Genomic DNA, 72,089 nt, shown 5'->3' with positions numbered 1-72,089 from the left:
TTTCCATTTTCCTATTTGTTTTTAATTAAGTGTTCATTTTATTGTTTTAATATATACAAACAGAAATTTTGAGGCAAGGATGAATTTGCAGTATCTTATTTGTTTACAAGTTAGAAGGTTCTAAAACAATTAGCATTCTATAAAAAAATAGTATTCTGGTACCAAAAAAAAAAAAAATGGCAAAACCAACTCTTGCATTTATAGGTGTTTTTGATAGTGTTCTTTAAAGGATATAGTTTATTATGTTTAAAAAAGGGTGTGAATTGAGGGGGCTTTGGAATTATGTCATTCTCATATCAGAGGTCCCTATTTTAAGGATATTGACCAGTAGAGAGAGAGCAACAAAAATGATGAAGGTATACTGAATTATATCCAGCTACCCTAGAGAAAATAAGGCAGGGGAATAATAGCGAGGTTGCCATCCACTATTTATTTGAAAGGGATAATAAATTTATTCCATTGTGCTCCAAATGGAAGAAATTATAGTGAGAATATTTTGTTTAATAAAAGGAAGACATTTACAACATTTAGAACTCTCTGTTGTTAGAGTTGTTGAAGCAGGGGTAAGTTTGAATATGGGAGAGGTTGTATGGTGTTGAGTGGGAGATATCTTGCAAGATCTCCTATCAGTCCCTTTCCTTCTGAGCTCCTGTGGTGATTCCACTAAATATCATGTTTAATTCCACCAGAGTTTTAAGGTTAAAGAGCATTTGTTCTATTCCATTCAAATAAACCTTTATAATTAAAGGAGTGTTTGAATTGTAAAATCTGCAAAGTTAAATTTCATTGCATTTAATTTAGTAAAATTAAAATGCCTAGTGACATCCTGGTTAGAACATTAGCCATATTTAGACTGGTAATTAATGTCTAATTGGACACTAGTACTCAATTTAGTAGTAATGAAATAATGGCTAAAAATACCAACCGGTATTTAAAAAGATATGTGATATATATCCTGAAGCAATTTTCTTAAATGCCAATTATAATTTGACATTTAGAGACTGAGCGATGTGATTGCTGATGAAAGTTGTACTGTGATCCTATGGCACATGGCTATGCATTCTTATTTGAGGGATATGAAAATATTTTGCATAATTTATAGGTTTATTATTGAAAAATAAATATTTTACTTATGGGAAAAAGGGAGTTTTTAAATCAAATATACTTGTATAACAAAGAAACAAATAAATGACTTTTAAAAAAATTATGATATTTTATAAAGAACTTTAAAATAAATTTATCTTTTCTTGAATTTGAGCATATTTGGAATGTCTCTCTGTCATACAACTAGGTAAAGCAACATATTCTGTATAATTTTCTGTCTTATTTATGCAAAGAATTTGGAATTTGATTTCTAGTACTGATTATGAAACAATTTTATATTGTCAGTTAAACACACACTCACATGCTTTAACAACTGTGAAAAAATACCATCTTTGTATAATATTTGATGAATCTAGTCAGAATGTGTTTTAGAAAGAAACTTCCATAATGTTTCTCAAAGTTGAGCCAAAGAATAATTTATTAATCAGAATTTTCCAGAGAAACAGAACCAATAGAGTATATATATATATTATTGAAAAGAAAACCACAGGCCCAAAATGGCATCACTTGGACAAGGCCAAGACAACAAACAAAACTGCACTTAATACTTAACCCAACTGCAGTTTCAACATGCCCCAGAAATGTCAGTCTCAGACAATCAAGTCAGGAAGTTTCTGGTAAGCACCAATGAGGTAATCTGTAGCATGGGCCTTGTCTATTCCTCAAAGGAAGATGAGGTAATTTGCATGATAAGACCTCCTACCCTTCCCCCTTAGGAAAGGTGATCTTGCCTGGAACAATTCTTTCTTTCTTTTTTGTGAATCACTTTTTTGCCACACCTTCCTTTCTATAAAAATTTTCCATTTTGTACAACTCCTCAGAGTGCCTGTTAGATGGGATGCTGCCTGATTCACGAATTGTTTCTTCAAGTCAATTACTAGATCTTCACATTTATTTGGTTTAGTTTTGTTTTTTAACTATTTAAAGTCATCAATTTATTATGAATAATTGCCTCATGAGATTACAGAGGCTGACAAGTCCAGATATCTGCAGCTAAGTCAGTAAACTGGTATCTCAGAAAGTTGGTGGTATTGTTTCAGTGTGAAAGCCACAGGTTCAGGACCCAAGAAAAGCTAATGTTTTAGTTTGAGTCAGAAGGCAGGAAAAAACCCATGTGCCCGTTTGAAGGCTATCTGGCAGGCATTCTCTTACTCAGGGGAGGGTCAGTCAGATTTTTTGTTCTATTCAAGACTTCAAATGATTGAATGAGGAGCACATACATTAGGAAAGGTAATCTGCTTACTCATTCCAATGATTTAAATGTTAATTTTTTAAAATTTAAATATTTTAAATATTTTTTATTTTTTTTTTTGAGAGAGAGAGAGAGAGACAGTGAGACAGAGTATGAGCAGGGGAGGGGCAGAAAGAGACAGAGACACAGAATCTGAAGAAGGCTCCAGGCTCTGAGCTGTCAGCAGGGAGAGAGATGTGAGGCTTGAATTTGTAAACCGTGAGATTATGACCTAAGCCAAAGTCGGCCACCTAACCAACTGAGCCATCCAGGCACCCCAAATGTTAATTTCATCTAAAGACACCTTCAGAGAAACACCAAGAGAATAATGTTTGACAAAAATATCTGGGCACCCCATAGCCCAGTCAAGTAGACACATATAACTAAGTGTAACAGGTAGTATTTTCAGTCAAGGTCAAACATATTTCATGGAAAATATTTGAACTGAATCCAACAGGACACTTTATTATTGTTACAAGCACATTGGAAACTTTTGAACATATTACTAATTTCTAAGCCATCACAACCATTTAAAAATCGACTAACCAAACAACAAAATCTATAAGTAAAGCCCACAGAGGTGACCTAACTTTACATAATGCCCAAGGTAAATTTTTTTACTACAAACTAAAATTGCCATCCCCCTGTCATCATCATCATCATTATTTTAATATAGTTCTGATGAGGGAGCATAAGGCAAGCTGAGGGCAAAATACAAGCTAGCATACCCCACCCCTGCCACCCAGGTGGGATACGTGTGATATTCCTTGGATACTCCTGGCTGCCCAGAACAAAGGAAAGGAAAGAAAACAAATGGTTAGCTGATAGAGGTCACAGTCATGCAGGACTTGAGTCTCCATCACTTTGTAAATATCTTCATAAACTACAAGAAAAAGGCAATCTTATTAACAACCTAATCTTCAGAAACCTGTAGACTCAGTTTCCTAGAGGCCCAATATCACCCTCCCCTCCATGGTGATATGGGGAACAAAGGCAAGAAGGAAATGGCAGCAAAATTAAATTTCCTTTGACCCGCAGCCCAATAGCAAATACTTAGGCAGATACAGAGTATAACATTTCCCCAGGAACCCTCTACAGTCCTAATGTTAATACCTTACTAGAGGAAAAACAACCTTGGCTTGAGGCCTCAGGTATCTTAGGAGTCCTCTTTAGCATATCAAAGTCCTTCTGGAGGCCTCCCTTTTGCCTTTACCTCCACCAACTCTATTGTATATAACCATAATACAAATAGAGTTGTATATTACAACTCTATTGTATATAAACAACCCCAGTGTAGCTCTTTCTGCCCAGGGTCCTGTCCCCATGCTTTAATAAAACCACCTTTTTGTACCAAAGATGTCTTCAAGAATTCTTTCTTGGCCATCAGCTCTGAACCCACACCATTCCAAAACCCCATCAGTTCCAGAATGTTTCCTGGATTTTATTTATTTATTCATTCATTCATTCATTCATTCATTCATTTATAGTTTATTTCTTTATTTTGAGAGATAGTATAAGTTGGGGGGGGGGAGAGAGAGAGAGAGAGAGAGAGAAGGAGAGAGAGAATCTTAAACAGGCTCTGAAGCCTGACCTAGGGCTCAGACTGAACTGTGAGACCATGATCTGAGCCGAAACCAAGAGTCGAATGTTTAACCAACTGGGCCACCCAGGTGCCCCTTTTCTGGATTTTAATAAGAATTATGATTAGGTAATCTATTAAGAGTTGGGGGCATAAGAACCTACAGAGTACTGTATAAGGCAAAGATTTCAGGTGACTAGTTGTACTGATTATTTAGCATATACTTTCAAAAATATTTGCAGAAGATGAAAGCTTGTTTCTCAAAAGGCAAACACTGTAGTTCTAGGTTAACATGACTTTCTAGGTGAGTTCATTTCCAATGGTTTTATTGGGCAATCTCAGAGGAACATGACAGTATTCAATATAGAGGTAAAAATAATGCAGTTACTACACCATTTAGCATTTAAATATATGCTATTTATTTTGCTGTTGCTTCACATGTATTTGAGTATTCAGGCTTTATGTACTTCAAAAGGTTTAATGTGGCCCATACCCAGTGTGATGTTTGACACATTATAGGGGCTCAATTAATACTGGCCATTTGGTAAGGCTGTGGACCTGTATCTGCGACATATTTCTATGCAAGTGAATTTTTTTTATTTAAAAATTTTTTAATGTTTATTTTTGAGAGAGGGAGAGAGAGACAGAGTGTGAGCAGGGGAGGGGCCGAGAGGGAGACACAGAATCCTAAGCAGGCTCCAGGCTCTGAGCTGTCAGCACAGGGCCCAATGCTGGGCTCAAACTCATGAAGGGTGAGATCATGACCTGAGCCAAAGTCTGCCATTTAACCGACTGAGCCACCCAGGAGCCCCACAAGTGAATTATTTTTTAGATTTCAAAACAGTTATGCACAGGCAATAAATCATTAGACCAACTGACAGTAACATAAATGGCTGTGATTAACCCAAGAACAAGTAAGCTCTAGAAGACATTTCTTGTTCACTAAAGCTAGATGTATCTAAAATAAAATCATGGGTGTTCTACCAAAGGAATACTCTTCTAACATCACTGTAAGGTTGGATGCTAGAACAAGCAACACATTAAGTTCTGAATTGAGCACAAGGAATATAGACAGAAGATATTCAACAGTAAATATTAGAGTGAATTTAGGGTAATTATTAATCAGAATTGTTAGTGAAACCAAAGTTAGGACTAGAAAATTGTGGATTGGGTTATAGGATTTTCTCTTCTATCATGAATAGTAAATTATCTAATTCAGTTAATTTGGAAACATTGCTAATATGAGGCTCCTTTTTTAAAATTTTCTTTTTTTAATGTTTATTTATTTTTGAGAGACAAAGAGGGACAGAGAATGAGCAGAGGAGGGGCAGAGAGTGAGGGAATCTGAAGCAGACTCCAGGCTCTGAGCTGTCAGCACAGAGGTGACATGGAGCTCAAAGCCATGAACCAGGAGATCATGACCAGAGCTGAAGTCAGATGGTTAACTGACTGAGCCACCCAGGGGTCCCTGTGAGATCCTTTTAAAAGCTGTATTGTAGACTTAATTTCTACCCATCCTAGAAAAGCTATCTGATCCTTGACAAGAATTATCCTTAGGAAACAAACAAATAAACAAACAAACAAAAGGCAAGAGTCTTGCTTCCCTTCTCGAGTTACTACCTCCCTCTGATTTCAATCTTCCTTTTCATTATGTCAGAAAAGAACACTGCCTTACACCATCAATAAAAGAGGGGGATGTGCATGGACATTTTATTCCCCTCTCAGCTGACAGAACAGGAAAAGGTAGTGCCTGCACATGAAGTAAAATGGATTTTGGTAGCTCCAGTAAATTTGATAAAAGTTAGATGATAATTGGATTGTTAACGCTCACAAGTTGGTTCGAGTTTTTTGTTTAAACTACATTTTTCTTATTTATATGTAAAGCCTGTTTCATGTAAAGGAAAGTGACTCAAAGTAGAAATCCAAGGACTTAGACTCTACACCTTGATCTTCCACTACTTGCAATTTTAATTAGTTCTACCTACATTTCTGCTATTAGACTGAATGTTTGAGTCCCTGCCCAAATTCCTATGTTGAAATAATTATTCCCAGTATTAGGGTATTGGGAGATGGGGCCTTGGAGAAGTGATTAGGTCTTGCGGACAGAGCTCTCATGAATGTGATTAGTGGTCTTATAAAAGAGACCCCAGAGAGGTCCTTAGCCTCTTGCACCATGTGAGGACTCAGTGAGAAAAGACTGGGATGTATGAACCAGGAAGTCAGCTTTCATCAGAACTGATTCTGCTGATGCCTTAATCTTGGACTTCCCAGTCTCCAAACTGAGAAATAAATGTTTGCTATCAATGGCTACCCAGTCTATAGTATTTTTTGTTATATAGTCTAAACAGACGAAGACAGTTTCCTTGTTTATAAAATAAAGACGATAATACCTCTAGTACCTATCTTCCCAAACTTAAACACAGTAATATTTTCTTGGGAGGTACAAAGTGATAGGCAAGTAAAGGTGATGGGGAGGGGTGCCTCCATGGCTCAGTGGGTTAAGTGTCTGACTTTGGCTCGGGTCATGATCTCACAGTTTGTGAGTTTGAGCTCCGCATCGGGTTCTGTGCTGACAGCTCAGAGCCTGGAGCCTGCTTCGAATTCTGTGTCTCCCTCTCTCTGTTCTTCCCCTGCTCATGCTCTCTCTCTCCTTCAAAAAATAAATAAAAACATTTAAAAAAAAAGTGATGGGGAAAGGGAAGTGAGAGTCAGGTTACCAGGGAAAGGAAATGTAGTATGATGCATTACTGAGCTAGCCACAACTTTAAGAGAATACATGGTCATTTGTGACATCAAGTGGGTCATCTTCAAACACGTCATCTGTTACCTTTTAACACTGGATCACTTTGGACAAGAAAGGAAATACGTTTATCTGCTGGATCTCCCCATCTCTTGTCTCTCATTGGTCAAATTTTGCCTTATGGCACATTAATTCCACTAAGCTTCACGTTAAATTATTGACTTCCCTCATGCATTTGTTCAAGAAACTAGATCTTATGACTCATAGTGCAATCTTTCACATGAGACTATCAGTGAAGAGAGAAGCCAGATCTACCTATTCTAGATGGCTAGGACCTGCATGCTTGTACTAATGTGTCTTCTGTAACAGTGAGCACAATGGACACAGTCAGAGCCCAACTCTCTCTTGAAGGTGGCTACAAGAACAGAGGATATTCAACAAAAGGGCTATGATAATGGTAGTCAAGGTTCTCTGTTGAGCAAGAGGCCAAGGTGCCAGGAGTTGGGTGAGTTCAAGTAAATTTGGCTTCTGTCTAAAACTGAAACATATAATGTAAGCTACAATGGCTTACTTAATCTTTCTAAAAAGTGTCCACATTTATTCTTTTGAGGAATGTCTCAGGAATTACACTAACTGTTTCTGTGGTATCAGCTAGCATTATGAAATCTGTAGGTTTTGGGCAGGAAAGTGTTCCCTATCTCTTTTACATTACTTTGAAACTTTGAGAAGACTATGTGGTTCTGGTAGAACTCATGTATTAGCAAAGCTGTTAAAAATGGTCCTACTTTTCTCAGTCAGGAAAAATCAAGTAATGAACTCTGGCAGCATCATGTGACATCCATTGACAATGCATGGAACAATTTAACTTGCCATTTGTGAGCTTCACAAGGATGCATCTGCCTCCTTAATTAAAGATCATGTCTGGCCCTGGATTGAGAGCCCTTTAATATTTCTGGGATGAGCTGGAAAAAAATTCCATAATAAATATAGGGCATTAAGTAGGATAGACATACCTGATACATATTATCTTTTCATTTGGGTTAGAGAATCAAATCTCCCAGAATTTGAGCCTTATCAATAGTCTACATGATTCATTCACATGACAAGAATGCATTTATCTGCAACGTCTTGGGTAATGGAAAAAGAGTAGTTTTTTGTTTAAATAATTTTTAATCAATAATAAGGATTCTACTGAGAAAATGGGACCAAGGAGGCAAGCTTAGGAAGAAGGGCTGAGAAAGGAGTACCACACCCTGATTATGTTTGCTGGTAAAGCTGGGATTCGTATTTCACTCCTCTTCTCCCTCCCTTCTTTCCATCTCTTTATCAACTATAGTTCATATCCTGTGAATGTAGAACATCTTCATTGAAAGATAAGGGACTGTGGAAATCAGCTAGGCTAGAAAACTCAGCTTCAACTCAAAGTTGTCTCTGAGTGATGCCATCTAGTCCGAATGGAATGAGACAAATACATATTACTTTTCTGAGGGTAAAATGATGAAAAGTAAACTGTACATTTTCTTTTAATAATTTTCATTTCCTTTTTACTATATTAGCTAAGAAAGCTAGTTCAAAATCCTTTGAAAAGAACATCTTCCCCCAGGTAAAAGTAACAACAAGACATTTTAGCAGTATGAGCCTGGGAGCTGAAAACACTCCAGGAGTAGGACTCAAAGCTGGAAATAAATTAGATTGAATTCTTCAAAAGTTTTCAACTGCAACCAAATGACAGAAAGTTTTTCCCTTCGTAAGTAGGGGTCAGAGCTTATTAGATAAAGAATATTATTTCCTGGGAGGCAGGAATATTACTATGCATTTCCTATTGTTTGTGAATCAGTACTTAGTCTTTTTGTTTGAGAAACTAGTGACTTTCTTGTATAAATAAACAGTTTACTTGGGAAAATAGTTCAAATATTTTTAAGTGTTAGTATTTGTGAGTCAAATATGTTTGAATATATATATGTATGTATTAAAACTGGTCTGATAATAATTATTATAATGGAAACATTTAACATGATAATGATAATTTTCCTTAGAATATTGTAATTATTTAAAGTTAATTTGAAGTTCTTAAACAACTTAGGGCATTTTTAATTTTCTTATGGTTGTGTTTTATTTTTGTTTTAACTATAGAGGATAATGATTCTGTACACTACAGCACCAAAGAAAAGAACTATGTGTATTAAGTTAATACAAACTTTATATATTGATTTTTGCACTTCATGCATTTCCCTATTTTATTTTGTTTCACATAAGTAGGACATTCTCTCACAATACCAGGAAGAGGTATGTTATAGGCTTAGTGTGTATCCTCAAAAGAGATATGTTGGAGTCCTAACCCCTTGTACCTCAGAGTGTGACCTTATTTAAAGGTAGGGTCTGTACAGAATTCATTAAGTTAAAATGAGATCATTAGAGTGGGCCTTAATGCATTATGACCTGTTTCCTTATAAAAAGGGCAATTTTGAACACAGAGGCATGTAGAGAGGAAAGATGACATCAACACATAGGGAGAATACTATCTACAAACGAGAAAATACCTGAGGCTACCGGAAGGTAAGTGAAAGAGAGGCATGGAAGAGTTTTACTCTCACAGCCCTCAGAAGACATTTTGATTTTGGACTCAGTCTTTAGAACTGTGTGGCAATACATTTCCATTATTTAAACCATCTAGTTTGTGGTAGTTATAGTAGCTCCAGGAAACTAATACAAGACATTTGTCCAAAGTCATTCTCAAGATGATGTATTTGGGGTTCTGAGTACTCCATAGATAATCCTGGGAATGACCTACCCAATGTCATTGTTACTGAGTTTAGGGACATATGATTACTTTGAGAGTTTATTATCACATAGAAATGCTCTGCCTTTGGGTAAATATAAACAAAAATACTCTGTGTATTTTCTCAGTTGAAAAAAAAAAGTCCAGCATATGAGAAAATAACAAAAGTGATGGGAAGAAAGAAATGAGATTATAGAATTGTAAAATTCTCTATGGAAGAATTCTAAAATTACCCACAGATTTTTGTTCCCTGGTGTGCAAATCTTATGTAATCCTCACCTGGCGAATGTGAAAGAGACTTGTTAATAAAATGTCGTTTACTCCCAAGATTATGTTATGTTATATAGCAGAAGGAATTTTGCAAATGCATTTAAGTTTCTTAATCAGTTGAGTATCCCGGGTGAAAATCCTTATGAGCAACACCATTTGTGGGCAAGTATCTTTGATTTGGAATTTGTGGCAATAACAGTTTCTTTCTTACACTCTTCTAAAAGCATGCTCTTTGATTGCTATAGGTTTATGTTCAAGGATGATGAGTGACATATGAAGGGGATCTGGAATATGATATGTTGTGAACAAGTAGATGTCATATATGTGTATTATTTTCAAATTTTACATACTTACTGGAGCTTGAGGCATTGTTATACCTACTTATTTACTGCTCGCAGGCATCATGGGCTCAAGAACATTTCCAAGATTCTGTAAGCAATTTTTCATCTTCCTTGACTTAATCTAGCATTCCTAGGAAGCCATGGCTAATAAAAAGTCACTGGTAGTGGTAACATAATCTATATTAGATTTTCAGATAATCCTTGACTATTTTGAATAATAACTGAGGCATGTCTAGTTTCCTAAAATTAGCTCCAACAGAAATGCCCTTCTTCCCATTTCTTATTCATAATGTCAGCTACTTTTATAACAGCCGCATTTGGAATATATTCATCTTGTCATAAAAAGCAAATCTACCATCTATTGCTGAATGTAAGACAGCAAGGTGGTTTGATGGTATTCATAGACCATATCATGCTTCTTTTGAGATGTCTTTGCCATCAGAAAATAATGTGACTAGTTTGAAAAGCTTCACTGACAAACCTCTAGCCTGTAACTGAAATGTAGTTTATCTCTATGTTCATATTGATTTTCATAAAGAGAGCTGAAGTTTGAAATTTACCTAATACTTGGATTTTGTACTTCTAAAAGAATTATAAATATGCTATTCTTAGAAACTCTTCAAATATTAAATGACACATTCTGAAAATGTATTATTATGAATTTTAAGTATGGTTTTGAAAATAATTCAGAAGAATTATATCTTAAATTTAATTTTTCTGTGTGTTGCATTTTTACAGTGAGAAGAATGGCTACAAAATGATATGAAATAAAATTTCAGTCTTTAACTTATGTAAAAGGCAGTTTTAAGTCCATCAAAATAATAAACAAGGGAAAAAGATCTAGCGGATATTTTAGATGTACTTCCAGAAATAAGATAATTATATAAAACATAATACTTTATCTTGTTTCTTTTATTTAGCAGATTAATGGATGAAAGAAGCTAATATATAAAGCTTTTAAGTAAAATTAAGATACTGGCCAACTTAAGGCTATGAATATAAAACTTTTTCATGATAACATGTAGTTTTTGTGCCCTGTGTGTTATCTTTCCCCAATGCACATTCTAAGGAATAAAACATTTATATCTTATAGAATTCTTTTTGCCCATGATACAGCATAATGTTACAAAAAACTAAGTTTATTATAAAATATTTTTTTATAAAGCTCTACCCTCTTCCATTCTGGGTTCTAATAGTCTACTGTGTATCTATTAAAAACATAATACATCATAAATCAACACTATGATTTAAAGGAGTTTGGGAAGAAGTCAAAATTTTTATTATATTTCACAAATCAAAACAAATATCTTTACTTTTTGGAATTTTTAGAAACATACCTTTGTTGTATCAAATGAAAGATAACTTCATAGTAATTCTAAACAAAGGGGTAGCATCCTGAATATCTTCAAGTTCCTATGCAATTTGGTATATTAGAACATATATTGTAACCATATATGGCTGGTAAATATTCAAGACAATCATTGAGAAAAATGAATTCAAAATTGGACTGTGGAGGGAATAAGGCTGTTTATTACTGTCAAATTTTAAGTCATTACCTACAGGTTAGCCAAACTAGCACTTTGCCATATTTGTTCTTTCTTGTTGCAAGCTTCAGGAATCAGGTGAGTTTACTCATTCTTTTAAGAGGTTGCTACTAACTTTATAAGCTTTCAGGTTTTATTCTCTATTTATTTTGTCTATTCTGACTCCTAAAGCAGTATAATAAGCATGATCTAAAAGGCACAAAATTATTAAAGCTTAACCCTCCTAAACTATGGTTGTCAAGGTGATGTTTATTATTACTAGAAAATGTTTTGGTGTTATTGCAATTTATTTTAATTTAGACCATGATAAGAAAGGGATTCTTCTTTCTAAGTATCTCTTTTATTAATCCATTTGACTCTATCTTAGCCATTACCAATATAATATGAGATACTCTCCATTTATTCCAATAAATTAGCTGCCTAAATAGTTTCCCTCCATCTCCGCAAATATCTACACAGTTTTTGGATAATTAATCCTTACAGAATTTTTTTTCTGAGCAATGCCTCAATATATAGCTTTGGTTATTATTTAAATGTATAAAAATAGATATTTAAAAGAATGAGACAACCTAAATAGTAGCTCTATTTTTTTTCTTTTATTCTAATATATCAGCTTGCATACCTTACTTTGTAGACCACTGCAACAAAGTGGATTCTGTTGTTAGTACAGTACTTTATTTTAAAAATAATCACGCTGCTTACTTCACTGAAATCTTTCAATACTAGTCTACTTCTCTTAGAATAAAAGGTTTAAATGCCTAACATGGCTTTAAAACCCTGAATTTTTTGATTGGGTCCAAACTCTTCAGCATTGTCTACTATCACTCTACACCTTTCAGTCATTCTACCAGTGGCTTCTATCCATTTCTTGACCCTTTCATGTTCTCACCTGCCACAAAATATATCCCGCACAAGGGAATCACATCCATCTGCAGACTGCAGAATGGGTTGAGAAGAGGCTTCCATGAAGACCAGGAGACTGGTTAGGGGATGTTATTATAATGCTGGAATCAGATGGTATTGGCCTGAACTGCAATATTTGAAGGGAATGGAGAGAAGGTAAGTTTGGGAAATATTTAGGGTTTGGAGGTGTCAGAAGTTGATAGTGGGCTGAATATGGGTTGTGAAGTGAGCGTTGATTTAAGAGTGATTTTCTAATTCTAGGCTTGGGGATTTTTATTGGGGAAACAGATTTGGGGAAAAAAAGACCATGGTTAATTTTGGACATGCTGATTTTAAGATTTTTATGGCAACAATCAACTGTGTGTGAAATACAGAGGAGAGGCAAGTCCAGATATTTGGATTTTTTAACAATCAGCAGGTGATAATTGGAATTATACAAACAGATACAATTATTCCATTTGAATATTTCAAATGGCAAAAGAAGAAAGAAAGGGACATCGACTGTGGACAGATAAGAAAATGAAGAGCTTACACATGAAATTGCGGGAAGGTCTAAAAGATATGAGAAAAAGAGTGAAAAGTGTAAAAATCCTCAACAGTATGGTGCATGAAAGCCAAAGGAAGTGCCTTTTCCAAAGGTTGATGATAAGGTAAGAACTAAATATTACTGCAAGGTCAAGTAACTTTAAAATTGAGTATACGACTTTGTTGTGACCATGGTGAGACCAGGGGCAAGAGGGTTATGGGAAAGCCCCGTGCAACCTGATATGTGCTTGTGTATGTGTTTTATATATATATACTTTTTATCAAAATATAATTAAATATATATAATAATTTGACAGAAATTTACCTACCTAAATAGATGAAAAATTAGGAAAATCAAAATAGATGTAGAAAAACAAGATACAGGTGGAGTAAACCTAATGAACAAAAATTTGCAAAAATCTTTTGCTTTTGATGACATGGGCCACAAATTTGGTTCTGAGTTTCCAGAAAGCAAAAATAGACAAAAAAAATATGATAAGGTATAAGACACAATGAGTTCATTAGGTAAAAACATAAAAGAGGCTCAGGGGAAATATATATAAATAAATAGCACATATATAAATAATTAATATATATTATTTTAAATACAGACATATTTACATTTTACATATATATGATATATAATAAAACTAATTAATTATTTTAATTAATTTTTTGGTTCAGAGACTTGAGGTGTTACAGCATGATAAACCATGAAAAAATATTTCTTTTCCTTACAATATTCCTCACTGCTAAACACAAGCTGAAAAAGCAATTTTATAACAACAGGCCAAATATTTTAGTGCAAGTTTGCACCATCCTCATTTTGACATTCCCTAAAGGTAAAATTTAAAATATATAGATAAATTAATGCACCTCGTATATTTTAAGCAATTCTTTTTGACATTTTCTGTCTCTCCTGAGACTTTCACAAAAAGTGGGTAGCTGAGATTTCAGATTATGTGCTTTGGCAAGAATCAGGAGTACAGGTTGCAAGTTTTCTGATTAGGAGTAGATTTATACAAATTAGTGGCAAATAGAAAGGGAGGCGAGGCCGGCATATTCCTCTACAAACTCAGGAGTCTAACCATTTGTAAATGACTGACTAGTCTGATTCATTATAGAATTGTATGCAAAGACCATTTGTGGACAGAATAGTCTTCAGAAATAATTATGGGTGATTGAAATCCCAACAGTCTATGTCGTAGAATTTGCCCATACTATCTGCCGTCTCAAGTTTTTCATAGCGGGTATTTTCTACTGCTCAGGATTCCCAAACCATGCAATTTCCTGCTAAAGGTGAGCAGATACATTTCTTAGAAAGTGCTCATCATAGACTTACTTGTCTATGACTTAAACTATTTTATAGAATTGCAATCAAATATTTAAGTCAATAACTTTGAAGGTAATGTTTGTCAAACTGTCGATGTCATTACTGAGTCACTATTTGGGAATCCTTATGTAGCCAATTGCCCCATGATGTCATTCCTGTATGTGACAATAAAATTATATCATAAGCTTGGAGAAAATAGGTTTATTCTTAGTGATAGGCTGGTATGCCTCTAGTTTATCTAAAATCAATTTTGTGTAATCAAGGCAAAAATTAAACACAGGCAGGTTTCCAAAATACATAACCTTTCATACCACCTAACATTACTATTTGATTTGTCAGGATACTAGGCCTATAGATATTGACACTCAGGTGATATTAAAGTATAGGTCTTATAAAAGCACCATTAACCAGCATTGTAAAAATGGTTCATAGACTATAGACATAACCAGTTGTATTACATCCAGTGGTAATGGGAAAAATTCAATAAAGTTTTCAAAATCTTACATTTATTCCTGACATATGTCTTTAACAGGTGAAAGAGAAAGTAACGGAGTTTAACAATGAAATGCCCATACTGAAAACCTGCTGACTCTTCATGAAAAACATAGGCTTCAGCATTTTAAGTTATATTTATTGAATATCCATATGTTTCAACCATCTGGAACAGATTCATGACAATGAATCAATCAAAATCTCATGTAATTTTATTAGTATTTTCAACAAGCAACTCATTTGAACAAGACACTGCACTCATTCACTCATTGATTCATTAATTCATCTATTCCATAAATAGACGGCTAGGTTTCTTACTTTGGGTCAGTGACTGGGCTGGGTGAAGTTATGGAGATACAGCAGTTAAAAGAAACTTTTCTTTAGCTCTACTGGAGCTTACAGTCTACTAAATTATTTAACTTAAAGATTTTTAGGTAATTTTTATGTGACAGGTATTGTGCTATAATTTATAAACATAAATTGCTTTGTAACTCTCTTAGTAAATCCTTCAATGGATATTATGTTTTGTGCATATTTTCTTGTTCAACATATTGAGATGCAGAGAATCTGAGTATAATTTGCTGAATTCACATAGTTTGCAAATGTCAGGGCTGGGGTTTAAACCTGAGTAGTAAGATTCTAGAGTGTTTACATTTGGTCAATTGTTATGTGCATGAGTTGAGGGCAAATCAAACAGAGCCCATAACTCTGAAATATTCCCCTGAAACATTTTTGAGGGCAAATGATGTAACAACATACTGTAGAATTTGAAAAAGATTATTTAACGTTGTACCTCTAGATCTGGGAATTTTTTGCACTGCAACTTTAAGGATGTTGTTTAATCTTTCACGTTTTAACTCCATCTCCTATTAAAATTTGATAGTAAAATGTCCAAAGCAGGGTTTCTGTAGGTATGCAGTGAAATTCTAATTCAATTCTATTTAAATATCTTAAGACAAAGTAGTTCTAATTATGTTTTAACTATTCTAATTCTAATTATTATTGTAATTATTTTCTCCTTGGGAAAAAGCTATATTGGCATGGGGTCTGAAGAGGATTGGACATCTAGGTTAAAACAAACAAACAGGGGCGCCTGGGTGGCTCAGTTGGTTGGGCGACCTACTTCGGCTCAGGTCATGATCTCGCAGTTTGTGAGTTCGAGCCCCGCGTGGGGCTGTGGGCTGACAGCTCAGAGCCTGGAGCCTGCTTCGGATTCTGTGTCTCCCACCTCTCCCTAACCCTCCCCTGCTCATGCTCTGTGTCTGTCTCTCAATAATAAATAAACATAAAAATAATTTTAATAAAAACAAACAAACAAACAAAGACACTAACGGAGGAAATTGGAAGCTACCTAAGACAAAACTTCTAACTTCTTATTTTGCTTAAGGATGGACCTGCAAATGACGATTAAATGGTCCAGGCCATTGTTAACAGATGTCTATAAAATTTTCAATTGAATTACTCTTTAGTCCAACTTGAAGTAATTTGGATATCTGGAGTTTTCTCCTGGGATATATATATTTCTATGCTTTTTTGATATTTGGAGTGGCTTTCTCACTAGGATGATGTAATATCAGTCTTCTGTGCAGTTCAGAGATCTATAACATACCTGAAAGCATTTTTAACTCTGCAGGACCAATTAAAGATGAAAGGGGATGAAGGAAGAAACTCTCATTGAAATATAAATATTTCATCTTTATTAATTCTTAAAGCAGGTAACATGAGTTTTTTAAAAAATGGTGAATTATGATATGTAAAATCTCAGTATTTCTGGTGTGAATATTTTCCCTACAGCTGGTGACTTCTAAAATTAAAAAAAAAAGTCTATGCCAGAAAATTTGTCATTTATGTTCTGAATCTTAACTGAGATGAATCAGTTTGGGATATCTTTTCAATTAGTTTAATGCAGTTAGGATTATCTCAGATTGGAAAGCTTTTGTAAGCAAGTGTCTTTGAACAATTATCTTTGCAGAAACATACTGAAAATGTTTACAGAAAGCAATAAAACACTAATATACATTCCCAGTGTTATATTCCGTTATCTTCCTACAATTGCTCACTCTCTCGTTTTATTATTAAAATTCTATAAAGGACATAACAATAACCATAACAAAAATACAAAAGCTCACAACACTAAGCTATAAAACTGATAATCAACATAATTTGAGAAATTGGAATGATGCTCTAATAAAGTTACCTGGTTTTAAAAAGAGAAAAAACCACAAATCTGTGTTTTATCTCACAAGCTGCCCAGAAATCTCTTGAAACTCTCACCATCCTGAAATAATATTGTAAATTACATTTTCCATTTGCAGACTCAGAAACCTGTGTTCTGCGGCTCTAGAAAATGGAGCAGCTATTCATTTCTGAGCCAGGTGGAGGATTGGTGCCCCCTCGTCCTCCTGCCGCCATCTGTTCATAGATACTCAGTTCTCAGAAAACAACTTGGCAGGGCACAGGGATCAAGTAAGGGCTGAATTTAAAGTTTTCCTTTTGTGTTGTGGCTCCTACAAATAGTAGGCTTTATTACATAGGCAAGACAGAACAAAAGTCTATATTATTTCATGTACAGAACTGTAGTTTTCTAGATAGTGTAAATATGTTTGGAGTACTCTTCTCAGATTTTTGATCATCCCACTATTAAAAGGTGACTACATTTTATTATATGCATATTTATTTATAAACCTTATAGGTATGACTTTATTATATTATTTACATTATGAAATGCAGAAAATGTGAATTCAAGATCTAAACAAAATTTAAAAATTTGTTACATTGTCTAATGGTATAAAACTATTCAATAATTATAGTGAGAGAAATTTGATTAAACTTATTTTGTAATTTGACAATACTGATTGGATGCTCTGTGATATAATGGCTCTAATGTCTGGTTCTGTTAACTTAATTTCTGTGATTTACTATCTGTCATAATTGAAAATGATAGTCCATAAAGAGACATGGATCTAAAGGAAAATAATATTTCAGCCATGCTACTTAATAATTTAGATTATTGTTCTTTTTATCTATTGTGCAAAGTTTTATGTAAAAATCTGTTTGGAAAACTTCTTTAATAATGTCAAGAAGCTTTTTTTACAAAGCAAGGAAAACACATTACATTTTTACGTTTTTAAAAGGTTTAAACACCGGGGTAAACTTCATTAGAAGGACCTTCAGGGGATAATTTTGAATAGATTAGAATCTTTTACCTGTTGGATGTGCAGATATGACTTTTTTAAATGATACAGTTGCTTAGTTTTTGGTAACAGAATCAGTTAAAACAGAAAGATTGTCAAGCATTTGCAAACTCTGCATAGGATGGGTTTCTTTTTAAAAACTTACTTTCTTATTTGTGTAAAAATGTCACTTAAGTTAAAATAGTAGTTTCGGTGTTTTTATTTGCAAATATAACTTCTAGGAGTTAAAGAAGCACTGGCTGAAAAATGAGAGTATGTCAAAAGGACACAGAAGCCAACCTGACAGAGTTGAAGGAGTGGAATGTTTCCAGAGCTGGAACAATTTGAGTGACAAAATAAATAATGATAGCATTGGATTACAACCCATAGAATACATAAACATTCATGAGTTCATATGGATATAGACACAAAATTGAAAAGAAATAAATAAGAGGGAAGAAACACCTCTTCCTTATTTAAGAATTACAATTAATAATAAAAAAGGAATGTGGGAAGTCAAAAATTATCATTATGAGTGCCACACAATGATAATTGCTGCAAGCAAGATCCACTGATAGACTAAAATCAGTAAGCAAAAATGGGAGGAGAAAAAGGTTATATGTAGTCTCAAGGTAAATAAAGTAATATTTATCAAAAAGAAAATTGTTAACAATATAGTAGAAAAACTTGGTAGATACTATCTTAACTAGTTGGTCAAAGTAAACATCATCAGTAATAAAACACACTGACATTACATGCCACTGAAATACTGCACTAAAAAGGATATGACATTACTTCTGTTGTATACTTGACAAAAGTTCATAATATCATTCTAATCACAAGGAAACATCAGGCTAACCCAAATTGACTAATTTTCATAAAAAGTGCTGGGGTCATGAAAAGCGAGGAAAGACGGAAGAACTGTCACGGACTAGAGGTGACTAAGGCAACACGGAAACTCAACACAACATGATCCTGGATTAAATGCTGGCACAGAAAAAGTATGGCGAAAATGATTAAATTCAAATAAGATCTGTAGTTTAGTTAATACTATTGTGCTAATGTTTAACTCATTGTTTTGATAGTTTTACTACGATTATTTATCCTACATGTATACAAATATGGCTGAAAGGGATAAGAATTTCAGGTAAACTGGTGACTGTGTAAAGTAGTAACTAAGTAGAAGCTCTGTATAGATGTCTATCAAAAGTGACCACAACTGGGGTACCTGGGTGGCTCAGTTGGTTGTTTGACTTTTGATTTCAGCTGAGGTCATGATCTTGCAGTTCATGAGTTTGAGCCCCATGTCTGCTTGGGATTCTCTCTTCCTCTCTCTCTGTCCTTCCCCCACTTGTTCTCTCTAAACAAATGAATGAACAAACAAACAAACTTAAAAGAAAAGTGACCCTGACCAAAGAGCTCTCAACTTATAACCAGTTTGATCCCAGGCACCATTACTCTACTCTTCCTGCCAGTGAATTCTCTGCCATGTAAGCATCCATTCAGGTTAAAAGGCTTAACAACCATTCCTGGTTGTTAAAAGGATTTAAATGCTACTATTCTGGGAACCAATGGCCAATCCTAAATTCCTTTATCCATCTTCTCCCATCTTTAAAGATCTCTGCTCAGCAGGGAGCAATAGCCATGTTAGAGACCTTCTCAGATAAGACCAATACTGCAGGTGTGAGCAATTATGCTCACAAATATTCCTGTTCCTATATATCCTTCCACTGCTATGCAAAGCCTTCAGGATAGCAGTGGGAAGAAATCCCAAGAATATCTTCATTTTGGAAAATGATGGAAACTTCACATTACAGAGGGAGCTTGAGGCTACAGTTTAAATCTCCTATTTTAAATTAAACATCTCTAGAGTATTTACGTGACATACCTAAGGTGGTGTAAGTGATTAGTAATAGACTTCCTCTAAGGACTGGGTCACTAGATTTTCTTGACACTACTAGCCCCTCCCTGCTAAAGAGCAAGTAAATTTCCTTTTGATTCCATGTTTATATTCAATCTATTCTCTTCCTTCTTTTTCTTTTCCTCCTCAGCATCTCACATGGTTTTCCTTAGGACAGCAATTCTTACAGTGTGGTGCTCACTTCAGGGGGCCTGTCAGGTCAAAACTACTTTCCTAACAATGCTAAGATGTCTTTTTCATTCATTCTTTCATGAGTGTCCAAGGAGTTATCCAGAGGCTGCATAGTGTACAAAACTGAAACACAGAGAATGCAGAAGCAGATATGATAATTTAGAGAATCCAGAAACCTGACATTAAAGAAATTTCCAAAAATGTAAAATAATGTCACCACTTTCAGGGTTATTATTTTAGAAAATTCAGGCATTTTGCATTAAAGTAGTTTCTTTTTATTACTATATAATGACTTATAGTGCTAATTTCAAGTGAATTTCCATGTAAATATTTTTAAAGTGCCTCAGTTTTAATTCCTAATGTGGTAAATATCAATACATATAACTGATATAAACAAAAGGTCTCTGGAGTCTTCAATACATTTAAGAATAAATGCTAGATGAAAAAGCTTAACATCACTTCCCTTAGGTAGTTATTTCCCACTTACCCCCAGAAGGAAAAGACACATGGAAATGTGTCACAGTCATAGAAGAAACATGGCAAGTAATAAAAGGCATTTATTGATATAACTTTTAAAACAAATGTTTATTTATTTTGAGAGAGAGAAAGAGAGAGCGTGAGTGGGGGAGGGGAGAGAGCGAGAATCCTGAGCAGGCTCCATCCATGCTGTCAGCACAGAGCCCGACACGGGCTCGATCTCACAAACTGTGAGATCATGACCTGAGCTGAAACCAAGAGTTGGATGTTTAACTGACTGAGCCACCCAGACACTCCTAATATAACTTTCAATATTGTCTCACTCACTATATTTAAAGTCATTTTGTATTATTTCCTATACAATATCGTCAGCACTAGCCTATATTTTGTTACTTTGGGCAAGGTGTTTAACATAACTGGATCTGAAACATCCTATTCTGTAAGTGGATAACCCTGTTGATTTCAAAGTTTTTTTTAGTAAATATTAAATAAAATAATGAATGCAAATAATACATGCCTGAGACATAACAAATGCTTGAAGTAAAAATCTGGATGACCAGGTAGTGGTCAGAGAAAACAGTAATAGCAGGGGTGTTAATGGACATGTAGTGGCAGCAGCACCAATTATTGTATGGTTGTGACAGATCTTGTATGTTCAGCTCAAAAACTTGTTACATGTGTGTTTAACCACCTTATCATCACCCAGGTTAAGATACATTTTTGTTGTGTTGGCTTTGTGTATTCTTTAAAAATTGCGACATTTTGCAACAATATCAAACTCCAGAAATAGCAGTGTTGTAAAACAAATTACAGTGCTCAATTTGGTAAATTAATGCAAACAAAGTGGTAAAAGTACATAATATGTAACATATTAAACAAATATTTAGCTTTATTTGCACAGCTAAGGCCTTCAAGTCCATCAGATCTTGATTCAAAAGTTAGTTAAAAAGTTAGCTTCTGATCTGCCTTGGTAAAATTTTAACTCTTGCTCTTATTTTTTATATAACTGTTCCCTTAATTTTTTTTTGTCTTAACTTAAATCTATTTAATGTTTTATGTAATTGACTTATCTGCCTTGCTCATTAGTTGTAGCTGCAAGCAAGCAGACAAGAAAAAGATGTAAAAGGAATCCAAGTTAGTAGGAAGAAGTAAAACTGTCACTTATTTGCAGATGAGAAGATACTATAATAGAAAACCCTAAAGACTCCACCAAAAAGCTATTAGAAGTAATAAATGAATTTAGTAAAGTTGTAGGAAACAAAATTAACATACAGGAGTTTGTATATTAATGAAACAGCAGTATGAGAAATTAAGGGGAAAAAATCCCATTTACAATTTTACCAAAAAGAACAAAATGCCTAGGAATAAATTTAACCAAGGAGGTGAAAGACTTGTATTCTAAAAACTATAAGACATTGATGAAAAAAACTGAGGGTGACACAAACAAATGGAAAGATACACCATGCTCATGGATTGCAGCAATTAATATTGTTAAAAATGTACATTCTACCCAAAGCAATCTACAGATTCTATGCAATAACAATAACTTTTGTCACAGAAGAATAAATAATTCTAAGACTTTTATGGGACACCAAAGACTCTAAATAGCCAAAGCAATCTTGAGAAAGAAGAGCAAAGCTGAACGTATCACATTCCCAGGTTCTAAGGCACACTACAAGCCTGTAGTAATCAAAACAGTATGGTACTGGCACAAAAATAGATACACAGATTAATGGAACAAAATAAGAGAGCCCACGAAAAAACTCATGATTCTATGGTCAATTAATCTATAACAAAGGAAGGCAAGAATATACAATAGGGAAAAGACTATCTCTACAGTAAATAAATGGTCCTGGGAAAACTGGATAGTTACATGCAAAAGAATGAAACTGGACCAGCTTTTTATACCAAACACAGAAACACACTCAAAATGAATTTAGGACCTAAATGTGAGACCTGAAACCATAAAACTCTTAAAAGGAAACTTAGGCAGTAGTCTCTTAGACAGTGGCCTTAGCAACATATTTATAGATATGTCTCTCCAGGCAAGGGAAACAAAAGCAAACATAAATGATTGAGATTACACCAATATAAAAAGCTTTTGCACAGCAAAGGAAACCATTAACACAACAAAAAGGCAATCTACTGAATGGGAGAAGATATTTGCAAATGATACATTCAATAAAGACTTAATATCCAAAATACATAAAGATTTTATACAACTAAACCCCCCAACCCCCCCAAATAAGCCAACTTAAAAATGAGCAGAGGAAAAAAAATCTAAAAAAAAAAAATGTTTACTTATTTTTGAGAGAAAATGAGGGCATGAGTTGAGGAGGGGCAGAGAGATGGAGAGAATCCCAAGCAGGATACGCGCAGTAAGCACAGAGCCTGATGCGGGGCTCCAACTCAGAAACTGTGAGATCAAGACCCGAGTGGAAACCAACAGTTCAATGCTTAACCAACTGCACCACCCAGGTTCTGCCTAAAGGGTCTTTTTAAAAAGAAGACCTATGAATGGCCAGCAGTGATGTTGAGGAGCATCACTCACCATCAAGGAAATACAAATCAAAACCACAATGAGATATCACCTCACACCAGACAAAATGGCTAGTATCAAAAAGATAAGAAATAAGTATTGGTGAAGATGTGGAGAAAAGGGACCTTGTGCATTGCTGGTGGGAATGTAAATTGTTACAATCACTGTGAAAACAGTATGAAGCCTCCTCAAAAAATTAAAAATAGAAATACCATATGATCCAGTAGTTCCCCTACTAGGTATTTACCCAAAGAAAAGGAAAACACTAATTTGAAAAGTTATATGCATACCTATCCTATGTTTATTGCAGTGTTATTTATAATAGCCAATATATGGAAGCAAGCTAACTTTCCATTCATATATAACATATATATATTTCCATATATAACATATATATATTTCCATATATAACATATAACATATATATATATGTTACTCAACCATAAAAAAGAATGAGAGCTTGCCATTTACAATAACATGGATAGACCCAAAGGGTGTTGGTTATGCTAAGTGAAATAAGTCAGAGAGAGAAAGACAAGTACAGTATGATTTCACTTACATGTGGAATCTAAAAAAAACAAAACAAATGAGTAAACAAAAAACCAGAAATAGACTCATAAATACAGAGAATAAACTGGTGGTTGCCAGGGGGCAGGAAGGATGGGCAAAATAGGTGGAAAGGATTAAGAGGCACAAACTTCCAGTTATAAAATAAAGTCACAGAAATAAAGGGAATATACAATATAGGGAATATAGTCAACAACAATAAAAATGATGTATTATGTAAGCGACTTATCTGTCTTGCTTATTGTATGTCTTCTCCACTAGAATACCAATTAAAGAAAGAGTGGTTAATTCATGCTTTTGTGCTCAGTTCCTAGAAGATACTGTGAGATAGCAATTTGCCCATTCAAAATTTGTTAAGTATTGAAAGCCTGGTAGGTTTTAAAAATATGGATAATGTAAATGCAAAATTATGACATTACAGTTAGTATTAAAATATGAATGCTGATAAAAAAATAAAGGTAATAAAATAAGAGTTGACAGTTTTCTTTCTTTTTATATTTTTATTTGTTCTGGTCTTCTAATGCTATTTATTCAGTAAATTAAAATCAAGAGAAAGCAGTAATGAGAATATGAGAAGGAAGGCATGCAACATGATTTATCCTAGTTGTTATATGACCTTAGAATGACCAGTGACAAAAAAGACAAAAAGCCAATTTGGTAATTAATCCATAGTGGTTGATCAGATATTACCAGCCATATGGTAATAATTTCTCCATGCTTCAAATGCCAATATTTCACTGACCTTTTGGAAATATATATTTTTTCAACAATAAGTAAATATCTAATGAGAAGAACTTCCCATTTTATGGAATTGTTGCTGAATTCTCTTACAGACTATGTGAAACAAAATGTGCTATGTCGGGAATTTCCAAAAATGAATACGGAGGACAGATAATTTAGTAAAATAGAACTGCTCTAAGATGATGAATGATGACTCATATGAGGCTTTGATACACAATAGGAATCTATTCAACAGTAGCGAATGGAGAAAATCATGGTCAGCAAAAACATGAGACTTATCTCAAGGAATAGATGCTATTGTACAACTCCAACCGTTCATTTTCACTTAAGGATACAGACCCAAAGTCATCCTATCCTACAATTTTGTTTTTTTCCACAGAAGATACAAACCTATGCTTTTATGTAAAATCTTTCAAATTTCTAAATTTTAACCTTTAACATTTATTTAAAATTTTTTAAAGTTTATTTATTATTGAGAGACAGAGAGACACAGAACATGAGCAGGGGAGGGGCAGAGAGAGAGGGAGAGACACAGAATCCGAAGCAGGCTCCAGGCTCTGAGCTGTCAGCATACAGCCGAACCCGACATGGGGCTCAAACCCACAAACTGCAAGATCATAACCTGAGCCAAAGTAGGTCGCCTAACCAACTGAGCCACCCAGGCGCCCCAACATTTAATTTAAATGTAAAGTCAGGTGTAGTCAACAATTTGTTGGGAGAAAACATCCTAAAGCTGAAATGTGGTCACAGCTACCAGTTTCGACTTCTCCCATTTATCAGTGTTTACTCACAAACCCAGGTACATACCAAATGTCCATTCTGGTGAGCACAAGCTCAAAACACAGAGCACACCTTTCTATATACAGTTGTATTCAGTTACTGAGTAATATATTCACACACTTGAATTATGATTTCAGAAGAGATTTTTAATTTTTTGCTTTCATTGCTCTTTACTTGAAAGGAGCTCCTAAAAGGTTAATTTTCACTGCCTCCAGTATCTCTGTCAAACAATGAATGATAGATACATTTGCTCTTAAAAGAAATCCTTTTTTTTTTAAGTGAAGGAAACTACTATCATATTTTTTTCTGATGTCCAACTTTTGTCACATCTTTAGCGTATGCTTACAACTTTGAATTAACTTAACCCCACTTTCTTTGTATGTCTTTAGGGGACATCAAGAAAAAATGAATTATGTATCTTACAGGTACACTTAATTTTACTTGGAAACACCCATTGCCATCACTCAGTCTATCGGATTCTTTTCCTTTTAACAACAGAGCCAATTTTCCAGCATCTTAATCATTTTCACTGCTTCTTCCTGGATAGTCTCCAAATTATCTGCATCCTTAAATTTGTAGAGCTTGTAAAAAAGTGTAATCTATAGAGATAATTAAAGCAAGAATTAAGTATTGCTAAGTTCTCTTTTGACAGTGATTGTGAAAGTCCGTATTTCATAAAAATGATGTAAAATGCAGTAATTTTTCACTATCCTGCACTTGCCCTCTACCTTTAGAGTTATTATCTATTTAAAATAATTGGATAATTTGGACTAGCAGGAGGTCAGGATATAGTGTTCATGAGAAATGGAGGTATGAGTGGGGCAAATTGTGTCTAACAATAAGAGAACTTTCATGCGACAGAGGGAATCCACTCCACTGCAGTCACATGTTGATGCTTTTATTCTTGCTTCAACATTTTTTAGGTATGATTACTCAGACTAGGCACCTGCGGTGAAAACTTTTTGTCTCTCAAAGTGTTCCACTTGGTTTTAGGTAATTTGAAGTGCCAGAAAGCTGTTCCTTAATTTTCTTCTTGCAAATAGCACCCAGTGAATGAGGAGCAGAGTTAGGATTTGAACCCAGGGCTTTACTTTAGAACCCAAAGTTGTATGAAAATACTACAGTTCCATAGACATCTTTTCCACTTGCCATAATAAATGGGCCAAAAATTAAATAGTTCACATCATCTCAGGCGGACTTCTTACATGTTCGAGTTATATAAATATTGAGAAATTCCAGGATTTCTGGCTGAATCTCACAACAATGTAGTATCAGTGTACCCATAAAAATCAGAGAACTACTTGGAAAATCACAGAATAGTATCTAGAGACAATTTACTGACATACTGAATAGGTTTAATTAAAAGGAGTATCTTTTTTCCTCCCTTTGGTAAGCCAGGAGGCATAAAATAGGTGAATAGTTCAAAGCATGATATTTAATTTGCTTAAATTTGTTTCTACACTATATGCTATAAGAATAAAGGCATAGGAAACAAAGTGTTTTATCAATGTAGATATTTTTTAGACTACCAAATTTTCTTCATCAATGAAAACACATAAAAATATGTGGAAACTGACCCTTTCCCAATTTACAACATAATTCTTTAAATTGCAGTTTGCTATTATTTTCAATAATTAACAAAATAAATTCCACTGTATGTATCATTTCATATAAAAACTAGAAGCACATGATTTTATAAAGTATATTAACTTTAAAATTAAAAAAAAAATTTGAGAGAGCGAGCAAGCACAAGCGAGTGCTGGGGCGGGAGGGAGGAAAAGCGAGGGAGACACAGACTCCAAAGCAAGTTCCAGGCTCTGAGCTGTCAGCGCAGAGCCTGACCTAGGGCTCGAACTCATGAACGGTGATATCGTTACGTGAACCAAAGTCAGACACTAAACTGACGGAGCCACCCAGGAGCCCCAAAGTACGTTAACTTTTATATTTTAATTATTGATTAAAATTTTAATTTCAGATACTATTCATATGAATGTGCTTGGTTAGCTTTTTAAAATACTTATCAATTAACTTATTTCTGAATGAATCAATGTAAATAATCTAGCCCAAATGTAACTTACTTTTCTACTTCATATACATTTGAACTCGGTTTGTGGTATGGAATTTCAGGAGAAGAAAGAAACCACCTGTATTATTTCCAGGATAGACCAAAATGTTTGTTTGTTTTTTATTTTTTTATTTTTTTATTTTTTTTAACGTTTATTTATTTTTGAGACAGAGAGAGACAAAGCATGAACGGGGAAGGGTCAGAGAGAGAGGGAGACACAGAATCGGAAGCAGGCTCCAGGCTCTGAGCCATCAGCCCAGAGCCCAATGCGGGGCTCGAACTCACGGACCGTGAGATCGTGACCTGAGCCAAAGCCGGATGCTCAACCGACTGAGCCACCCAGGCGCCCCCCAAAACATTTTTTAAAAAACAACTCGGGGCGCCTGGGTGGCTCAGTCGGTTGAGCGGCCGACTTGGGCTCGGGTCATGATCTCACGGTCCGTGAGTTCGAGCCCCACGTCGGGCTCTGTGCTGACGGCTCAGAGCCTGGAGCCTGTTTCAGATTGTGTGTCTCCCTCTCTCTGACCCTCCCCCGTTCATGCTCTGTCTCTCTCTGTCTCAAAAATAAACGTTAAAAAAAAATTAAAAAAAAAATAAATAAATAACAACTCAAATAGTACAAAAGTGGTATTTGGTGTTTGGGGCTGATATTGTGTCATGTTTGAGGACTAGGGTTCAGGCGACTGAGGAAATATGGTAGGGATGTTTCCACTTTATCATATGCAACACTTCATCTATGATGAATATTATATTCATCTATGATGAATATCACAAGATGATTATATTCATCTATGATGAATATCACTACATTTCTTTGTGAATGTTGTAGAACAGTATCCTTCCTTGGAGGTATCTTTTTTGATGACTTTATTATTTTGCCAATATGTATTTTTGTATTAAGTAAATGAACACATTATCATATGTTATTTGTATAATGAAAAGCAAATAAAAACTTTAATTCAATCACTAGAATAACAAAATATGATCTATAGCTTCCTAATATTGGGGGGAAAATAAAAAATGATCTTATCTGGAGTGTTGGCTTGCCTCTCCCAGTTTATGTAGGACACAAAAGTTATCCCTGTATTGCTTGAACTTGATAGGTTTACAGAATAAACTACAGTAGATGAATAAACTGCCAGAAGTGCCTGGAAGCCAGGGAAAGACTCTAGAAGCTAATCTGCTTGTTTCTTTCACAGCCCAGAGCTCTATGGAGTCAGTGATACAATCACAGACATTAGACCAACAAGCAAGGCAGCTCCTGTTTTGAGGCAGAGAAAAATAAGCTGCCACAAATGCCTCACAACTTTATTATTGCAATTGATCACATTTATGAAGACCTCATAAAGTTGCAAACAGTTATAATACAAAAAAGCAGTTATAACAATGCAAACTGGTCTATCATCACTTCTTGATGACAACTTTATTACTGCTGTGGACCAATATTGTACAGGGGAATCTAGTAGCCATAAGTTATTTTGAAGTGAAGCAGCACAGCAGGCTAGAGTATAACTGTATAAAATTTATTTTTTATGAGATGCAATAATTATATCAAACAGTTACCAAAATGTCTGGGAACTACAGGATCTATTAAGATACCACAACAGAGACATCTCCTTTATGTTCATTTGGAATGGCAATAAGCATTACTACCTGAGTAGAGAGACAGGCTCTTGCAACTCATCCTTGATTTGCCTATAAGTTACTGTCGCAGGTGACTGGCAAAGATGAAGTTTAATAATGCGCGGTCTCATGGAGCTCAACAGAGCATGAAACTTAAGGGCCTCTAGCCACAGAAGGGATTTGGCATTCACTGGTATCTAATTAGGAGTCAGGAAGAAAAGAATTTACTATTACCTGTGGACTATTACGTCTTTATTCTTGAACATTTATAGTGTTTTTTTGTTTTGTTTTTTTTAAGAGGGTAACAAGCAAAAGAAAGAACATAATTATTTTCCTGAGGAACTTTGTGCAAGCAAATCTGATTTATCAGATTAACTGGTTGATCAGAATGTCAAACTGTGAGTTTCAAATATGTTGTCTCACCTTCAGATTTAGGACCAGGACTCATTTTAGGAATCACCAAATTTCTGAGATTGTACTAAATCTGATTTGAATCACTTCAGTATTCTAGCATCTTCTGTTAACCCTGAAGTCATTTATATTTTTTATTACGCATTCAGACAATGTTTATTAAATGTTTACTACGTGTCAAGATTGCTCTGGGCAAAATGGGAATCAAATTAGGATTCCAGAAAAATGTGGTCAGAGGTTGATTTGGTTTATACACTTCCTATAAAATATTTTGTTAGAATTACCCATTTGGCTATCTTCTGAATAGAGAAGATTTGGCTATCTTCTGAATAGAGATAGCCAAGATGTAAAGAAAGCAGAGCAGTGGCCTCTGTATAACTATCATGGAAGCTCTCCATGTAACTCTGGGCATGTTAATAATAGAACTGCTTGCCAAAGGGAAGTAGTTTATCCTCGTGGTCTATGAGGCTATTTCTGAGGGACGTCTTTCCTCCATTTTACTGGGAATTCATCTCATTTTTTTATTGTTAGCCCACTAGCAATTTGAAATGTCTTGATCTTGACTGGTACTCCTACATATTTGGTTCCTATCACATTTAGTTCCTACCATGCTTGGTGGTCTGTCATTTTGATTCTCACTCGGGTTGGACTCTGGCTTTCTGCAGTGTATCTGGTATGATCATCCTGCTGCCTCTGAGTTTCACAGTGTCATGAGTGAAGGCTCAGGCCTGAGGACCTGAACTATGTCCCATAATTGAGATAGTATCATGTATTACAAAATTTAGTGGTGGTTAGTTGCAGTTGTAAATACAAAATTAAAATATAAATACATTCTCAGGCTATAATGTTCAAACAAAGTAGAAATACATAGATTAATAAGTCAAAGTCCCCATTCACACACATTTAAATTCCACATTCTTTCCCACTATTTTCCTATATGGTTTCTGTTCCTTATACTATTTTATAAGGACATTTGCTCTTAATTTTTATTTTGGTTTACTGAATTTTCTAATCTATCTGGAGATATTTTTTTTGGTTATATGTTAGATAAAAAGTCGTGATGGATAGCTCCCATTTTCCTCTCCTTGTACACTTTCCATACCCTTTCCATTTTTATGCTCCAAGAAGCTGATCTCTCTGGTCTGGATCAGAATGTTCATTTATTCTCTGTTTTCCGCTTGATTTTGGACAAAGGAAGCTGTTAGCAACAGTTCAGAGGCTGGGAGGAGAGGAAGGATGAAGTAATTATTTCTTTGGCTTTCTTCCTTCCAGGTGTCCAGGAGGTGATTGTGCACCTTTACCAGACCTCCAGTCCTGTAGGGCACCCTTTCCCATAGCTACTTTCTCAGAGTCCTGGTAAATGCTTCCTCCTTCTTCCCTGTAAGGCCAATGAGTGGTAAAGTCTTTTATTGGTGCTAGCCTCTGAGGCACTTGATTATCTAAGGCTGGTTGCCTTTTATCTGCTTATACTTTCTTAATGTTTCTTCACCAATTCCTCAATTATCCCAAAGCTGGAACCTTAACTGATTGATTTGTTCTCACTTTAGGACCTAATATTCCACCTGTCAGATTGAGTGGATCTCTCTTCACAGATTCCTTATCAGTTTAATCTGTAAATCAAAGAAAATAGAAGTACTAACCCCAGGCTCTTAAGTTAAATGAGCTAAAGTATGTAAAGCACTTATCTTTCTGCCTAGGGCATGGTAAAGTATCAGTAATGTCATTGTTTTTAGATGGCAATTTCTTCTTGCCACCTACTTCTTGTTGTGGTCCCCAACATCAAGAGTTTTTTTATGCTGTTTTGTTTTTATTAAGACTTTGGTGATCTATTCCCCTTAAACTCTAAATATAAAGCTAACCTGCCATTTCACAGTATGGTATTCATCTCTCAATATCTGATTAGAATTCTGAATATTACTGGGATACAAGAATTGTATCTTACCTGGAATCCAAGTATATGTGTGTGTGTTTGTGTGTGTGTGTGTGTGTGTGTGTGTATGTGGATACATACACTCCATTATTTTAACTTTTATTTTCAAAAATAAAAGGAGTACATTGCAACATTAATTTTTATGTTTAAAATTTTATTAACAGTGTAACTGGGATCCTTTTTTTTCCCTTGCTTTTTAAACATTTCTCATTAAAGAAGCTATTAAATTTGCATATGTACTTTGCAATTTTCCACCTTATCACAATTATTTAATATTACATATAATTTTTGAGTGAATCCCTTTTGTTTCTCTTTCATAGAAACCAAATATTTCTACATTCTTTATAGCATGAAAGAATCTTTCCTAACACTTTTTTTCTGGATTCTGAAGTGCATTGTTTTGTGATGAATATACTAGATACCCAAAATAATAAATTCATTCTTTTTGTCTTTATTTTTCCATAAGCTTAACTCTGTTCATCAAAAGGCTAGATGTGGACAGTTTTTATGGTCTAGTTTCTGATCAGATTAGCGGCTTCAGGTTAAAATAATGTGCTCTGTGTCTGCATCTAGTCTAATCCTGGTTGATCGTAGCTAGCATTTGTCTGGTAGAGCTTTGCTGAGCACCATCTTGTTTGCCTTTCTCTATCTGATTCTCTTAGAGTCTAAACAAATAAGGCACATTGAAATAGATGTTTCTTAGGGTGTATTATGAACAGGGATATTTTTCTGCTCTTCCAATTCTATTTGTGACCCCAAATCATAAAGACATATGAATTTCTTTCCTCATGGAGTTTAACCACTCACTAATCTTATGAATGAAGTGCCTCAGTCACAGAGAATTTAAGCACTTGTCCAAAATTACACATCTAGTTAGTGTTAAAACTGGGAATAAAATCCAGTATAATGCACAGGAAAGAACATTGGTTTCGGAAATATGAAACTTGTGTTCACATTCTTGCTTTACATTTTTTGATCTATAGCTTGAACGATCTAATTGTCCTCCCTGTAGTTCAGCTTTTGGAATTGAAAATAAGAAGGAAAATACACTTACTATAACAGATTGTGGTGTGAATCAACTGAAAAAATGTATAGGGGAACCTGCACAAATGTCAGTCTACTGCTCCGAGAACATGCTTTTCTGCCTCCTTATACTGCTTTGTCTTTTTTCTTTTCTGTATATATAAACTTTAAGTACTTTAAGTACTACCAGTCATAAGAGCTTAATCACTTAATAGTAATACTAATTCAAACATTACTATTTGATATGTTACCTATATTACTATCTTATGGAATAATCAATCAGACATACTGATTGACTGACTGACACATTAACACATTTTTATTTTGAAAAAAGGATTTCAGTTAAATAATCTATTACTGGAAACATCTCATTTCCCCCACTTTCTCATTGAATAAAGATTTAATTATAGCTCTGTTTAAATTACTTAATCTTGTTGTAGCCCGAAATACTCTCAAAAACTATATTTGAAGGAATACACATATTTTTTTAAATTTAATTTTATTTTTTAATTTACATCCAAGTTAGCATATAGTGCAACAATGATTTCAGGAGTAAATTCCTTAATGCCTCTCACCCATTTAGCCCATCCCCCCTCCCACAACCCCTCCAGTAACCCTGTTTGTTCTCCATATTTAAGAGTCTTATATATTTTGTCCCCCTCCCTGTTTTTATATTATTTTTGCTTCCTTTCCCTTGTGTTCATCTGTTCTGTGTCCTAAAGTCATCATATGAGTGAAGTCATATGATATTTGTCTTTCTCTGACTAATTTCGCTTAGCATAATACCCTCTAGTCACATCCACGTAGTTGCAATTGGCAAGATTTCATTCTTTTTGATTGCCAAGTAACTCTATTGTATATATATACCACATCTTCTTTATCCATTCATCCATTGATGGACATTTGGGCTCTTTCCATATTTTGGCTATTGTCAATAGTGCTGCTATAAACATGGGGGAGCATGTATCCCTTCAAAACAGCATAAACTGTATCTCTTGGATAAATACCTAGTACTGCACTTGCTGGGTCATAGGGTAGTTCTATTTTTAATTTTTTGAGGAACCTCCATACTGTGTTTCAGAGTGGTTGCACCAGTTCGCGTTCCTACCAGCAGTGCAAAAGAGATCCTCTCTTTCCACATCCTCACCAACACCTGTTGTTGGCTGAGTTGTTAATGTTAGCCATTCTGACAGGGGTGAGGTGGTATCTCATTGTGGTTTTGATTTGTATTTCCCTAATGATGAGTGATATTGAGCATTTCTTCATGTGTTGGTTGGCCATCTGGATGTCTTCTTTGGAAAAGTGTCTATTCATGTCTTTTGCCCATTTCCTCACTGGATTATTTGTTTTTTTGGATGTTGAGTTTCATAAGTTCTTTACAGATTTTGGATAGTAACACTTTATCTGATATGTCATTTGCAAATAACTTCTCCCAATCTGTCTGTTGCCTTTCAGTTTTGCTGATTGTTTCCTTCACTGTACAGAAGCTTTTTATCTTGATGAGGTCCCAATAGTTCATTTTTGGTTTTGTTTCCTTTGCTTCTGGAGACATGTTGAGGAAGAAGTTGCTGTGGCCAAGATCAAAGAGGTTTTTGCCTGCTTTCTTCTCGAGGATTTTGATGGTTTCCTGTCTTACATTGAGGTCTTTCATCCATTTTGAGTTTATTTTTGTGTATGGTGTAAGAAAGTGGTCCAGGTTCATTTTTCTGCATGTTGCTGTCCAGTTTTCTCAGCACCACTTGATGAAGAGACTGTCTTTATCCCACTGGATATTCTTTCCTGCTTTGTCAAAGATTAGTTGGCCATATGTTTGTGGGTGCATTTCTGGGTTCTCTATTCTGTTCCATTGATCTGAGTGTCTGTTCTTGGGCCAGTACCATACTGTTTTGATAATTACAGCTTTGTAGTATAGCTTGAGGTCTGGGATGGTGATGCCTCCTGCTTTGGTTTTCTTTTTCAAGATTGCTTTGACTATTCAGAGTCTTTTCTGATTCCATATAAATTTTAGGATTGTTTGTTCTAGCTCTGTGAAGAATGCTGGTGTTATTTTCATAGGGATCTCATTCAATATGTTGATTGCTTTGGGTAGTATTGACATTTTAACAATATTTGTTCTTCCTATCCAGGAGCATGGAACCTTTTTCCATTTTTTTTGGTGTCTTCTTCAATGTCTTTCAAAAGCTTTCTACAGTTTTCACTGTATAGATTTTTCACGTCTTTAGTTAGATTTATTCCTAGGTATTTTATGGGTTTTTGTGCAACTGTAAATGGGGTCGATTCCTCAATTTCTCTTTCTGTTGCTTCATTGTTGGTGTATAGGAATCCAACCGATTTCTGTGCATTGATTTTATATCCAGACGCTTTGCTGAATTCATGGATCAGTTCTAGCAGTTTTTTGGTGGAATCTTTGGGTTTTCCATATAGAGTATCATGTCACCTGTGAAGAGTAAAAATTTGACCTCCTCCTGGCCGATCTGGATGCCTTTTATTTCTTTGTGTTTTCTGATTGCTGAGGCTAAGACATACAATACTATGTTGAATAACAGTGGTTACAGTGGACATCCCTGTCTTGTTCCTGACCTTAGGGGAAAGCTCTCAGTTTTTACCCATCGAGGATGGTATTAGCATTGGGTCTTTCATATATGGCTTTTATGATCTCGAGGTAAGATCCTTTTATCCCTACTTCCTTGAGGGTTTTTATCAAGAAAGGACACTGTATTTTGTCAAATGCTTTCTCTGTATCTATTGAGAGGATCATGTAGTTCTTGTCCTTTCTTTTATTGATGTGATGAATCACATTGATTGTTTTGTGGGTATTGAACCAGCCCTGCATCCCAGGTATAAATCCCACTTGGTCGTGGTGAATAATCTTTTTAATGTATTGTTGGGTCTAGTTGGCTAGTATCTTGTTGAGGACTTTTGCATCCATGTTCATCAGGCAAATTGGTCTATAGTTCTCCTTTTTAGTGGGGTCTTTGTCTGGTTTTGGAATTAAGGTAATGCTGGCTTCATAGAAAGAGTTTGGAAGTTTTCCTCCCATTTCTATTTTCTGGAACAGCTTCAAGAGAATAGATGTTAACTCTTAAATGTTTGGTACAATTCCCCTGGAAAGCCATTTGGCCCTGGACTCTTGTTTTTTTGGGAGATAGTTTATTACTAATTTGATTTCTTTACTGGTTAGGTGTCTGTTCAAATTTTCTATTTCTTCCTGTTTCAGTTTTGGTAGTTTATATGTTTCTAGGAATTTGTCCATTTCTTCCAGATTACCCATTTTATTGGCATAATTGCTCATAAAATTCTCTTATTATTGTTTTTATTTCTGCTGTGTTGGTTGTGATCTCTCCTCCTTCATTCTTGATTTTATTTATTTGGGTCCATTCCTTTTTCTTTTTGATTAAACTGGCTAGGGGTTTATCAATTTTGTTGATTCTTTCAAAGAACCAGCTTTTGGTTTCATTGATCTGTTCTACTGTTTGGTTTTTGTTTGTTTTTTTGTTTTTGTTTTTTTTGATTCAATAGCATTAATTTCTGCTCTAATCTTTATTATTTCCTGTATTCTGCTGGTTTTGGGTTTTATTTGCTGTTCTTTTTCCATCTCTTTGAGGTGTAAGTTTAGGTTGTGTATCTGAGACCTTTCTTCCTTCTTTAGGAAGGCTTGGATTGATATATTCTTTCCTCTTATGACCACCTTTGCTGCATCCCAGAGGTTTTGGGCTGCAGTGTTATCATTTTCATTGGCTTCCATGTACTTTTTAATTTCCTCTTTAACCTCTTGGTTAGCCCATTCATTCTTTAGTAGGATGTTCTTTAGTCTCCAAGTATGTGTTACCTTTGCAAATTTTTTCTTGTGGTTGATTTCGAATTTCATACGTTGTGGTCTGATATGCATGGTATGATCTCGATCTTTTTGAGAATACACATATTTATTATTGATTATACCAAACAAGAAGTGATTATTTATGAAAATTGCTTGTAGTTGGAAACAATATAGCATAGGCATATAAATTCTGTTCTATTTTCATTTGGATATGATGATATAAAATTAAGCATTTTTTACTGCACCTTTCTTTAAATTTCCTCGGGGATATGTGTTAACATTAATTAAAATACAAAATAAATTTATTAAGCAGAATTACATTCTTTACAGTATCCCAAGTCTTATTACAGGGAAATATTAGAAGGAAATTTAACTTTTCAATGGTTTTTGAGGGACTGCCATTTTTAATCAATGTGACATATGTGGGAGTGACACCCTAGAATGACACCCTGGAGCCTATAGCTTTCTATTTACATTTATTCATTCGATACACTGATTGCCTCAGAAAAACAGGCACACAGATGGGCTCTTTTTTTCATTCTTCATCTTTTTTATAGAGATGAAAGTGACAACTTATTAGGTAAAAATAAGGTGTGAATAATAAAGCAAATTTATAGCTCTATTCAAGGTGAGAAGCAGGAATATAGAGTGAGGTCCTTTGTTTAAATAATTCCCTTTTTGCCCACTTTTAGCACTGTGGGAGAGCATTTTTATTTTATTTATTTAGTTTCTGAGGTCAGAAATCATTCTTGGATTTTGAGTAAACAGTATATTATTTAAATTTGCAAGCATTTCCCGTGACACAAAAGCCTGGAGTATGTATAGTCAGGATGCAAGATCTTGGTTAGTTCTATTGCTTCAGACTCAGTTCCACTGAATCTCTGGAGACCAGCCATCAGTTCAAGGCCTCCTGCTTGTTCAGGTTAGAAGGAAAACATATGGCACCTGAATTTTTCAAAAACTTTTATCACTCAGGTTTCTTGATATTTTAAAGTAGAAGTGATTTATATGAAAATACATTTTTACAAAATCCTGGACATGAGGATCTAGACTGGGCTTCTAGGAGTTACTCTCAGAGCAGTATCAAACAATTGGGTTATTAAGGGATCTACATCAGAGACATAGGTCTAAGGGCTTCCAGGACACACTGTCATAGCCATTGATGCTGCTCTCACTGCCACTACCAATAATGCTAAAAATTTCCCTTCTACTCCCACAAAGTTGATGGCTAAAACGCTGCTGCAGAAACACTCAGTGCCTCTACAGCTCAGCTTTTCAAGAGCAGCAGCCAAAGCAACCAAAAGATGGCCTCTCTTGCACTTCTGACTACGTGTTGAGCGGATCGACTTTGTAGAATCAAACTCCCATTTAGAGCCGCAGCTCTAAGGGAGTCCAGGAAATATTTAATTTGGCTTTCAAGACTCTGAAACACAGGGCAACACTCCAGAAAGAAGTAAAAATGGACTCTGAGTACCAATTCTTCTTATTCAGCATGTCCTTTCAACATGGTGTCTTAGTGTCAGAGCTTCCTCAAGGACTTCTAAGTACCCCCAGTGAACTCAAGTATGCTATCAACACCACTACCTAAAGTCAGCATTATTTATAAATTTTCTATTCACAATTTTGTTGTGACTGCCACCTTATAGTCTCTTGTGGAAGATCTCTCTGCTCCAGGCACTGGATGTTTATAGTTTTAGCATCGTGTTGGAACCCATTCAGAGAAGTTAATCTTGGTATCACTTCCTTAAATGATTCCCAATCATGTTCTGTTTCACAAATAGTCTTCTATTTTTCCAGGTAAACATGCCTTCCTAGGGGTCTTTTAATACACCTAACATAAGTTTTTATTTTATTTTCAAGTATCTATCATGTGAAAGGATGCACAACTACCACTGAAGGTAAGCTGTATGTTTTATACCTTGTAAACTCAGAGATTCTGGTCTTAAGAAAAATTAAGGTAAACTTCATCTGTAGATTCTTTGATATTTTTCCCCTTATTTTATAGGCTAGGACCATAGCTCTGTGGATGTAAGATAACTCTAGAAAACAGAGATTTTTGAGGGCATTTTTTTTTTCTGGGCAAAATGGGGGCAATTATAGTCAATTCTTCTAGGACATTAAAGGGGATTTCTCTGTTTAGTATTGAGATTGGCAATGGTAAGTGGTGAATCTACCATAATACACCCTGGAAATTGCAGGTTCTTCTTTGGGCTCCTCTCTACACAAGTCATGGACATTCAGCTATTTCACAAAGCTATCTGCTGTCCTTTTATAGATTGCAGTCGTCATCATTTTTCAGAATAGAGAACTACTAAAAAAAATATCCAACACAGAATAATTATAATCAAGAAAATGTGAAGAACATTCAGGAGAGTGTGTTTTCTCAAAGATGCTGACAATTGAAAGACAACAGCAATAATGTTAATATTATATACTTATATGTGATTGTTACGATAATGAATATTGGCACATCTTCCCACTATTAGATTTTTTTTTTAAGTTTATTTACTCTTTGAAAGAAAGAAGGTGCAAGTGGGGGAGGGGCAGAGAGAGAGCGGGAGGGAGGGCATCCCAAGCAGGCTCCACACTATCAGTGTGAAGCTAAAGTTGGATACTTAATGGACAGAGCCACCCAGGTGCCCCTTCCCACTATTAGTTTTAAGGGCAAGTATATTATTCTGGGCGTCCGGAGAAAGTGAGAAATTGATTTCAGTCCTAGTTCTACCACCATATCCCAATTCATGGTACTTCTCTCTTTCTAGTGGTGCATACCAGAACATTCAGTTATCCTCAGGTTCTTTCTTTCTTTACAACTCACATTCAATCCATGGAGAAACTCTTTCAGCTCTACCTTCAAAATAGATCTAGAATCTGATGACTTTTGAATACCTCAACCATGGTCTGAGTCGCTAAGATTTTTTTCTTTCTTTCTTTATTTTGAGAGAGAGAAAGAGTGTACGCACATGCAAGTGGGGGAGGATTAGAGAGAGAGGGGGAGGGATCCCAAGCAGGCTCCATGCTCGGTATGGAGCCCGACGTGAGGCTCGATTTGATTCCACAAACGAGGAGATCATGACCTCAGCAGAAATAGAGAGTTGGAGGCTTAACCCACTAAGGCACTCGGGAGCCCCTGAGGCACTTAGATTTCTTACTGGTAGTAATGCAAGAGCTTGCTAACTGGCCATCTAGCTTCCATCTGTGCCTTTCCCACTCAGCATACCAGCCAGTGATCCTTTTAATACTTAAGTTCTATTATTTCACTTCTGTGTTCAATGTTTACTGTATTAGTTTGCTAGGACTGCTGTAACAACGTATCACAAACTTGGTGGCTTAGCCAATATACAGTTATGTTCTTACAGTTCTGGAGGCTAGAACTCTGAGATTAAACTGTTAGCAGGGCTGGTTCCTTTTGAAAGCTTTGAGAAAGAAATTGTTCCATGCATCTCTCCTAGTTTCTGATGGACTATTGGCAATATTTGGCATTTGTTTGCTTGAGAAGCATCACCCTAATCTCTGCCTTCATCTTCACCTGGTGTTTCCCCTTGTATGCATTTCTGGCTTTAAATGTTCTTTTTTTTTTAAATAAGAATGCCAGTCACATTAGACTGGTGCCCACCCTGATGATCTCCTCTTAACTAATAGCATTTGTAATAATCTTATTTCCAAATAAGGAGGTCATATTCTCAGGGTCTGGGGGATAGGACTTCAATAGATGAGCTTTGAAGGGACATAATTCAAACCATAACACCTACCAACTCTTCACCTCTCACAGAATAGGAGTCAACAGGCTTACAGTGGCTTTAATGTGACCCATCAGGACCGGAATCCCCACTGCCTCTCTAATCATACTCTCCAACTTTATCATTTTGCTCTAGCCACCCTCTCCTCTTAGGATTATTGTACTGGTTGTTCCCTGTGCTTTATACAGTCTTTGCTCAAATTACAAATGTTGAATGTCCTGGCTTGCTTTGTATTTTTGCTTAACTGTCACTCTGGCAATGAACGTACCCTGACTACCTAAAATACACTTGACACTCCCCCTTTTTTCATATATTTCTAATATCCTTTACCCTATTTTAGCCAAGTATTACCAAGTTCTAACATACTCTATTTATTATCATTTATCTTTCAAAAAGTTTATTTCTTTTCCTTTCCACAAAAATGTAAGATTTTGGCCATTATTCTATTCTAAATATTGACTGCAATGCCTAGTATTAAAAAAAAAATGGCCCAATATAAATGAATTGAATGTTTTATCAATGTAAAATTAACAGTAAGTATCACATGAGAATCTGATCAAAACAGAGCCTATATGTGGACAAGAGTGGTTCTCTCGTATCAAATCTGGATTTGGCATACAAATATAATTTGGGATTGTTTGCCAGTTATATGGGTAGAAAGAATTTCTGCAGCAGTATATGAGAATGCATCTTATTAGGTGAGGATATATTTAAATGCAGAAAAAGAAATGTACATGACAAGAAATAAAAGGTGAAACTTAATAGAAAATTCACAGAAAAAAAAGATTGGTTCACTATAATTTTCCTTTAAGGGAAATGGGATCAATTCATATGAACTCTCAATCATCAACAACTGATACAGAGTCACCTGAGAAATCTTAACAGATGGGAAAAGTGAACAAGAATTGTGGAGCTGACTCACATGATGGTAGAGCTATGTACAGAAAAATCATAACTCCTGTTGATGCAGTATCTGGAAATGTCCTATTTCCTTTTCTTCTCATGTTGTGTTTTATTGAACTGTTCCGTGAGATATTCAAATATCTTTCTAATAAATTGGCTTCCCTTCTCTTTTTTCATTTAAGTTAATCAGAGGAAACTTTTTGCTTTTTTACAATTAAAATTCAATTTTATATTAAAGATTTCACACAAACAGAAAATAATATAACACAAGCCCACGTTGCTTCTTACACTCCACTATTTCATCTTGGATTCCCCTTTATTCTAATAAATATACATATGTATATATAAAATCTATAAATATTATTTATATGTAATTTACATATATAATTCAGAATTTAAAGTTGAATGTTTTTCCACAGAAATTTCATGATCTTATTCTACTATATTATGGTCTCTACTTTTTTGGAAGCCTGTGATCAGTCTAATGTTTGTTAGGGATACAATTTCTTAACTTTCTTATCATTGCTAAGATTTTTCAATCTTATTAGGATTCTAAATATTCATTATGTAGTATCTCAGAAGAGACATTAGAGTTTGAGAGTTTGTCTATAATCAATTCTAGAAAATTCTCAGCAATTGTGTCTTTAAAGGTTGCCTATCCCATTTCTCATTTTCTGTATTAACTTTTCACTTATTTTTTTCTCAGTGCCTATATTTTTGCTTTCTGTAAGTATTATCTGTTTTTTTTTTTCTTCAAATTTTCCCATTTTCCTAAGCATGTAGTTCTTTTTTAAAGGGTGTCAATTAAGGGTGCCTGGGTGGCTCAGTCAGTTAAGCGTCTGACTTCAGCTCAGGTCATGATCTCACAGTCTGTGGGTTCTAGCCCCACGTTGAGCTCTGTGCTGACAGCCTGGAGCCTGCTTCAGATTATGTGCCTTCCTCTCTCTCTCTGCTCCTCCCCAACTCATGCTCTGTCTCTCAAAAATAAATAAATGTTAAAAAAATAATTTTTAAAAAAGGGTATCAATTACCTTTTGAAGTTCTTTTATACATTTTCACATTCATATCTTTTGCTCTTTATGCTTTATTACTTGAAGACCTCAGCACTCTGATCCTGCAGTGCTTTATGCCTGTGTCTTCATCACAGCAGATTATTTCCCCATATCTTTCATGATTTCATGCTGTGAAGTCATGGTTTGGACGGTGGCAGGAGACAAGCACCCCTTAGGACTGAATTCATAAAGCAGATCTACTAAGGGATTAATGTTTGCTTCCTAAAAAGCACTCTGGTGATATTACCTACCTAGAACTAATCATTGTGTTAATTTCTCATGTTTAGGATTGTGAATCAACATGGGTATCATAAAATCATTCCTAAAACTGATGGCTGCATGAGCTGTGGGATTACATATTTTAGGAGAAATTTTCTTTTCCAATGAGACCAGACAGAGACAGACAAGCTTCCGTGTCATCACCCTGTGGTGGAGGAGGAATTTTTTTTCTATTTCCCCATTTCTCTCTGGGAACAATCAGCTTTGTTCAGTCATCACAGTTCCAACTGTCTACCCTCTCTCTACTCGTCACTAAGCCCAAAGCCCTCAAGTTACTAAGACATGCAATTCCCTTCACCCCTTCACTCCAGTTTGCAAGGCAGCCGCGGATTGTTTCTATACTTATTCATGTGACTTTCAGTCACCTCTTCAATTATTATTGCTATTTTTGTCTTGCCTGTAATTTCTTTCTTTGTTTTGACCTTAGCTATACTTTTAAACATTTTTATTATGTATTTCTCCAGCATTTTTTTGCATGGCCTTAGTTCCCCATCGTGCTAGTTTTCATCTTGAGAATATACAGGACACAACATCATACCTAGATCTAGCATGGGGTATCTTTAACCATGCAACTTCAGATTTTACAAGTAAATAATATTTTAGAGAGATAGAGAGATGTAATGAATTCACTATTCTTTTAATATAGGAAAATATATTAATTGAGTGCCTTTATTTTCTTTCTACACACCTAACTCAGCTCAGTGTAACCAACATCTGAAACAGCCTCTTCTCCTTTAGAAGGAGTGAGCATAATTTATGTCAAAGCCCAACAAATATCCTTCTGTGCAGGTGAGACTCTAGTTACAGCTTGGCTAACAACAGATGGCATTATTTTAACACAGAGAAATGCTGAGTGAGACACTGATTCTCTCTCAAGAGTAGTGACAGCCTGAGATTCTTGGCTTAAATGAGACCCTGATGATTGGAATTCATAAACCTGGACAGGAGAGAGACTCATCTACTGCCAAGTGCATAAAACACCTTTAATTACAGTCACATTGCTGAAGGTTAAATAAGCCCCATGTAAGTAAAAATAAAAAGAGAAAAATAAATATTTTATTTATAAAAATCTATTTAATTATCACCATCTTTTGCCTCAATAGTATGAAAATTCTGGGGTTAAAAATACAGAAATAAATAATAAAGAACACATTGAAGCTGAGAAAAAAAATCAAAGCAGGTTTTAAGCACATTTATTTATCTCAGTTAGTGCTATGGCTCTACCTGTAAAACGTGCCCAGAATCTGGCTCTGTCTTAATTCTCATTTCCTTGATCTGATCTGATCTAAGACATGGTCATTTCTTACTAGTACCATTGCAATAACCTCCCACTGGTCTCCTAGCAAGCCCCATTCTCTAGTCTATTTTCAACATACAATCTTTTTTCATTTTATTTTTAATTTTCAAATGTGCAAAGAAGAATATAAAATTAATCACCATGTATCCGTCATCAGCCCTCAACAATTCACATTTTGGCAATTTTGTTTCATCTACACCATCTTTCCTTCCTCCGCTTCCCAGTCCCTAGCAATTCTTTGAAACCTGGAGTCAGATCAAGTAACATGTCTTCTAACAACTTTCCAAAGGATTCCAAACTCACAGAAATGGGAGAGAAGCCCTGGCCCTGCCTGGGCTCACGTTCCTTCTCCATAACCTTCCATCACCAGCATCATCTCTCTACTCTCTTCCTTCCTCAGAGGCCACCTGCCCCCTCCTGGTGGCTGGAACACTGAGGCCTGCTCCCACCTTAGAAATCTTCATTTGTTGCCCACTCTGCTTAAAACTCTCTCTCCTCTCCCACCTCCCACCCCTCTGCAAACAAGAGTTTTTGAGACAATGTAACTTGTGAGACATTTTCTAGGTATTCCATTTAAAATGATAATCCACCCTAAACCACCCACCAGCACACCTTACCCTGTCTTGTCTGCTTTATTCTTCACCATAGCACTACTTTGTTTACTAATGTAGCTTCTATGAAGATATATATCTAGCCTTGTATGTAAGTGGTACTTCATAAATATTTTTTGAATATTAACATTGACTACATATATCAAAGTCTTGAGTGAATCTGAAATGCTAAGCATGTTTTAATCAATGACATAACATGCTATTTTTATATTTTTAAAAAATAGTTTAAATGTGCAGCTGTGTTATAGCCTAAGAGGCTATGTTACAGCCTAAGTGAAACCTTCTCTGTTCCTGTCAGCCATGCTAGTGACAGCATTAGATTCCCTGAGAGAAACCAACTTCTTAGGAGTGTGGTATTTTGTTCCACTTAAGAGTGCCAAAGTCTGTGCTAGGAGGGAAGCATGATATGATGGTAAATATTTAACAACCAGCTCTCTGAGGGAGAATAAACAGCATGATTTAAAAAAGTTAATTTCAAAGGCATATACACATACTACCACCATAGCCAATTCAAGCTACCAATGTGAAACCCCAGAATATGGATTTGGGAAGAGATGTCCTGCAGCATACCATTTTAGAACATTTCTACCACATACATGTGATAGATTCAAGAAACCTCAAGGATCTAGATGAGGTATCAGCAAGTGATGGGCTGTGGTCCAAATATGGCTTGTCATTTATTTTTGTAAATAAAGTTTTATTGAACACTGACAAAGCCATTCATTCATGTATTGCCTATGTGAAAGCTTTCATGCTACAAAGACAGAATTGAGTAGTTGTGATGCAGACTGTATAGCCTACAAAGCTCAAAATATTTCCTATCTGGCCCTCTACTGAAAACATTTACCACCACTGGTCTAGACTATAGAATACAGTAAAGTAATTAAGCATTGGTGGGTTTGTTTATTTGTTTTTAATATATTTGTTTACTTCTAAGTTTATATATTTTAATAATGGCTGTGTTTATCTCACAAAATTCTTAAACATTTAATAACTGGCTCTCGCAAGTCAATACTAGCCAGAGTCAACACACAACTGAGCAGGACTTCTTTTTATTCTTTTTTTTGTTTTTATTATTATTTTTTGGAGGGGCAGAGAGGGAGTGAGAGAATCTTAAACAGATTAAGCCCCAATATGGGGCTTAATGTCACTACCATGAGATCATGACCTGAGCTGAAATCAAGAGTCAGATGCTTAATGTTAATGACCAACCCAACCCAGCACCCCAAGGAGAACTTCTTAAACCCATTTTCTTTAACTAGTCCTATCAGCTAACCCAATAACATTTTGATAAGCTTAGTACAATTATATAAAATAAGTTTGCTTAGAATATACATGTTAATCCTACTAGGGGATTTAGCAATGAAAAAGAAAGACAGAAGCTAAAAGGTGTCATTTAAATGGAGAATGACTGATGAGAGGAAGGAGACACAGGAAAATGTGGGAACAGATTAGTTTAATCAGAAGTAATGGCAAATGCAGAGGGCCTGAGATTGAATCCAGTTAAATATTTCTTGAATGAGAGAAGGAAAGCCATAATGACTCAAGTATGGTACGGGATAAGTGGATGACAAAAGAGATGAAGTCTGAAGGGTAAATGGGTACTCTGTACGCAATGAGTTTTAAAATTTTGCTTAGTATAATCAACAATGACTGAAAAGTTTTCAGCTGAACTACCACCTAATCTGATTTGAATCTTCCTGGCTGTGTGGAAAAGGAGCAGTGCAGGGCAACAATGATGTTAAAGAGACTCCTTCAGAAGACTGTTGACCAGCTAAGGATGAGTTGGGGTAAAGCTGTTAAAGTAGAATAGGCAAGAAATGATCAAATTCAAGATATACTCAGGTACATTTTAAAAGTTAAAGTCTTTTGTTTCAGTTATCGCCCTATGAATTCACTAAATAGTCACATTATTGTAATTACCGAACACTTCCTAGTAGTATTCACTTCACCTCCAAACAGTTCACGTGAGCATAGAGCAGACTCTAACCTACATGGTGGACATCAGGTCTTGTCATTGCTTTCCATTCATATAAGCCAAACCTCACCTGGCCCTGCTTACGTATTTGGCAAATTCTTCCCCACAGTACCCCTTCTCAGGCCAATTCCAGAAAAAAACCCACAATATGAATTGTTTGTATGGAATACAAATATGTAACCAAGATTAAATTCCACAGGAAAATCCCCAGCTAGCCCTTTCGGCTACAGTGTGAGAACAGAGGAAGAAATGCTCCTTTTAGTTTTTATATTGCCATAAATTGTAATTGTAATGCAAATTGTTGGAGACAAATCTAATTTGTTGGAGGAAAGATCAGAGGGTGATTATGTACCATATATATACATATATGTATGTATATACATATACATATATATATATATATATATATATATATATATATATATTCTTTCCCTTATAAAGAGGTCAGCTTGCCATTATTCTTGTCTTGTGGCCTCTTCTCAAGGAAATACAGAGGAGACAGAACTTCCTTTGTTACAGACTCTCAGTTATTTCTTGAATACTATGGTGCAAGCTCAGACATTCAATTTATAAAAATTTCCTAACCCCCACTGCTCAACCACAACAACTGAATTCCTTTATGTGGACAGTGAACACTTTACTCAGAGAGTTACGGGTGGAGTGAATTTTAGTGGTTATCCTCCAGGGCCTCATCTACTCTGTATCTTCTCTTGTGGGCTATTGTTGATCAATGATCTACACCACCAAGTATCATGACATAGTATTGATCAAGAGCCTAGTTAAGCATGGTTAAGTGTGGGAGACACCTAGGTTTGATTTCTAGTTCTGGTGCTTTCTAGCTGCATAACCTTGCTGTGCTGCCATTTCTTTATATCCCACTTCATGGTTTTCTTATATGTATAAAATGAAATAAAAGTCACATAGTACAAGATAAATAATACATATTTTTATATTTGCTCTTAGGTAAAAGATAGGGCAAAGTCAGAGATTTCATAGATCCAATATAGAAAATATGGTCAGGTTAATTATCTTCACAAAAGTAAGGGATATAAATAATTCTGAGATAAAAGGAAAAAGCTAAAATGACAATAATAGGGGAGTGGGAAGGAGTTAAGTGTTCCTGTAATTATGTCTCCTGGCTGTCATTGTAGTTCCACTCTAAAATTATCCTCTCCAGGCGCACCTGGGTGGCTCAGTCGGTTGTGGGTCCCACTTCGGCTCAGGTCATGATCTCGCAGCTCGTGAGTTCGAGCCCCGCGTCAGGCTCTGTGCTGACAGCTCAGAGCCTAGAGTCTGCTTCTGCTTCTGTGTCTCCCTCTCTCTTTGCCCCTAACCCACTCACATTCTGTCTCTGTCTCTCTCAAAAATAAATAAACATTAAAAAAAAAATAAAATCATCCTTTCCAGTTGTTTTCAACAAAATCCCACCAAGGGAAATTCCCTATGGCTTTACTCAGCAGTGAAGATACTGGGTTCTTCCAGTCCTGTTCTAAGAAAGTAGCTACTCAACCACATGTGGCAACTGGGCACTTGAAATGTGGCTACTGCAACTGCAAGTCTTAACATTAAAAAAAAAAGTTCTATTGAAGTTTTATTGATATACAAAGAATTACACATACTGTGTACAATAATTGATGAGTTTGGACATATGCAAATGGAAGGTTTGAGTTTTAATTTTAATTACTTTGAATTATTTTACTTTATTATTTTTTTAAAAAAATGTTTATTTTGAGAAAGGGGGTGCAAGTGGGGAAGGGGCAGAGAAAGAGAGAGAGAGAGAGAGAGAGAGAGAGAGAGAGAGAGAGAGAGAGAATTCCAAGCAGGCTCCACGCTCAGCACTGAACCCAATGTGGTGTTCAATGTTCAATTTCAGGACCATGAGATTAGGATGTGAACCAAAATCAAGAGTTGGAGGCTCAACCGACTGAGACATCCAGGTACCCCTTACTTTCAATTATTTTAAAAATAAATTCAAAAACTGATATTCAATTCAGTAATTGGGAAACTTTAAGCTGGGAACAACTTGGTTATGTCAATCTGCTCCAATTGTAAATTTATGAAATCTAAATGTAGATCCTTTTTAGGAAGCTATCTGTACTATTCATTCTTTTTCTTTTTGCTCCCCTGACTAGATAATGTCAAAGGATCTATGAGGTCACTAATTTTTTCTTCTGATCTAAAAATAGTCAAACTCATAGAAAAAGAGAGTACAATGGTGATTGCCAGGGGCTGAGCGGAGGAAGAAATGGGAAATTGCTGTTCAATGGGTGGAAAGTTTCAGTTATGTAAGATGAACAAGTTCAGAGAACTGCTGTACAACATTATGCCTATAGTTAACAACACTGTGTTTAAAACTTTATAAATAGGGGAGATCTTATATTAAGCACTCTTACCTCAAAAAATAAACCACATGTGGATCAAGTATTTCAATAAAAACTTAGTGTTTAAATTGAAGTGCTAAGTGTAAAATACATCACATTTTTAAGATTCAGTACAATTAATGTAACACAGCTTGATGGTATTTTAATTTTAAATGTTTATTTTTGAGAGACAGAGAGAGCATGAGCAGGGGAGGGGCAAAGAGAGAGGAAACAGAGGATCCTGAGCAGCTCTGTGCTGACAGCAGAGAGCTCAATGTGGAGCTTGAACTCATGAACTGTGAGATCATGACCTGAGCCAAAGTCGGATGCCTAACCAACTGAGCCACCCAGGCACCCTGAGGGTAGTTTTTAATGTATTGATTATTTATGGAAATAATCATAGTTTGAATACTTTAATATAAATCAAATATATTTGTAAAATTAATTTCAACTGTTTGTTTTTACTTTTTTCAATGTAGCTATTTGAAAATTTAGCATTACATTGTGGCTTACATTACATTTGTGTATATACATACATACATATATATATATATATTTTCTCTATTTTCCATGTGATAACACTGCTCAGCTCTTCGTAAGAAGATAATAGGGGATTTTTTATTCCATGTGCTTTAACGGGATGGACTTTTATGCCTTTTGGAATTGAAATATGAAAGCAAATCTAGTTTAAGCTGGAATTGGAATATTTTCTACACATGTTTTGTCGAATTAAACTATCTCTAAGTCTGAAGAAAGGTGGAAATTACTCCATTCATACTCTGATCTAAAAAAGAAATCTGCAGCAATGCCAACAATATTCACTTTACCTTTGCTGGAACAAGCACATCAAGAGGAAAACGACCATCTCCAAAGGCAGCTCATTCTATTTTATATAAGTGTTAATTCTTAGAAATGTCTTATTTATAACAAAATATTTAATTTTTAGTTATTGCTCCTTAGTCTGGAAAAATTAGGAATTGATTTAATTCCTATTTCATGTAGCACCCCTTTCATATAGCTATCATCCATCTGTCTCGAAGGCAAGTAATGATATTACAGCACCCTTACAAGCAGCAGCCCATTCCATTCCCAAGCATGGTGCCTTTTCCCCAAAGCTTATGTGGGCAGTCTGATCCTTTTTCATTGTAAAACTCATTTTGCAAAGCTCTCATTATTTGGAAAATCTCATTTCTAGAATTTGATGTCTCATCTTTTTCTTCCCCCCATTAGTAAATAAGAACCTTCCTAACCATAAACTATTTTATGGCTTTTTTTCCAAAATGGTTCATTCTCATAATCATTGCTGTATTTTACCTCTGAGCTGTATTGGTGATTTTTCTGTCAAGTCTTGTGGTCTTTAGCATGATTCCTATGATCCTTTTAATCTATTTTCCATTGATATTCCCCAAAATATCCTTAGGCACGTTTGCATTATTTTGGTATATTATTTTTCTTATTTTTTTCCTTAATATGTGTTCCTTTTTTTCTTTCTTCTTTCTTTCTAACTTCCTTGGTATTAATGTTTGGTGCTCTAAAAGTCTGCCAGTACTCCGTAATCATTATGGAAAACTAAAATACAACCAATAAAAGGAAACAAAGAAAAAGTATCAATAGTTCTGTAATACGGATAAAGTCATTTTTAATGTTTTAGATAATATCTAGTAAATTCTTATCTGTAGATACAATTTAACGTACATTCTAATAAATTCTAAATGAGATTTTGCTATCCCTATAACTTAGTACCGGTTTTATGTACTAATCAGACACACTAAACAACTGTAAAAACTGGTAAATGTACACTTGCAGTTATTATGTACTGATTACATGACACAATGTTTTAATCTGTTCAAAATTTAGGTGGCATTTTTTCTTGTTTATAAGCAACACTGTGAGAAACATTAATTTTAACATATTTTGCACAGTTTAAAACACCTGCCTTGGGGCGCCTGGGTGGCTCAGTTGGTTAAGCATTTGACTTTGGCTCAGGTCATGATCTTGTGGTTCGTGGGTTCTAGCCCCGCATCCGGCTCTGTGCTGACAGCTCAGAGCCTGAAGCCTGTTTCAGATTCTGTGTCTCCCTCTTTTTCTCTGCCCTTTTCCGCTTGTGCTCTCTCAAAAATAAATAAACATTAAAAAAAATAAAAACAAAACAGCCTTTAGGATGATTCCTCAAACATAAAATTGATGAGTAACAGATCTGGGAATTCTTTAGTCTTTTAATATTCACTGTTAAAATTCTCTCTAGTAAGGTTATATCAATTTCTAATCCAACCTGTTTGGTGTTGAGGCACTAAGAACACATCATATCATTCTTCTACAGCTTTACAAATCTGATAGAAAATAATGTTAGTTTGATGTTGTTGTAACTAATACCATCAAACATTTTTGTTCAAATATTTGTTGGCCATGTAAAAAGGCTGTTTTGGATTTGTTTTATGACTGCACATTTTCATTTGGGTGTTTTCTAAATAGATTTGATTGAATCTTTTATTGTAAATATTATTATCAGTGGTGATTTGAATCCATAAGCCATTTGTTACTTTAATATTTTGTTATTGTTAAATTTTCACAATTTTACATGGTCAAATCTTCTCTTTTTTCCAATTCTAATGTTTTTAAAACTTTAATGAGGTAGTTGGTGAACAATGAGGATAAAGAGTGCCATTTAATAAAATGGCACAAAAATCCATACAATGGGCATATTTTATTATACAAGTAATCATCTTATTCTTGATACCTTCACTTTAAAGTAGAAGGTGGAAGGATGTTAAGCAAATATTATAACCATCTTTTTTATCTTCTCGCATGCATTTATTAAAATTAAAGTTGTGGCCTAATTAATGTTTAACTATTAAAAATAATTTTGTTCATTTCTGTTCTTATCAAATGCATAATACAGTTTTGGGTAAACTATTATAGGTTAAATGCCTATTATTCAGATGAATCTGTATTAGCTAGGCATGAACATCTATAGGCATTGATGTTTAGAGACTGTTGAAGGTAATATATTTTTGCTATAATTACAGAAGCCAAATATCTTTGGTTATACATAAATGTGTTCTTGAAGGCCACGTGCAATAGATGAGATACCAATGAAACGTAGAACTTATAATTTCTTCTCTGGATCATAACCTTGTTTTGCAATGCAAAAGAAATGGATACCACTGTAAAAATATAAGTTTGACCACCTACAACTAAATGGCCCCTGTTAAATGTTTTATAATCTAAAATGCAATTGTGAAAGTTGAAATACTTAAAACAGGCAAAGGTCAATATTCTTGCAAATTTTATTTTAAAACTTGCAATTAGTCTTGCACATAATGCAATTGACTTCTATCATTGACTAGAACCTCACAAAGAGAACCAATAACCTCTTATTATTTGTCCTGTTATTCAATATTCCTATTTTTATTACTTTCATTAAAGTCTTCATGTTTCTTATCTTTATTATTGGAAGAACCATTGAATGAAAGTGAGAAACAGTGAGATGCTCAGATATAGTGTGAGATCTAAAAAAGAGTGGTTTACAGAATCTACAGTAAAAGACTTGTATTAATAATGATGAATTTCGCTTCCCTTTTGCAGCCATTGCTGGAGCTGTAGCGGCCAACATGAAGTTCAATCTGTTTGTGACCTCTGACTGGAGCAAGAACCGTAAAAGGCATTTCAGTGCACCTTCCCACATTCGCAGGAAGATTATGTCTTACCCTCTTTCCAAAGAGCTGCGACAGAAGTACAACATTCGATCCATGCCCATCCAGAAGGACGATGAAGTACAGGTTGTGTGAGGACACTACAAAAATCAGCAAATTGGCAAAGTAGTCCAGATTTACAGGAGGAAATACGTCATCTACATTGAATGAGTACAGCGAGAGAAGGCCACTGGCACAACTGTACACGTGGGCATCCACACCAGCAAGGTGATTATCACTAGACTAAAACTGGGCAAAGACCGCAAAAAGATCCTTGAATGCAAAGCCAAATCTCGCCAAGTAGGAAAGGAAAAGGGCAAATATAAGGAAGAAACAATTGAGAAGATGCAGGAATAAAGTAATCTTCTATATGACATTAAATGGAAACTGTTACAATTAAAAAAAAAATGTTGAATTTCATAGAAATGTAATAAAAAGTAAGCACGAGGGGCGCCTGGGTGGCGCAGTCGGTTAAGCGCCCGACTTCAGCCAGGTCACGATCTCGCGGTCCGTGAGTTCGAGCCCCGCGTCGGGCTCTGGGCTGATGGCTCGGAGCCTGGAGCCTGTTTCCGATTCTGTGTCTCCCTCTCTCTCTGCCCCTCCCCCATTCATGCTCTGTCTCTCTCTGTCCCAAAAAAAAAAAAAAAACAAAAAACAAAACGTTGAGAAAAAAAAAAAATTTAAAAAGTAAGCACGAGAAAGACCCCCAAGATCTAAGATTTTGGTCTCTGTTCTGAGTCCAGAATTGGTCATAACTTTCATGAAAACAATCTTTTAAAAGTACAAATTTGGGGTGCCTGGGTGGCTCAGTCAGTTAACCCTCCGACTCTTGATCTCAGCTCAGGTCAGGATCTTGTGGGTTCGTGAGGTTGAGCCCACTTTTGGCTCTGTTGTCAGCACTTGGGATTCTCTCTCTCTCCCTTTCTTTGTGCCCCTCCCTTGCTTGTGCACACTCTCTCAAAATTAATAAAGTTTAAAACAATAAAAAAATAAAAAATATATATACATTACACCTCCCCCTCCAATTAAGCCCACCAATTGTTTTCCATCTCCTCTAGAACAGTATCTGAACTCCTTACCTTTACACATAAGAACATCCCTCATTTATTCATCTCCTCAATCTTATTCATCAGCACTTTCAAGTTATACTTTTTTTCCTTCCAGTTCCATCAGAATTATGTACAACTCTCTAATTGTAATACACATGTTAATCCGAACATTTCCCCCCATTTCTAATCTTAAAAACTCATCTGTGTGACCACGCTTTAGAGAGTCCTCATCTCTAAAACATTCCCTGATATCCTCAGGCCCTAGCAGAGTTAATCACAGTTTTTTTCCACTTCCTGCTGCCACTTTCTACCCTCACCCCTCTAATTCCACTGTACTTATCATTCTTTGGTTATAGTTGTCTCTCATAACACACTGTGAACTCTTTGAGAGCAGGAACTGTGACATATTAATCTTTGTATTTACAACACTTAACACAGTGCCTGGCATAAGGGAAGCATCTAATAAATATTTGTTGGATAAATAAAAAATGAATGAATAAATGAATGAGAAAGTAACTGCTCTTAAAGACCTTGGGAAAATAAAATGACTTTTGAAGTAATCCAAGTTATATGAATAGCACACACAATTTGGTCTTCAGTGTTCCTTTGCCACAAAATTTGATTTAATGTCAAGAGAGGAAAGTGGCTATGGTGGCTTATTTCATTGACTAAGCATTTTTGGGGCCAAAAGAAAGCAGATGTGACCATTTAGGAGGGTATTTATCTTACAAAGGGCATTAGGACTGTAGAGAAAAGGCTATGAAATCACTCTTTTCAAAGAACACAGAAGTGAATTGACGAGGGGTTTAGTAAGTGGCAATTTTGTAGCTGGCTGTGTTCCTCCAGTTTGTCATTGTCACTGGAGAAGTTGCCAAACCACAGCTCTATCCCAGGATGAAATTAAATATAATTTGGTTAACTGAAAATAGTCAATATTCACAAATGCATAGAGACACTTATAGCTATACCCTAAGTTAAAATGCCAGGTTGATTGCATTCCAATCATAAATTAACAAGTGTTATTATTAGCTGTTCCAGTAAAATAGAATTTATATCACCATACATATTAGACACTTTCTAAAGATAAGAAAGTAGCCCTTTTTCTTTTTGTTTTGTTTTTTTTACTTTTACTCTGACACTATCATCAACAACAACAAAAACAAAATTAGGGAAGAATATACACAAAAATTTAAAATATTGATTTTATGTGAAGAATTATTATTAATATAGAAATAAAGGGACATGGCTGAAGAATAAAGGGCTTCTGCATCTGTTCTCTCTCCTTTCTCATTCCAAACTAGTATCCTAACTAGTGTTCCTAACTAGATTCAGTGAAGAACTATAATGTACTGAATGCCAAATCCTTGGTTTATTGAATTGTCCTCTTTTTCTCTTGGCTAAAAGCTTTTGTGGTGGAGCTAAAGCCCCAGCAAACTGCATTTTTCTCCTCATGAATAAGTTCAGGTAAAAGGATGCTGCATTTTCTGGGACTCCTTTCTGCTTCTTTTCCAGGAAAGGTGAGGAATAAAAATTCTTCCTATCTACATGAAAAATTGCAATGGGGGAAGATAATTTACTGAAATATTAGTGTGTATGTATTTTTTTTCTCTTACAGTTCTCTTCCCTTCCTGTCAAGAAGATGGACAGACACTTTTGTCATCCTTCCTGTAGAATTGGGTGGGTCTGACAAGGCTCAGGCATCATGCTTAAGGAGGGAAGGAACTAGACAGAAATAGAAATGTAATAGCTGGATATTTCAGAGACCAGGTGGGAACTGAGGTCTTCAAATCTGTGAACAAAGAGGTCTATATGCCAAGCCCAGGACTGTGGTGAGGAGGCACAACCTTGAAAATGCAAGGAAATCTGTTGATAACACCCTGGGGACAGGATCATAATTTTGTCTTCAAATTTATTATGGAGGTGGCACTACTTTTTAAACAAGGAAGGTCTCTTCAATGATGCCATCTTAGAAAAGGAAGGTATGTGTAGCAATTGTGGTAGGTTAGGGACATATATATATGTCCTTCCTGAAGGATGAAGTACCACTTTACAAGTTACTGAGGGTAGACAACCCATTGCTCTAATGGGATGAAGTGCTAGCGTCAGATTTACTTGATTTGAGTAAAATACAGTAATGCAACATTTCTGTGTCACCACCAAGTTTGTAGAAATGAGATTCATTCCTGAAAAATCAATTAAATAAGACTACTCATTTATAAAATGAAGGGATACTGGATACTAGAAGAACATATGCTTGAGATAGGGAGTGATGGGAAGTTTATCCCAGGGCAAGAGAAAGTTAAATCCTCACATTGGTGTTGATGAAGATGGCAGGGTGCAAGAAAACTTTGACTCAGGGCATTTTCCTTCTCCTACATCATACTTTTCTTTTTCCTTTCCAAAACTTTGTTTGTAGCTTTTCTGTGATTTTGTTCCCTCTTGGATTCTCAGATACACAGAATTTCCTTCCAACACAGTACCCAATGTCAGACCAAATGACTTTGTAAATAATTTAGAAATATGTCAGGATGATACCTGAGGAACTGCACCCAGGAATTCTGTTGCAGAACTGTCCTTAGGAGGCACACTGCCCTCTTACCTAACCTAGGACTTTGGAATATTGCTGGGCACAAGTTCTCCTCTGTGCAAGGACTGATATGTATAAATGTATAAACACTTTCAAGTAGATTACAAAAACACAAATGTACACGTGCCTGTGAGTTGCTATCCATTGAGAAACCATAACACATACAAATTAATAAATAGTAACTATGTTGACATTAGTATTCTTATATTTGTTAATTTAAACTGTTTTTTTTAAAACAATTCCTAACACATTGAAGTTCTATAAAAAAAATCAGAATTTTAGGACAAAAATGTAGCCTCTCAAGAGCTACAGACTTTGACAAAACCAAATTATTTATCTATGTCTAGTTTATCTGGCTGTGTCCATTTGGATCACCAGAACCTCAGGACAAAAGCAGTCAGACAGGAATTTTTTTGTTTGTGAATCAATATTTCCTGAATGCTTCAAGAGTGGCTTTTTATTTTATAGACTGACAAAACTATATAGTGAGCATAATTAAGTGTGTTTTTGGTAGACTTAATTTTATTCAACATGTACGTGTACATAACTTACTATGTTCTAGGTGTTGAACTCTGTGCTGGGGCTTCAGTGGTTAAAGTCACAGATCCTTCTGGCACGGAGTTGCAAGTTTAACAAGAATTATAAATATAACTATCATCATAAATTTAATCATAATTATAAATATATGGCAATTATAACTGTGACTGTAATTATGACTATAAATATACCTACAATTATAGCATTTACTATTTAAAATTATTTATAACTACTAATAAAGGATCCACAGAAAATTTGGTGTGTGTTATCCCTCACCAAGAATTAGATATAACCCTTAATAATTGGATAAGGAATTCTAGTTAGGGGTATTCTGTTTGGAAAAAGTGTTTTTCTCCCAAAGATGGGGACTCCTCCTGTACATTCTTCATCTCCTGTCCCATGTGTCTGTGCTGGAACATTGGCCTCTTGCTTCAGAGCACTTATTTCTAAACACAGATGACTTCTAGGCTCTGCTTGTTTAATTCCATGAGTAACATCGTGAGCTACCATGTAATTATCTCAGAAAACAATATTTTATTTCTAGGGTCTCTGTGGAAAAACAATGTTTTTTTCATTCGGATCCACGCTACTTAGTTGTGTGATGAGAAGGATATGATAAACCCCTTTGCATGAGAAAAACTATCTCCCGCTTAAAGTCAGGGCTGAAAACTGATTGTTTCCTTGAATAAGAGTAAGATCTCTCCCATGTAGCACTGATAAGTCATCCAGGAGTATCAACCTGGATGGTATTTTTAATAATGCCTTTATTCCAAGTATTACCGAAAGTCAAAAATACCACTTGCCTTTATTTTAGACTTTATGAACACAATTTGACGTGCTTATACCCTCTGATAAAGATGGCAGACTTCAGGTAAGTGAAACATTAGTTCGTGTGGTTTGAAAGTCAAAGCTTGATTACCACAGTATGTATACTGGAATATTTATTTGCCTCCGAGATAAAAACATGAAATGAAAGGAGGGGCAGATATATGTAACAATTGCAAGTCCAGATTTGAGTAATTAAAGTTAGAATGAGAGAAAGAAAGATAATTGTAATAATGACTTATAGTGTATAAGATGTTTTTATATAACATCCTCTTTCATGCAAAGAGCAAGAGAGTCTATGAAAAGTGGCAAGAGAAAGCATATAGGAACAGAAAAGAGATTGTGTTGGGCGGAGGTGGTCAAGGAAACACAGATAAGATTTAAGTTTAAAAGGAAGAACATATCAAGTAAAAGAGTAATGTGAACAAAACCTGAGGCAGGAAATCAAAACTGTGTATGGCAGAATGCATAGTACCGTTTACGTAGGGTTTTATAGAGTGTATAAATAATAGAATTCTGCTGTTAAAAGAGATAACTTGTAAAATATAAGCCAGAAATATTTACCTCAGATTATTTATAGCCATGAATGCCTGACTAAAGAATTCCGTTGCTACTCTCTTGGTTAATGGTTTTCAAACTTTTGTTATTCTTGCTCTTTTTTTATAGTTTTAAAGCTTCTTTTGAAAGAAAGTTTATGCAGAATTATAAACTATGAGAGAAGAAGAAAGGGAGGAAGGAACAGAGGGAGGGAGGTGGGGGGAGAAGGAGAGAGAGAGAGAAGAGAGAGTCCTGCCTTCTTAGCCACTCCTCAAGGGGCCCCACCTCACACTGATGTAACTCTAGGCTCCACAGAACAGTCTGAAAATCACTATTCTGGATAATCAAAAAGCTTTAATTTTTGTGTGTGTGAAGAAAATTTACTGTAATTAATAAAATGGAAACATAGATTTTTCTAAGACCAGTAAAGAAAGCAGAAATTCCCATTGGACTTCAAAGCTTCCTTTTCTATGGGTTAATCGTACCTACTAATGGGTCAGTCACCAGAGAGCACCAGTTATCCAACAGCTGCTCTTTACAGCCACAGCAATGGCACACACTAACTCTGCCAATTTGATACTTAATTTTACTGAGGATGAGAGTATAATGCAAGAGAAATAAATACAAAGACTATTGAAAAATCTACATGTTTAGTCTTACAAGATGTGCTCTAATTTTCTTCAGGTTATGATTTATTATGAGGACCTCTTCCTTCCTGACTCCCAGTCTTCCCACCTCCAAAAAATGGTGCCATCTGGACATCTGCTTCCCTCAAGGCACCAAGAGCTCCAAGAGACAGTGAAAGCTCCAGAGAATCAGGAAGTATGTTGCTCTACTGTGTACTTACCTTCTCAATTTCCATTTCCATCTGATACCTGAGCACTGAGAATTAATTTCACAACTGCAGGAAACCGCAGTGTTTAACATTAGCTGTTCATAACTTCATCTCAGACTAAAAATCATCTCAGTATCATTCAACATGCCCCAAATTCATTCACACCAATGTACCTTTTTATCATATAGAGGTAAGCAGAAGACAAGGAAACAGTACTCCAGGAAAGATGCCAGAGTCCAGAGAAGTTAGAGCATTAACTGATGTTGTAGCAGGAGTGGGAAGAAAAAGATAGGCAGGTTACATATCTGAGGAAGAATGGGCATATTTAGTGACTGCTGAGACATGGGTAGAGAAGGTGAAAGAAGCAAACAGATGCTCAGACCGCCAACCCTGAAGGCTGGAAGAAAGGGATGACAACTCTACAAATGAGATATTCAGAAGGGTGAAAAAGTTTGCGTGAAAGTGAGTTTAGTTTTAAATATGTTGATGACTTTGAGGTGTTGGTGAGAAGTCCACAGAGATTTGTCTTTCAAAAAATGAAAAATATGGGATTAGATTTCTTAAAATAAGGCTGGGCTGAAGATTAGTTCCCTGAGGACTTCATTTCAGAAAAGGCATTGAATGACCTCTATCTGGATCCTCTAAATAAGAACTCTATGACTCATGGTTTCAATCCATTTATATTGCCTAATTCATAATTTTTCATATCTACTTTCCTTACTAAAACATTCAAATCATAGCTTTGAACATAGAAAGAATGAGTTTTAATTTAGTTCTTGGAAAGAACAAGGTGCACTGACCATTGAAGTCTATCTAAAAAGAGCTATAAGAACTGAGAAATTGCATGCTTTGGAGATACTAGAGAAAATTGATTTTTTACTTGCTAACGTGAAGTGCACATTTTTGCTGAAAATACCCATAGCCTTAGCAGCAGAGTGGTAGCAAATGGTTTACTCAGATTTCTAGCACTTTAGCATTCATCAAACCTAGACAGCAAATTTTCGGGAATTTCCTAGATCCTTGGCAATGCACTTCCCCATTTTAACCAGGTGTTTCTACTTCTCTCTCATTTGTGGATTCAGGATGCTTGACTCTTTAATATTAGATCTTGGAAATGATAGGGAACAAGTAGTCTCTGACATAGAAGGCTTTTATATTGGCATCCAGCTCCATTCATATCCTGGTACTTGTGATTTTTAGGTGTATTCTTGCCTGTACTTTGATGAAAATCTGAACACCGTAATCACTTATTTCTTGCTTGCTTATTGAATTACTGATTTCTGTAATAGCCTTTGAGATATTAGATTCTTACAATAGTAGCTCCTTGTGCTACATTCTTCACAATTTTGAAAAATGAAATTAAATAAAATTAGAGATTCTATTTTGGTTCTTCATACATCCATATGTACATTTTGGTTCTTCATACATCCATATGTGCATTCTGAACCCTTTACAAAGCCTTGAACAGGTTTCAGGTTCACACTGAGGAAGGCCTTGGAAATACCGTGGATTTGCTCTGGAGCAGTATTTCTTAAATTTCTGTGATAAAGGGTCAGTTTTTATTTACTTTCCAATCTGTCACAGACTGAAACTTTTATATAATACCCTGTACACAAGACAAATCTACAGATCACATGCTTGAATGACATGGCAAAGTCAGGTTGCTATATATATTTCTAAAAATTGTTCTAAATTTCTAGTTATTCATTGTGAATCAGTAACAAACTTAAAAAAATAAAACATTAGTTATTTGTTTTTGTGGACAATCCCAGCCCATGAGCCAACATTTCAGTTGCACTGCATTTAGAATATATGCAAGTGTATTAAAGTTCCATCAATCTTAGAAGTGTTTTAAGGGTAAAAGTAAAAAAAGAAAAAAAGTACACCCAAGATCCCTCAAAGCTGTATTTACCATATTATTAAATGTCATTGTTTAGCTATTCCTCTCTGTAACCTTAATCGCTAATATCTTTGAATAAAATAATAAACAATAATTATATCTTGCACTATTTACTGAATGCTTACTATACACCAGGGACCAAGATAAACAATTTAGAGATCTTATTGCATTTAATGTTCACATCAACCTTATGAGGTAAGTAATTTATAGATGAAGACTTGAGGTATAGCAAAGTTAATTATCTTTTCAAAGTCACACAAGTTCACCACTACAGAGTAAAACCAGCCAAAGCATTTGCATCCCCCCAAATAAAAATTAATTAGATTACAACCTTGTCTATTCTCGAGCTCTGAGAATATACTCTGGGTATTGGGTTAGATTCACAGTTCCCAATTATCCTGTAAAAATTATTATAGACACAAATTCCAACCTGTAGGTCATTATACCATGGTCCTCTACATACTGATTATGGGTAATAAGCTGTAATTGACTCCAGAACCCAAGCAAATGCACAGAACTACAGAAGATGCAAGGGTCATTTGTGCACATATTATTCATGAACAACCATGGAGCAAGGAAGAAACCAAAATAAGATTAATCTCACTTAGATTTATATACTTTCCCTTAGGTTGACAGAGACAGATTATGAAATATTTTATGGTAGTCTTGAAATTTGACCATATATCCTCATCTCTCCAAAAATGTGCTGAATATGATTTCTCATTTTAATAGTTGATAAAGGGTGACACTCTTAATTTCATGAACTTCCCATTACAGGAAATATTCAATATAGTGTGAGTGGAGACTCTGTTTTTTGTTCTCCTTTACACATCTCTAATTATGAGACAAAACTCAGCAGTAGTTTGGACCCCTATAGCAAATAACAAAGTTTTATAGAGAAGTTAAATCCCTATGTTGTACACCCAAAACTAATGTAACATTGTATGTCAACTATACTCAAATAAAAACAAATAATAAAAAAAAAACAAGGTTTTAACAGTATAATGGAAACCATGAAAACATTTCATCCCTCAAATTCTGTCAGGGAATCCTGGGGAGATATGCACAACTAACAAAAAACGTGCATATTTGCCAAGGTCGGTTATTATTCTGTCTGTATTTTATTAGACTCACAAAATCGTATTTTAAACTAGTGGTGACACTAGTTGTCTAGTCTCCTGGAGACACTTTATAAAAACAAAGCATTTAAAAGCAGTAATGTGTTCAGGTAACTCTGTAAGTTACTTTTGTGTTTGTTTAGGTTTTCACAGGGCAACTTTAAACTTAAAATTCACCCAGCCAACTATGTGTATTTTAAATATTTTACAGGTAGGTGGCCTCCTGTATTTATAATAGTTGGCAGACTTGCAGCTCACAATGGTGGGTGGTAGGTGCTATGCTGACATTTGCAATCATTCTCTGAGGTACTGGTTCAAGGACAAAGCGTATCGTGAGGACATGCAGTCAGCAGCTGGTAGTCATGGAAAAAAGATTTTATCTTGTATTGTGTCACTTCCTTCTGGTATGTGGGTGAATTGGAAGGTGATGATGAATATGCAGTGGCTACTAACTGTCATCTAAATCCAGGTGTCAGGACAAGGTATAAGAGTGGAGGCAGATATGCTGATGTGTGTAACTGCATGTGCATTCATTATTATGCTCATTAATAGAGACTCCTCCTTCTCCTCTGTCTTAGTGCCAAACCTCTCCTCACTCTTCTCCTCTGTGCCCATATTTTCTTTTTTAGTTTAGTATACTTGGCATCCTTTCTGGTGTGGGGCATCAGTACATTCAGATTTCCAACTACCTCTCATAAAAATGCAAATGATCTTTAAAAAGTTCTCTACATGTGTGTACATACACATGATCCAATTCACAACTTGCAAAGACTTAGGATCCTATTGTGATTATTTAAAAACACATCCACAGATTTTTTTGATACTCTTATATTCAAAAAGAGAAGCATAATTCCCCTCTCCCTAAATGTAGGCCACATTTAGTGATTCACACTTAACAAATAGAAAGTGACAGAAAGAATGTGTGATGTCCAAGATTAAGACATAAAAGACATCATGTTTTTCTCCTCACTCTCTGGGATTACTTTCCAGCTGCCATGTCACGAAGACACTCAAGCAGCCCTATGGAGAGGCGCCCTAAGCAATAACCCTATGGCAACGTACTGAGCAAGGAGCTAAGGTGTCAGGCTAACAGCCCTGTGGGTTACCATCTTGGAAGCAAATTTCCAGCACTTGTCCACCCTTCAGATGACAGCAGCCCTGGCCAACTATGTGAGATCTTTAGCTTGAATCACTTATGTAGGCCCCTCTTGGATTTAAAAAAAATTTTTTTTTTAAAAACAGTAGACCCACAACATTACATTACTTTCAGGTGTACAACTTAATGATTTGACAGTTCTGTACTTTATGTTATGTTCACCACAGTGCAGCTACCATCTGTCACCATACAACACTGTTACAGCATCGTTAACTACATTCTCTATGCTGTACCTTTTATCCCTGTGACTTGTTCATTCCATAACTGGAAGCCTGAACCTCCCTCTCCCTTTCACCCATCCCTCTTTTGATTTTTGACTCTCATAAAATGTTTGAGAAAGTAAACATTTATTGTTTAAAATTTTTTTAAATGTTTATTCATATTTTGAGAGAGAGAGACATAGCACAAGCAGGGAAGGGGCAGAGAAAGAGGAAAACACAGAATTTGAAGAAGGGTCCAGGCTCTGAGCTGTTAGCACACAGCCTGATGCAGGACTCAAACCCACAAACCACAAGATCATGACCTGGGCCAAAGTCAGTTGCTTAACCAACTAAGCCACCCAGGCGCCCCAGAAGATTTGTTGTTTTAAACTAAGGTAATTAATTCTAAGGTAATTTGTCTTGCAGCAATAAGTAATAGGTATGCCCATGCTTCCTTATGTAATCTGGTTGGACAGTGTCTAAGTCTATGTTATCCAGTGTGGCTAAGCCATTACAATGATTTTGACAAAACCACAAGGAAAGATGCAGAATGATGGCAAGGGCCCCCCGACACTAAAACATGCCTAACCACATGTCATAAGGTTCTGCCTGCAATGGCAATTTATTTTTGTAAATCATTCTACACTTAGTGGAATTCAATGCATAAATGTAAATACTAGGCAATGTGTCATTTGTTACTTTAGCTATTGTGTCTTGAACATCTACTATATGCCAGTATATATTCTAGATACAGTTAATCCAAAGATACAAAAACTAACATAATTGATCCCTTGCTAAAAAGATTATTTAGTTAAGGGATATGTAAACCTGCACAGTATTTCTTTTTAAAAAATTTTTTTTGATGTTTATTTATTTTTGATAGAACACAAGTGGCAGGGGAGGAGAAAACAGAGAAGGAGACACAGAATCTGAAGCAGGTTACAGGCTCTGAGCTGTCAGCACAGAGCCTGACGTGGGGCTCGAACTCACAAGTCGTGAGAACATGACCTGCGACAAAGTCAGTCACCCAACCAACTGAGCCACCCAGGTGCCCCATCCTACACAATATTTCTATTTGGAAAATGTAAAATACACCTACTGTAGAATGTATAGTAGCTCCTTCAATGGAAAATAATTGAAAGATTCAATCAATAATTGAATCTCCTTGCCTGTTTCTCTCTCCTCCTCTCTCTGTGCACGTACATGTGCGTGCGTGTGTGTGTGTGTGTGTGTGTGTGTGTGTGTCTGCATGTGTGTATGTATAGAGAATCATTTGTGTTCAGGAATCATCTACTCGTTTTGTCATTTCCTATTTCCTGGGGATATAATATTAGTATGGCTTCAATGCAGAAACAAGAACGATAAAACAAAATGAGCAAGATACTAGAGGTCATATACCTCAGCTATTCTCTAAATCTGCCCTTGACGAGTTATATGTCTTTGGGAGAGTCACAGTGTTTCTGGAAAACCTTTACACAGTAATGCTGTGGTGTGTGTGTGTCTCTCTCTCGCTCCCTCAAATTATTCTTGCTGAGTAAACAAGGGCACCATTATTCATAATTCCCAGTAGTGCTGTTTCAAGGGCTTTTTGTTTGTTTAAAAGTAAGGTGCAGTTGTTCATAAATCTATGTTTTAAAGTACTTCTCTAGCTTGTCTCTTGTGGCCATAGTGCCTCCATCTTTTCTTTTTATATTGACTTGTGCAATTACTCCCTCTTCTTTTCTCCAATCTTCGTAAGAATCGCATGGGGTGGAAAAGTTAACTGAAATGTGCACATATGCCATCCTCCATGACCTTACCTAATGCCACAAGAAAAATGTCGACAGTAGTCATAAACTGGATTTCTGATTTTCAGTTTTCCATCTTTAAAATGGGGTCATGTCCTCCATGAGTCAATCAACCACTACTAAGATTAAATATTCATTGTAAATTGTCCTTACTCCTTTAAAAATTTTTTTTAAATGTTTACTTATTTTTTTTTTTAATTTTTTTTCAACGTTTTTTATTTATTTTTGGGACAGAGAGAGACAGAGCATGAACGGGGGAGGGGCAGAGAGAGAGGGAGACACAGAATTGGAAACAGGCTCCAGGCTCTGAGCCATCAGCCCAGAGCCCGACGCGGGGCTCGAACTCACGGACCGTGAGATCGTGACCTGGCTGAAGTCGGACGCTTAACCAACTGCGCCACCCAGGCGCCCCAAATGTTTACTTATTTTTGAGACAGAGAGAGACAGAGCATGAACGGGGGAGGGGCAGAGAGAGAGGGAGACACAGAATCCGAAACAGGCTCTAGGCTCTGAGCTGTCAGCACAGAGCCCAACGTGGGGCTTGAACTCACGGACTGCGAGATCATGACCTGAGCCGAAGTTGGATGCTTAACCGACTGAGCTACCCAGGTACCCCAAAATTGTCCCTATTCCTAATACTGTGCTGTGATATTATGGAAAAATCTACCCATGGGTCTGTGAAATTATGTCTTTATATGTGAAATATGAGTAGTGCTACTGGCGTCCATCATTTTAATAGATGTGTTCCTGAAAACTTCTTATAAATTTGCATATCATGTTTACTACATATTTTTGTATAATTACTGTAATTTTTTGCATTATTTTCTCACATCATTTTATATCATATTTCTTCATAGTCCATGAAGCAAATGACACCTCTCAATCTAGCAACACAATTCTCAAGAATAAAAAATCAAGGCTTAAAATACAATAAGGCACACAGGTTGCAAAAGAGGAACCATAAAGCTTATAAGCAGAAAAACAAAAAAAAAATTACTGTCATATGTTTTCTGTATAAGAAAAACTAACAGAGTCTCAAGAGAATACTCCAATGCAGATAATTATATGCATGGTAGTTAAGAAAGGGAATAAGAGACACCAGGCTAAAGTTATTGTTCTATTCTATTGGGCAGAAAGAGACTGAGGGAGTAGTCAGGGCACAATGGGCAGGAATCAACAAGTTTGTAAATTACTCCTGAATGCCTCACATGCTCGCCTCTGACAACAAATGACAAATACTCACTGCTGAGTTACTTTTTAACTGTGGAGAAATAATTCATTTGCTTGACATTGCTCTCCCACAAAGGGGGGGCTTCTGTTGTTTCACCTTTGCAATTTAAACATTTATAGTAAAATTAAATTCTATTACTTATTGTGGCTGTGTACCAACTTAAACTGCCATTAATCACAAAGGCAGAAAATACAAAGGAGTGATTTCAATGCTGTGTCTTTTAGGGATTGAAAAGGAGCAGGAAATCAAATGCACAACTGGAAAGAATAGGGACTAGACAATGGCAGAAACAGAAGAACCATGCATTTTGGGACCTTTTATGTTAAAAGTTTTAATAAATTACCCTGTAATTCAGAGCACACGTATTGAATTTGTAATATGTTATTCTGGGTAACAAATACAGAACTTGATTAAGTAAATGCTGTGTTACTTCTACAGCTGGCACTACTGTGGGCAAAAGTTTTTTTTTTTTTTTTTTTTTTTTAAACTTAATAAGGAAAGTGTTTCACCTGTACTTGTTACCAAGAAGTTATGTTCTTATTTACAGTTTTCACTTTATCTTGTGATCTGAGTTGGTAACATTGAAATGGAGAAATCCTTGGCTTAGAAGCATCCTGGATTCTTAGAGACCTGGGTCTACCACCTGCTCTCTATGTGTTATGTGTACTCTCTGTGGCACTTTTTAAAAATATCCATAGATTCTTTTCATTCCTCCTATCAAGAGAAAGGATTTAGGGGCACCTGGGTGGCTCAGTTGGTTAAGCATCTGACTCTGGATTTCAGCTCAGGTCATGATCTCATGGTTTGTGAGTTCAAGCCTTGCATTGGGCTCTGTGCTTGACAGAGTGAAGCCTGCTTGAGATCCTTTCTCTCTCCCTGCCCCTCCTGCATTCTCTCTCTCTCTCAAAATAAATAAACTTAAAAAATAAAGGAGAGGGATGTACATCCACTCCCTTGAAAACGGTCAAGGCTTTGGGATGGTTTTGAGCAGCAGAGAAAAGCAATGCAGTTTCTTTATTGTTCTGCTTGAGCTAAACTCTTGAAGGGTTTAGCTGTCTTGTAGGAGTTTGACTGCACTGTTATGCTGACATATTGTGGGGAAGCCCAAGTCTTCGTCTTAAGAGACAACACTGAAGAATCACAGGTAAAGAGTCTAAGACTTCACAAGAAGAGAGAGGTTCCTGGACAGTCCTGCTGGGCTATTATACCATACTTCTAGATCTGGCCATGCTTTAGCTGCAACTGGATGAGAGAACCAAGCTCTAACTCCCCAACTGAGTGTTCTCTGAATTTCTGAATCACAGAATTCAACAGAGAGAATAAAGTAACTATTACTTTTTTAAGCCACTAAATTTTGAAGAGATTTGTTAGGTAGCATTCTCTGGACCTCAGTAAAACAAAGACAGTTGCTGTATCGCAGGGAAGACAAGAGGTGCAGATATATGTATATCATCTGACACAGAGCAGGCACTCAGTAAATTAGAGTAATTATACTACCAAAATTTTATACTTTATATAAATCCTTTATACTTTATATAATTTATACTTTATATAAAGGCTTGATAAATAGAGGAAAACTTTCTGTCAAAATTCCATCTTCCTAGAGTAACAGGCATGAAATTCTCTACAACTGAGTTGCTCAAATTGAATTTGATTTGCTTAAATCCAATTCAGTCTGTCTCAAACTATACATAAATGCCTGGATTGGGAAAGTAGTCCAGTGTCAGTCAATCTGGGCTTTCTTCCCATCTTGGATATTCCCAGAACTACAGAGAAAGTACCTTGTTCTGAAAGGAGTTTCACTCTTGATCAGGAAAGGCCCTGGGTATCATTGCTTTGTTCCTGGATGTTGTATCTCTCCTTGTGTTTCCCCACCTCTAACAGAGCTACCCAAGGCAGAATTTTGCAAGGCTCACTTATAGTGGTCCTTCCCATTCTCTGTGGGTCCTCCTTCCCCAGTGATTGCATTGAAGTAGGAATCTTTGTTGAACCTATCATTTTAGTTCCTTTCTCCACAGTGGCAGCAAAGTTATTTTTTCATACCCAACGCACCAAATATTCACACTAATCTTTGCTCCCATATAATATCCTCTAAGGAGAATTAGCTAGGAGAACTATAGTTAACTATAGTCAGGAATCAGAATGCAGAACAATGAAAGAGCCCCTTTCTAATGGAAACAATTCTAGTACCATTCTAGGGCTTTTGGTATAATATAATTTCACTTAATATTTAATAATAAGCATTTCATGTTTTTACATTGATTTCCTAAGTACAATTTATTCCACTCTTGCATTAAAAAATAATTTTCCTATTGTTTTATTTATTGGTTTTTATATATTAAAATATAATTATAACCCCTGGACTATTCTACAGTACTTTGTTTGCATATTTTGTTGAAAAAAAGCAAAAGTAAAATGACTGATATTCTTTGTTTTTGATCAAATTACCTAGCATTTAATAACAGCTACTATTCTTCATTTTATATGCAAACATGTGTTTATATGTCTAAGTACATCTTATGTATATGTATACATGTAGGTACATAAGATATATGTACATGTATGAATACAAATTTGGCATGGTATATGCTACTGACATTGTGCTAATTACAGTGAATGACCTCAAAATATCTAACTTCTAGTGAATTTAAAACAATAGGAAATAATGCTATTTTTTATTAATTGGTTGTTCAATTCCTCGGCCAAATTAATTTGGATTTCAACCTTGTGCCATGTCACAGTTTTACTACTAAACAGCTATTAACAATGGCTTAAAAAATCTTCCACAGATTTATGAATTCATCATTACAAAATAATTCCATGTCATTAACGACTTAAAGGCAAAGTTTATCATTTCCCCAAAGCAATACAAAAATTTAAGACCTAGTTATGATTTGTTGATTGCTAGACAATTTATTCTATTTTCTGTGTTAGACTCAGGGGAAAGATATGGAAACAATTCCTATTTACTGTTATTATTCAGATTGATATATGTTTATTTAGTGTGGTTCCATGAAAAAAGAAGAGATCATAAAATGGACAATTCTGTTCTCAGAGTCCCTTTGGAAATCAAGCATTCATAGAAAATAACATTCCTACACTTAAGGAAAAGATGTCTTTCTTATTTTCCTCAAGTTTCACATTATGCACAAAACACTTGCTTAGAGTTATAGAATTTATGGGACTGTTGCCTTAAAATTCTGCCCTGACAATAACGGCTTGGAAATCATTCTGTCTGCTGCTCCCCTCAATGCAGCACACATAGCCAGTCTCCGTTTGTATTTATTGTGGTTTTCAAACATTGGTTCCCAGTAAGAATAAAAGGAGAAAAGAATAATGAGATGTGGTCACACAGACTTCTTTTGCCAACACATTATGTTTGAGTATAATATTGTGTGGAGCCTTTCTTCTCATATTGTTAAGTTCTTTAGTCACATAGGATCCTAGGGATTCGGCATCCTTTGACTTTCTGATTTTTAAAATAATATCTGTGATTTCTTTTTGTCTGTTCCCCTGGATAATGCCCACATTTTTCACTCATATGAATAGAGACCTAGAAGTAACTATGGCTGTTCTGTGGAATCATGGAATCATGGAGATGGTATAGTACAGTTTCTTATTTTACCAGGAGGCAGAAAAATGCTAACTTGCTCAAAGGCAAATGGCTAGCTGGAAGCTGAGCTGAATTTTACATTTCAAAGTTATGTCCACCGTAAAATACTACATTTCCCACATTGGTAAAAAATAGGAAGGCTGTCACATATTTGGTAAAAGTAAATTTAAAAATATTCTTACACATTTGAAGTGTTTTCCAGATCTTGTGTAACAACATAAGAAACTGAAGAATTAACACGTGCAGAGATTGGTTGTAGCTCTAGTAACTGGAATGAAGAAATGGCCATGGGAGGGGCACAAGTCAACTTTCTCAGGTTGTATGTAATCTCCCGAAAAATGCTGTTATTTGCTAGGTTTTGACATCAAGGTTAATATAGCTTGTAAAATAAATGGAGATGTTTCTTCTCCACTCTTTGCAGTAAAACACATTAAGAACTATAGATAGTATCTGTTTCCTGATGTTATACTAATACTTACTTAAAAATCTTCTGAACAGACCCACCACTCTTAAGTTTGCTTTATTGCTAATTGCTAGAAATATTTGTCATTAGAACTTTTAAAATAAATTTTGAGTTAATTTTAGACATACATTTTATCAAAATTTTAAATGTTAGCATAAATCCATTTAATTTCTTTGGCTCATTAATTTCTTTGGTTTATTCATATTTTTCCCTTGCTCTCATAATCAGCTGCACTAGGTTATACATTTTAAAAAAATTCTATTTTATTAGCTTTATGTTGTGATGCCAGCTTTTTGCTTTCTGTATGCTTCACTTTTCTGTTTTAAAAATAATTTCTGCTTTTTTCTTTATTAAATTTTTCTCCCTCGCCCTAACTCATTTTGTTTGTAATTTCCTAGCCTGTTTATTTTAATATTTATTGAGTTTGCATTCTTTGTAACAATGAAAACATTTAAAACTATGAATTATATCATGTGTAATTTTTAAAAATTTGTCCAAAGATTAGATAAATGCACACTCATATGCTACATCATAGATGAATACATATTAATGCAGATATATGTTCTCAATATATGTTCAATGATGAGTAGCTTACAGAATTAAATTGCAGTTGTACAATTTGTATAGCTGGGTTATATTTGCATGCTTTTTAAGCTTAACTTTTAATTTTTAATTTTTCTATATTTAGTGTGAATTGTTCTTGTATTAAGAAATATAATGGCACTTCCTGTGGGATTTTAGTTCCAGGAGGAAATAAGCTACATTTCTTTTCTCAACATCATGTACTCTGTTGGTAGCACCATGCTAACCACATAGCTGTTCCTCAAGTATCTGAAGCATCAAATTGAATTCAGATACTTTTAAATACCCAATACCCAACGCTATTCATGTTTCTCAGAGAGATAGGACTCTGTATCTTTGGACATTATTGATAACGCTAACTTGGCATAATCTTACTCATTTTCCTTCTAGACTCATTAATATTAGCCTACATTGGAGTTCAGAAATCCTGGCCACATGACCAAGGATGACTTTACACTGTAAGCCTAGGAATACACTCAATACATTTCCTAACAGATCTCTAAAACAGTCTTCTGGCAAACAAACTCCCTTCAATTGGTCAACTGTGAGAAAATTACACTGAGATAACATGGAAGTTGAGACTGCTACAGGGATTGACAGAAATTGTGGAAATTTTGAAAGCCTCTGAGAACTGTGAGCAAGCATGGACCCGAAGAGATGCTGCCATTTCCAGCAGGGAAATTGCTACCATTTTGATATGTCAAAAACGGGGGCTAATACCTCTATCCTCTATCATTATTGGAAGCTGCTGTTCCTGAAGTTACTATATTGGATTTTCAACCACAGTTTTATTATCCTACCTCACCCTTGCCAGAGCTGCCAGAGGTTTCCAAAGCCGAGCTACTGCTGATTTTTCAACACATAGGCTAAGCTCTCCAAAGTATGACTTTGTAGTATTTCAGCAGAGTCTACTGGGATTTAATACAAATCACCATCTCTGTCACTGATCAAAAGTCACTTTCTGTCATTCACTGCATGGACTTCCTGGATCGCTGTTCTTTTTTTTTAATGTTTATTTATTTTTGAGAGAGAGAGCGCGAGAGAGAGAGCACGAACAGGGAAGGGGCAGAGAGAGAGAGAGAGGAGGACACAGAATCCGAAGAAGCTCCAGGCTCTGAGCTGTCAGCACAGAGCCCGACGCGTGTCTTGAACTCATGAGCCATGAGATCATGACCTAAGCTGAAGTTGGATGCTTAACTTACTGAGCCATCCAGGTGCCCCAATGTTGGTATTCCTAAATGTTTGTTCCTTTCCTATCTCCACTCAAAGGTGTCTAACACCCACCAACACAACAAGATTGTGGTGGCCTGACATCTCCTCAGGCTGTTTTGCGGATTGAGGATGAGGTATGCATATTTGTCCTTGCACACATTAATTCTTCAATATTCTTCAGTTTCGTCTATGTATTTAACTCATTTTCTGAATTGAATGTCTATTATATACCTGATTCTTTGTTAGACCGTGGGGTTGGAAAAGAGGACAAGCACGATTCCTGCCATGTTACAGTGGTAAATGTAGGGAGAAAAGAAGTACGCAAAGTGATATGAACACGTAAAAGGGGAAATTCAAAAAATTATGACTCTCTAGACCAGACATCTAGTTGGCATACTGAGAACATATGCCCAAGCATGATGAAAGAAACCTTATTATTGCTGGAAAACAGGAAAATATGCCATCT

The 72,089-nt window shown here is 35.5% G+C and overlaps 1 pseudogene; it reads left to right on the top strand.

The window, feature by feature from the left end:
• Nucleotides 1-51,881: 51,881 nt before the first annotated feature.
• LOC109264786 (60S ribosomal protein L26-like) lies at nt 51,882-52,372 on the top strand (annotated as a pseudogene).
• The last annotated feature ends 19,717 nt before the right edge of the window (nt 52,373-72,089 follow it).

Source organism: Panthera pardus, unplaced genomic scaffold (assembly GCF_024362965.1).
Source record: "Panthera pardus isolate Hobbes unplaced genomic scaffold, ASM2436296v1 HiC_scaffold_25, whole genome shotgun sequence".
In the NCBI taxonomy this organism is placed as follows: Eukaryota; Metazoa; Chordata; class Mammalia; order Carnivora; family Felidae; genus Panthera; species Panthera pardus.
The sequence above is the reverse complement of the archived record's forward strand: the minus strand, read 5'-3'. Positions and strand labels throughout refer to the sequence as shown.